The following is a 72,089-nucleotide window of genomic DNA, read 5'->3' on the forward strand; positions in this document are numbered from 1 at the left end:
AAAAAAGAATTCCATTCACACATCATACTTCATGCTTCCTCTCTGTTGTAAATACCAGTAGTTTACTCCCACTTATTTTGAATAGAATTCCACTGATGAATATAGCACAATTTTTCAAGGTCACCTATTGAGGTACTTTGGGTTATTTCCAGGTCTCGGCTATTATGAATATGACTTCTGTGAACATCCATTATTCAGTATCTGTGTACTTACAAGGTTTTATTATTTTGGGGTAAATACTAAAGGTAGAATTGCTGAGTCCTAAGATAGGTATATGTGGATTTTTGCAAGACCTAGTAAGGCAGCTTTAGGCAACTACTACAGTCAGGAAACTATTATCCTGGTTTGGATAACTGTAGTGAAGCTATGTACAATGTGAATATTTGGGAAAGAAAAAGGTAATGTAACCAGGAACACTTTACTCCTGTTGCTTTTCTTGTTTTCTATTATTTAAAATTGAAAAATTTGAATAGTGTAGTGGGCAGGTGGGTAAATTTTTCTTAAAATCAAGATAAGTTTTGTAGCTTCTCTTACCTTTAAACAACAACTACAACAGAAGGAACACCCAGATCACAAATCATAGATAACTTAGTGATAATATCACTTGCGAATACTAGGATGGTGCATTTTAACTTTTTTAACACTTTTTCTCATTAGAAAAAAATAGTAAAAATAAAGAAATAAAGAATAACAGACAAACAAAAACACTGGTTTAAAGTTTTATTACAGGCTCTAATGCACTTAATTTAACTGTGACACAGGTAAATGCGATCTAAGTTACCATAAAGGACAAAATTAAAGATGTCTATAAGATGGAGATTTTTCATATGCGCATTATTTTGTTAAATTCTAATAAATTTTTTTTCAAGCCCCAGGTTTTCATGGTAGTTAGTTGGTGATTTAACTTCAAGAACACGTAGTGTGGCTGGGTACAGTGACTCACACCAGTTATCCCAGCACTTTGGGAGGCTGAGGCAGGTGATCACCTGAGGTCAGAAGTTCAAGACCAGCCTGGCTGATATGGTGAAACCCCATCTCTACTAAAAATACAAAAATTAGCCAGGTGTGGTGGCACACACCTGTAGTCCCAGATCCTCAGGAGCTGAGGCCAGAGAATCACTTGAACCCAGGAGGTGGAGGTTGCAGTGAACCGAGATAGCACCACTGTACTTCAGTCTAGGCAACAGAGCAAGATTCTGTCTCAAAAAATAAACAAACAAACAAAGAACACTTAGAAAAGGGCCAGCACTTATTTTTTCGTTCACCAGGTAACAAAGTTTTGTAGGAGCAGTTAGAGATTGTCATCCATGAGTCTGTCATTTTTTTAAAGAAAAAAATCAAGGGTGTGCAAAATCTTGGGGCTTTTTATTAATATTCAAGGTAGTTTTATATAAGAGAAACAAGAAAAGAATACATGCAGGGAAACACATAAATGAGACACAGAAAACATAAGACTATATTGAAATGGTTTCTGTGAAAAACACAGGGGTGTCCCTGTAAACCTAATGACTGTACATGGTTGCTCAGTGGAGAAACATAGAATTTACCTAAAAGGATTTACCTAAAGACAAGAAAAGTTATACAAACATCAGTGGCATATGATTCTTTTACTCAAAATACATTATCAAATTACATTCTAGGGGTAATTTTCAAGAACACGATACTCCTCTCCCCATAACACAACTGATTTCTAGATCCTTCCTTTAAAATCTCCTTTGCTTCACAATTAGAAATAATAAGAACATTTGTTTAAGAAATGCGAATGACTGGACTTCAACTACAGAAACATGGCAATTAATAACTACTCTCTTCCTCCTGCAATCTCACATAAATTTTGTTTAAAACAGAGTATAGTATTGAAACAGGGGAATATACAGGTCACTGGAAGAAAGCAGCAAGCAATGAAATCAAGTTATAGATATAAATGAAATTGAGAAATGACAAATGTGAATTGAAGAGAGATTAAATATTGTCTACCAATATAGGAAAAAATCAGATATTATGTTACTTAAAGAAATAAGTTTCAGAAGGATTAGAATTCAGAACATGAAAAAACATTAAATTTAAAAATAAAATGTGCACAAAATCAAAGAATTGAAAAGATTTTAAATTGGCTATGTAAGTATTTAGATGTTCAGCATGACAAAATTCACCATAAACAAAATTAAACACAAGCAACTGATGTGTGATGTCTACAACGCAAATATTCTGCAAATAATTACCATCTCAACTATAAAGAACTCCTAGAAACCAATAAGAAAAAGATAAAAACCTATTTCTTAAATGGGCAGAATATTAGAAACAGGCAATTTACAAAGGAGAAAATCCAAAAGACCAATAAACACATGATAAAATAATTCACTTTACTAGTATTCAAGAACATGCAATTTGAAGCAAATATGATGCCATTTCATATCTAATTAGCAAGAAACTTGAAGTTTTTTTTGTTTTTTTTGAGATGGAGTTTCGCTCTGTCACCCAGAGCTAGTGCAGTGGTGCGATCTCGGCTCACTGCAAGCTCTGCCTCCCAGGTTCACACCATTCTCCTGCCTCAGCCTCCCGAGTAGCTGGGACTACAGGTGCCTGCCACCATGCCCAGCTAATTATTTTGTATTCTAAGTAGAGACGAGGTTTCACTGTGTTAGCCAGGATGGCCTCAATCTCCTGACCCTGTGATCTGCCCGCCTCGGCCTCCCAAAGTGCTGAGATTACAGGCATGAGCCACTGCGCCAGGCTGAAACTTGAAGTTTTGATAGTACTCAGTGTTGGTAAGGATAAGATTCAATGAGACTCTGACTTTCGTCCCTTAGACTTTAATGAATGATGTGTTCTTATCTAAGCTGTAGCTTGAAATAGCAGAGTTTTAAGAGTAACACAGATGGTCTATGACTTATGATTTGACTCATGATTTTTTGATTTGACAATAGTACAAAAGTGATGCACATTCAGTATAAACCATACTTCAAATTTCAAATTATGGTATTTTCTAAGGCTAGAGGTATGTAGTTTGATACACTCATGAGGTTATAGGCAATAGCAGTGAGCTACAGCTCCCAGTCGGCCACATGATCTCTACTAGGATAACAACTTATATTCTACAGGGTACTATGTTGCCAAAATTTTTTGGATACAATTTTGCCCAAATGTGCATTAGACTAAGCTAAGCTATGATGATCAAATGTATTAAATGCATTTTCAATTTATGATATTTTCAATTTACAATGGGTTTATCGGGATGTAACCCCATCATAAGTTGAGGAAAGTCTGTAATGAAAATAATTCCACTTTCAGGCATAAATCCTACACACACCAGAAATACTCAAGGAAACAAATACAAGTATATTTTTCAAGGATTTGTTTGTAAGAGCAAAAACAAAAAAGTTGAAACAAAAATAAATGTCCATTAATAGGAGACTAGATGAATAAACAGTAGTGTATATAGATAATGAGATCATACTCTGCAGTATTCCATTTCAGAAATGACAGTAACAATGAGTGACTAGATCTCTATATATCAACACAAATACTTCTTGAAAAAAGTGAATGAATAAAACAGATTAAAAGAGATGCAAATAACACATGTAAATATTAAAGACACAGACAATAAGATATATTACTATGGTATACATATTAAATAAAATGAAGTGCCTTTAATAAAGCACAATATGTCTTCCAGAAAACATGCAGGAAAAAGTATAGCTGCCATCTCAAGATGTGTGTTACCCGGCAGAAAACAGGGGAATGGGAAGGGCCTGGTGTCTTAGGTCTGTCTAAAACATTTAATTTCTTTAAAAAGTAATAGCAAAATAAGAAAGCATGCCAAAATAATATTATTCATTAAGTTGAGATAAAATGGAAATGTGTCATATTCTTCTCTGTACTTTTTTATATATTTGAAATATTTTGTAATGAAAATTAAAATTATATTTTAAAATATTAAATAAAGAAATAATATGGTAGGGTAAAAGAAGGATCAAATACATCAGTGAGACTCCATACTGGCTTTTCTTAAATTATTATACTGTGCAATGTACTATTTCTAAAATCTGAAGTTTTCTATTGCCAGGAAACCAATACACTTAATAAGATGCTTTATCTATGTGAATTGACATGAGTTCATATAACTTTACTTAGTTTTTGTCTAGATATGTAAACTGAAGCATATCTTCAGAATTGGGTTTGAAAAGCTTTTCAAAAAGTTTCTCCATCACTTGAACCCAGGAGGCGGAGGGTGCAGTGAGCCGAGATTGCACCTCTGCACTCCAGCAAAACTCTGTCTCAAAAAAAAGTTTCTCCAACACAATCAATTGTACATTTATGCTAAATCCTTAAAAATAACTTTTATTTCTCTTCTGCCACTATACCTGTTTTATATTTTCTTTGTCTGAAAAATAAAGTAGCTCTTCAAATATTTGTCTAGCATCACCTCATTAAATAGTACTATGAGTCAATATAGTAACTTCAGCCTTATTTAACTTTTATCATCGTTGTATATTTTAAAATCATCTTTATTTGGATAAAATGAACGTACCATAAATGCACCAATTTTAGGCTTATATTTGATGAATGTATACATGCATGTAACTATCACCACACTCAAGATATAAAATATTTCCAATATTTCTAAAAATTATACTTTGCTGTTTTGCAATTAATGACTTCCTCAACACCCATATCCCAGCACCCAGGCAACCACTGATCACCTTTTCTTCACAATATGTTAGATTTGTCTTATCTAGCGTTTTACGTATTAAAATCAGACAAGATACACAATTTTATGTCAACATTCTCTTACACATTATGCTTCATACACGTTATTGCAAGTATCAGTAGTTTACTTCTATTTATTTTGAATAGTATTCCATTGATGAATATACCAGAAATTTTATTTTATTTTTTTATTTTTATTTTTTGTTGTTGTTGTTGTTGAGACGGAGTCTCACTCTGTCGCCCAGGCTGGAGTGCAGTGGCCAGATCTCAGCTCACTGCAAGCTCCACCTCCCGGGTTTACGCCATTCTCCTGCCTCAGCCTCCCAAGTAGCTGGGACTACAGGCGCCCGCCACCTCGCCCGGCTAGTTTTTTGTATTTTTTAGTAGAGACGGGGTTTCACCATGTTAGCCAGGATGGTCTTGATCTCCTGACCTCATGATCCGCCCACCTCGGCCTCCCAAAGTGCTGGGATTACAGGCTTGAGCCACCGTGCCTGGCCACCACAAATTTTAAAGTCATCTATTGATGTACTTTTGGATTATGTCCAGGTTTTGGCTATTACAAATACAATTTCTGTGAAGATTCATTATTAGTATCTGTGTACCTAGAAATTTTTATCATTTTGGGGTAAATACTAAGGGTGGAATTGCTGAGTCATAAGACAAGTATACAAGTACTTCTGTAAGACCTATTAAAGCAGCCCTAGGCAACTAATACAGTCAGAAACTATTTTCTTGGTTTGGATAACTGTATTGAAGCTAGGTACAATGTTAACATTTGGGGAAAACTGAGGTATTGTAACTGGAATACTACACCAATAACACTGTACCAGTCTTACTTTTTTTTTCTTTCCATTATTCCAAATTGAAAACTTTTTTTAACAATGTCAGTTGTACTTGCTTTTGCTATTATTATTGCTATTGTTCCTGCTCTTCCCCAGTAATCTCTACTGGTGCAATCTCTCTTCTCTCTTGTATGTTAGAACAGTAATAATTTTAGTAAAAGGAGTGAAGAATTTATAAGCAAGACGGACACAGGATCAGATAGGGAATTTTAAAAAGAATCTATTTGAAGTGGGTTGCAACTTGGACAGGTATTAAGCTAGAATAAGAAAGACCAATTAAATGGTAAAAACTAATAAATGCTTGAGCCAAGTAAAAGAGAATTGAGAAGAAGAATGTCTTTTATAGATAACAAGGGAGTAGAATTAATAGAATAAAGTAACAGATTGTATACTAGAAAAAGAGAGGTATAAGTTAATAATAATACTAGTAAAGCTGACATTATCAAACAATTCATAGGTACATATCTTAATCTTCCCCAACTCTTTAAGGAAAATAGAATTATCATCTTTTTTAAAATCTTAAAATCAGACAGTCTTTGTTTAATCCTCTTATCCATGGCCATTGTATGTTCCTCCATTTATTTAGGTCTTTTGTTTATTTTTTAAGTTAGCATTTAATAACTTTCAGCTTATAGATCCTGTAAGTTTGACTAAGTTTGTACTCAGGTATTTCATTTTCTTTGAAGCAATTTCAGTTTCCACATGTCAATTGTAAATACATAAAAGTGTTTGATTTTGAATATTGATTCTGTGTCATGCAACCTTGCTGAACTCATTTACTAGTTTTTGAACTTTGTTTTTTTAATTGATACCTTGACTAGCTGAATTTTAGTGAAAGTGCAAAAGCAATTCAATGGAGTAAGCAAAAACTTTTGACAAACGATGCTGGAGCAATTGGACATCCACAGGACAAAAAAGAAAATAAAAAAGAAAGAAAATGAAGGAGAAAAAAAAGATTAACCTAAGCTATACACACTACATAGAAATTATGAAATTATAAAACTCATTGGCAAATGTAAATATATAATCAAATTCATAATACTCTAATATTATAATAGTGCTGCATAATCACTTTGTGTTTTTTGTTTGTTTGTTTTTAGAGATGCAGTCTCACTCTGTCAGTCACCACAGTCTGGGTTGCAGTGGTGCAATTATAGCTCACTTCAGCCTTGCACTCCGGGGCTCAAGTGTTCCTCCTGCCTCAGCCTCCCAAGGAGCTGAGTCTACAAACATTCACCACTATGCTTAATTTTTGTTTTTGTAGAGATGGAGTCTGGCTCTACTGACCAGGCTGGTCTCAAACTTCTGACCTTAAGTGATCCTCCTTAAGCCTCCCAAAGTGCTGGGATTACTGGTATGAGTCACTGTGGCCCATAATCACTTTTAACTCTAGTATGCAAGTTAGAGGACAAATGCATTAAAAGTAGTTATAACTAAAAAGATGTTAAAAGATACACAATATTAGTAGATATAAATTGTGACAATCACATAAAATTGGGAGGCCTTATGTAGAGTTTTTGTATGTGATTGAATTTAACTTATTATAATGTCAATCACATGATGTCATTATGACTACCAAAACTGTTGCATGGTATAAAAGATTTTTGAGTAACATTTGTGATGCTATTTTTTCTCATTTATTTTTTAAAAATTAATATTTGTAACACTGTATTTCCTAGAGTAAAAGTGGCACCTCGCCCCTTTAAAGCATTACTAGTTCTAGGAACTGAACTAAACTAAAAGGTGAAAGAGTGTTTATAATTATATTGCTTGTTTTTGTCCAAGATGACAGCCAGAAGTTACCATCCTGAACAAGAGAGAAGGAAGAACAGCCACGGAGAAGGTGATTATGGCATTTCTGCTTCCACATAAAGACTGACATTGTTTTCAGCTTTTATTTTTCATTTACAATAGCACAATACATTGGAATAATTGTTGCTTTTCAGCAGTTCCATTCCAGGCTATGTTCTCTAGTTGACCTCCGGGCCCTAAAGAACAAGTTAGTCATCTGTTTCACTTTTGGATTGATTAAATTTATATTTATATTTATTTTCAATGCTCCTTTTTCTCCAGAGATTTTGAGAAGGGTTGTAAAATAACCACACATTGTCCTTTAAACCAAGACACTTTTGAAAGTTGAAGAAATGCTATTAATAATTATCGCAGGACTAGAGACATAAATTCATACTATTCCAAGCAAACTAGGACATGGGGTCAACATAACTATATATGTTAAGATAACACTCTTCTTTCTGATCCTTGAGCCCTAAATATTAAACACAGATCACACATCAAATTCTATAAGTTTCTTTACAGAAAGAAACTTATCAGCTCTGAACATTTTCTTAAAAAAACTTCAATGTAATATCAACCCATTAAACCAAAGTTAAAATAGAAAAGTAAAAAGGACAACCCCTAAATTTTGTCTAAATAAAAACATATATGTAATATGTATTATATGAGCATATGTGTGTCTATGTGTGTGTGTAGAGAGAGAGCGAACGCTCAGAGTCATATACAGAAAAAGGGCTGAAAAGGGCTCAGAGTCATATACAGAAAAAGGACTGAACCCCTGAAATTTAGTTTCATTTATGCTATTATATCATATTTCATTTTGTGTACCTCAGTATATTTTTACTTTAAAAAAAAGAAGAAAATATCTATGTTGTCTCACAGGGTTTTCCTGAGAGTAAATTGAAATACTCATCGAGAAAAGTAATTTAAAAACAATTTTAGGGATTTTTTTGTTTTGTTTTGTTTTGTTTGTTTGTTTTTTGTTTTCTTAAATATATATTGACTTGAATCTAAAGATTTTGAAAGCCAGGTATTGTATAGCACAATTATACAATCTGTAACCTCCTGGCTTTTAGACCCAGACAAGGTACCAGAAGGCAGCCTTATTTAAACAATAGAAGATCCTGACCAGATGAGGTGGCTCACACCTATAATCCCATCACTGGAGGCCTAGGTGGGTGAATCACTTAGGGTCAGGAATTCAAGACCAGCCTGGTTAACATAGTGAAATCCTGTCTCTACTGAAAATACAAAAATTACCCAGGCATGGTGGCACGTGCCTGTAATTCCAGCTACTTGGGAAGCTGAGGTGCAAGAATTGTTTGAACCAGGGAGGCAGAGGTTGCAGTGAGCCAAGATTATGCCACTGCACTCCAGTCTGGGTGACAAAGCGAGACCATGTCTCAAAAAAAAAAAAAAAAAAAGGAAAGAATAGACGATCTGGAGCCAAAATTTCCTTGTGAAAAGAATCTCTGAATTGAGTGCTCCATGTAAATAAAACATAGAATTCCTTAAAGTTAAGTGTTTAAAAAATATATTAGCAAAACACTTTTATCAAATATTTTGGTGACACTAATGTACAATTAAGTAAAATAAAAGATATCTTTGCATGTACAGTTTTAATACTATTCCAGGACAACAGTAGATGTCAATAAGCTTATACTTATCCTTATAGCATGGCTTTTGATGAGAGAAAAATTAACTTTAAAAAAATAAGATAATCATCAAAGTCAAAGTTCTTTTCACAGTATTATTCTCCACAATGATCCTCATAATTTTAAATTAAATAATAATTTCATGTGTTATACCCTAATTACCAGGAAGTTCAGAAACAAATTTGACTGAATTCTAGATACTTATGTTATCAATATATTTTTGCTATCTCTCTGTAATATTTATTTTTATTATTATTTTTTAATTAAATGCATTATCTAAAAGTTTTTTATCTTTTCTTGATGCTGCTGCCTATAGTTTTGGAAAGAGAAAAGTGAAAAAATAAATTGTCCATCTGTTAAAGCCCAAAATGTTCAGCCACAAATTACCAGTATTCCTAATGTAACATAATATTTATCTCAATAAATAAAACTTATTCCAAATTTGTTTTTGAGTGTTATTTTAAAGTGCTATATTGGTCTTCCATTACCATGGTTACCAAAATAATCTAAACAAAAGTAAATTTCAATTTTCCTTCCAATCATTGTTAGTCTGTCCTTGGCATAGAACTCCCATTGATGGTATAAGAAACTTTATGTGTGGAGAACCATGTGGCTATTAAAAAGAGAATAAATACTCATTCTACCTAATTCCTGTTCTTAGATTTTCTTTACTAAATATTAGCTCTCTAAAAGCAATAGATGCTCCTAAACAGAGGGAAATGGCAAAACAAAATGCAATATTACTTACAGAGACTTCACTCTGTCCCTTCCATTTGACTTTCAGCATATTCTAAGACAAATACTGTTACCATCCATTGAATTTTCCTTTTACAAAACATCACAATTAAAAACTACATATGAGACTTAAGTTAAGAATCAAGTCAGTCAACAAAAAAGACTATTTATATAGGTCTATTTATATAGATTTTATATGTTTATATGTATAAACAAATAACTATATATGAAGATCTGTGTAAAATTAAATACCATCACCCAATACAGAAACTCATTTATTAAATAAGTAAATAACATCAGCCTGAGGCTGATGTTGAAGTGACAATTGTTTTTAATATCCAAATGTCTTTTCAGTACCTCATCAGGATCTCCTAGGCAAAAGCTGTGAGACAGATGATGCCTGGACATGAAATTTTAAAAACCAGGATGAGAGCCGGAAGTTACCATGCTGAACATGCTAGAAGGAAGAATAGCCACGAAGAAGGTGATTATGGCATTTCTAGTACCATAGCAAGCTAATTTTCTTCTACGCTTTATCTTAAAGTCTTTTATTTACTAGGTATATCTATCTTTAGGGAAGTGGTTGTCAACCAAGGGCAATATTGTCTGGGGACGTTTTCTTTGTCATGACTTGAGAGTAGGGGTAGACAGAGTAGTTGCTACTGGCCTCTAGTGGGTGGAGGCCAGGGATGCTGTTATATACCCCACAATGCACAGCACAGCCCTGCAAAACAAAGAATTATCTGGTTCACATTATCAATAGTGTCGGTGTTGAGAAATAGGGATCCAACTCAAGGATAACAAAAGGTTTCAGACTTACGTCACTGTAATCTGTAAGAAAGATTTTGAGGCTACTTCCAACTAGGAAGAAAATAATGTTGGTATTTTAATGATATCTGACATGGGTAAAGGATGAGGATAGGAGGACTATTTTACATTTATAGCCTGGGTTCTCTATATCTAAGAGTTCTAATTGTTTTTCATGCATCCAATGACTAAGAACCTAAGAGCTTATTATTTGAAATAATTCCTCATCTTCTGTTTACTTATTCTTCCCTATGTGTTTTGGCAAGGAAAATTTACTTGAGACTGGTCAAAAATGTGTGGAATTTTTTTGAGTTTGGAGGTGGTTTGTCTCAGAGCCTACAAGAGTCCTGCATCATAACCTATTTTCATTCTGATTTCCATGAGCCATCTTATACATGTATTCATAAACATCTGAAATTCTACCATTGTTCACTGTACAATGTGATATAGCAATGAAAATGACACATTTGAAATTGTAACAGAAAATCATTAGGCTCAACGTCTTATTTTATATGTTAGATCATGATCACTACTGGTGGTTCAGATGTTTCACATGATAGAAACGACAGAAATTGACACAGTCAAGTTTAGCCGTTTCTAAGAAGTATTTTCTAGATTATACTTATTTACACATAGAATGTAATGCACAGGTTCTTTACCAATCATAGAGCATAAAATATTTAAAACTATCCAAAAATAACACCCTGGTGATGATGTCCAAGTCAAACATGTTTACTTTCCTAAAGCAGCAAGCAACAAAATCATGTTTTTCAGAAAATGATACATGTCAAGATGGGCTGGTAATTATCATCAGCTTTTATGTTTAATGGTGATAGGATGTTATTACAGCTGTCGTATCTACTAATGTCTTATAATCAAGTTTAAACATAGTCTTGGGGTAGCAGGGCCCAACTCTGTGATTTAGCAACAGGGAAAAAAGTGCATTTCATGAAAGGTTTTAAACATACCAAAGAAGAAAACAAAGTCACTCACATAGAGGTACAATTAATGCTCAGTTCTTCTTGGGTTTCTCTCCCTGGCCTTAATGCCTGCAGAAAAGCAGTCTCTTACTAGTGTTTACATGTATTATCACTTCTATGATTATCAGATCATTTTTTCTCCTCAAATTTTTTCAATGGTTTTCTGTGTCTCAGAATAAAGCAAAAATCCTTATAATGGTCAATAAGGTCCTGCATAATCCAGCCATTCACTGACTTAGTCAACATGTTTCATTCTTGCTTATTACTCTGTTTTGGCTTCACTGGCCTCCTTGCAATTCCTCTAAAAGGGTAAACATGCTCCTGCTTCATGAACTTTAATTTACTATTTGCCCTGCTTCAAACACTCTTCTTTAGATTTCTGTATAATTCACTCTCTCAGTTCTTTATTGTCTTTGTTCAAAGACTGTTGCCTTGGACATTAAAAAATGTGAGTCTCCCCCTCCTGCCTTCGTCCAGTCTTGGTCACCCTCCATCTTCCCTCCCTGCATCATTTTTCTCCATGGAGTATATTCTCTTTCCTGTCATGCTTCCTCCTATATAGTCTGAATAAATTTTGCATTAATCAGAAACTTTTTACCTTATGTATTTTCACACCATTGCATATAATGTACTTAAATACCCTGTTACTGATATCTGAATGATCTAATCTGAAATAAATCTAAACTATTATTTAATCATAAATCATTCTTATTTTCTTAATTTCCCTTATGTACATAAACTTTCATGTGTTTCCATAAAACGCAGTTGTTTTAATGTCAGCTGAAATAAAGAGTATACAGTAATTCAACAATCACATGAGGGCAAACATGAATGACTTTGTTGTTATTCTGCCTTTCCTCTCTCTGAGTTGCTTTTTAATTATTAAATAAAGAAAATGAGTTTACTTTGTTGATATTTATATTTCCAGCTCCTTGCACTGTGCCTGGCACATATTGGATAATTAACGATTGTTAGTACATTAAAGAATGTGAAATTTAGTAATAGAATTACTTAATAACTAGTAATTTTAATTAGTAATAGGATAATTTCTAAATCCATCTTTCAAACCATGCACTCTATGATTTCTTTTGTGTCTTTCCCTAGTTTAAAAACTATGTAAATATTAAAACAAGCTAGTGCTTATGATCTTTCTGTTTTCAAAGGCATACTGATTAACTTTTTCACTTTCCAGTTAAATTCTTTCTTTACAATGATGTCAACATCTACATATCTCTTAGAATGATACATGTTTTCACTGACATCACATAAATATACTACAACTTTTCCGAACTTGGGGACTAATCTTTTAATTAAAATTCTATGCCAAAGAAAAAGCCAGCATTTCTCTGAGTTTCTAAAATTTAAAAAGGGCGTTCAACAAATTTTAATTTTACAGTTACACATTCTGAGGCTGTGACAAGTTTAACTTAATATTTCACATTTTGGTCTAAACTGTGTTGATTTGTAAACTGTATTAGATTCACAGGGCTGCTGTAACAAAGTAACACAAACCGGGTGATTTAAAATTACAGAAATTTATTGTCTCACAGTTCTGAAGACTAGAAGTCCAAAATCAAGGTATCAGCAGGACTGTGCTCCCTATGAAACTTGCAGGTAAAAATCTCCCTTGTCTCTTCCTAGTTCCTTATGGTTTCTTGGCAATCCTTGGTGTTCCTTGGCTTGAAGCTCCCATCTCTGCCTCTTTTGTCACATGGAGTTCTCCCCTTGTGTGTCTCTGTGTCTTCTTCTCATAAAAATATCAGTCCTGTTGGATAACAGAACCACCCTACCGAAGTATGACCTCATCTTAACTAATTATATGTGCAATGACCTCATTTACAAATAAGGTATCATTCCGAAATACTGGGAATTTCAATATATGTTTTTGAAGACACAAATCCATAGTATAATCATTTTCGTAAAGATGGTAAAAAATTGTAATACTCTCATGTTAGGAATAAATTAAATGAAATTGTGCAGTGGAAAGAAATATTAAGTAATGGTCAAGACTTTAGACTTTAGTAAGAGTATTTCATTGATTCTTGCAGTAAAAACATGTTTGATAACAAGACAGGAGAAAGGTATTCCAGACTATTCCAATGGCAAGTATGTTTAAAGCCACAGTGTTGTATAATTCGTGGTGAATCTGAGGAATTATGTTTTGAAATAAATGAGGCAGAAAAACTGGTTTCAAAAATAATGGAAAATAATGCCTACAGAAATATCGAAATAATAAATATAGAAAGAATTGGTAAATTTGTTTCAAATCACCATTAAATACCACAGTAATAATTATTGCAGTGAAGATTCATTGATGAATGCTAAAAATTAGTGAATAAAACTTTAAGGAGAAATAGGATATTTACAGAAGAGTCTCAAATACCTCCCTCAAATCATTTATTCATTACCATGTGGTTTTGACACAACTTTAAACTTTGATATTCCTTCCTCCCTCCAAGTGGTATAGCATAGTTCTCTCTCCATTAAGTGTGGGCTGAACTTAGTAACCTACTTCTAATGAACCAAGTATGGAGAGGGAAAAATTGTAAAGTTTACAGTAGAGACACCCGACAGACACTGCCTTATAATAAAAAGATCAAGATGAACATCACCAGTCATAAATCATGTTGATATCATGTAACCCTATACTATATGATGAGAAGGGCACCTGGCCCCTGTGATATTCTTCCCAAAATTCCATAACCCGAATCTAATAACAAGAAAACCCCAATTAAGGTACATTCTACAAAATACCTGACCTGTACTCTTCAAAAGTGTCAATGTCTTTCATGACTGAGATACATTCATATACTGCCAACCAAGGAGATACGACAACAAAATATAACATGGAACTGTGAATTCAATCCTGTAACAGAAAATGGAAATTAACAGGAAAATTACTGAAATCCAAATAGAGTCTAAAAATCCTACAAATGTTAATTTTTAAATTCTGTGGTTATATGAGATGTTACACTGGGGAAGAAATGTGAGAAATACACAAGAACTGTCTGTGCTGTCCTTGCAACTGCCCTGTAAATCCCAAATTATTTCTGAATCAGAGGTTCTTAAAAAAAATTAAAGAATGGACCAATAATTTTATAACATTAGCATAAACATGGGAATCCTCTGCCCCAAAACTAGTGAAAACCTGGAAAAAAAATGTAATATCAATTTCAGGGCTCTAGCATTTGACCAGTGGGAAAGCACACATTGAGAAGTGTTTACACATACAAAGCTGCTAGATCTCTGGCTAATAACAGTGGAAATCTACAGTCCCATCCTTTCTGGGCAGCATCCATCACAGGCAGAAGGTATAATCCAATTTTGAGCAGAGTGTAAAACCAAATGTCTAGTAGTGTTGTCAGTGAAAGTAACAAATTCAGTAGGAAAGAAATAGTAAAACCTGTATCTCTGCAACCATGAGGTTACTGTCCCAATTGGGGCAAGCAATGCATGATCCAGAAATGTAACAAGGACACCCCATAAATAAGAGAGCCATAGAAAGAGTAGGTAAGCACACATCCCTGGCTGGTTCAGAAACTACACATGTTTGCAGGAGAGATGCAAGGGCCTGGCAGAAAGTAAAAGCTAAAATAGACTTTAAAGTTGCTTGAATTTTGAATGTGTGTTTTTATTGTTGCTGTTGTTGTTTTTTGTTTGTTTTTTACCTGTACACAATTATATTGTCAAATAGAAGCCTCACAGGTTTGAGGCATTTGACCGTAAGTTGTGCCCAAACCATTGGTGAATCACATTGCGGTGCCTACAAGAAAATGACCCCTGGAAATCAGGAATTAAAAAAGAAAAAAAATATTGTAAAGAGATATAAATAGCTGAATACCATGGCAAGACAGATCCCACAGTTTAAGTACAGGCATAAACAAAATCGCAAAATAAAATAATATCCAAAAACCTTTAGAAAAAGCAATCAAAATCCAGTCTTTTTTTTTTTTTTTTTTTGAGATGGAGTCTCGCTCTGTCACCCAGGCTGGAGTGCAGTGGCCGGATCTCAGGTCACTGCAAGCTCCGCCTCCCGGGTTCACGCCATTCTCCTGCCTCAGCCTCCCGAGTAGCTGGGACTACAGGCACCGCCACGTCGCCCGGCTAGTTTTTTGTAGTTTTTAGTAGAGACGGGGTTTCACCGTGTTAGCCAGAATGGTCTCCATCTCCTGACCTCGTGATCCGCCCGTCTCGGCCTCCCAAAGTGCTGGGATTACAGGCTTGAGCCACCGCGCCCAGCCCAAAATCCAGTCTTACTACAGTATATCACATAAAAATGTCCACCTTTAACAAGAAACTTAGGAGTGATGTGGAAATGCATATTTGAAAAGCATATGGAACAAATTAGTCAATAGAAAGTGATTTTGAGTGGACCCTATGTTGGATTAAGCAAAGATTGCTACAAAATAGTTACAAAGTAGCTATTACAAATACACTTCAAAAATTAAGAAAAACTGTATTAAAATAATTAAAGGATAATATGCTGACAATGATTCAAGAAATAAGAAAATTTGATGGACAAATAGAACATATAAACAATAAGCAAATAGAGAATCCAGGATAGAAAAGTCTGATATTTAAAATAATCCACAGGCTGGGCTTTTTTTGTTTTTGCTTTTTTGTGAGACAAGAGTCTTACTCTGTCGCCCAGGCTGGAACGCAGTGGCGTAATCTCGGTTCACTGCAACCTCCCCCTGCCAGGTTCAAGCGATTCTCCCGCCTCAGCCTCCTGAGTAGCTGGGACTACAAGCGCACAACACCATGCCAGGCAAATTTTTTTGTATTTTTAGTAGAGACAGGGTTTCACCATGCTGGGCAGGCTCATCTTGAACTCCTGACCTAGTGATCTGCCCACCTTGGCCTCCCAAAGTGCTGGGATTACAGGCATAAGCCACTGCACCCGGCAGGCTGGTCTTAAATACAGATATGAGGTAGCAGAATGAACCTTCTTCTATTTATGATTCACAGTTCTTTGAAAGCAGGTGCCAAGTACTTGCTTCATATTAAGCTTAATTTTTAACCCTCTTCCCATTTGCGAAGAAAGTGGCAGAGGACATAATAGCAAAATGAGACTACACACACACACATGCACACACACACATGCACACAGACACACACACACACACATACTGTGACAATGACCACAACCATCACCGACTAACAAACAGAAATCTGAAGGCTATAAATAGGCTAAGGAGTGATGTGACATGTGGCAGAGGCAGACAGTAGTGCCCAATATTGATTACAAAGTTTTTAAAAATCATATGTCTTAACATTATATTAAACCCTACATGAAGTTTTTCATGACTTCTCTTTTTAATATTTTACTGAAACAAAAAAATAGGATCAAGGTGAGAATTTCTGGCTATGTAATATATAAAAGTGACATAATAAGAGATTTGTCACAAACTTCCCCTTTTTATTACTATGTAGCATGTGGACCTGTGTCTTGACTGCAATTAAATGAATTAAAATAAACCAACATATAGGTGAATTAAATTTTTCATCACAATACAAGTAAAAAAACTTTTCTATGTCAGATGCTAACACCTAAAGAATGTGAAAATCTGAGTTGCAATGTTTTTATTTCATTTTGCTTTTGTATTGTTTTCTTTGCCCTCTATTTTGAATTCTAAAATTTCAAAATAACTTTTGATGATACAATTGATTTTTCTCTCTAGTTTGTTCTAAGACTAACTTAATAACACCCCTTGTGATGAAATCAATGTAAACTAAAGATGCAGTGTTATATTACTAAAGTATATGTCAGTTTTGCCTTAATTATTTCTTTTCTTTTTTTTTTTTTTGAAACAGTTTTGCTCTTGTTGCCCAGGCTGGAGTGCAATGCCGCTATCTCAGCTCACCACGACCTCCGCCACCCAGGTTCAAGCGATTCTCCTGCCTTAGCCTCCCAGGTAGCTGGGATTACAGGCATTTGCTGCCACGCCCAGCTCATTTTTTTACTTTTAGTAGAGACAGGATTTCTCCATGTTGGTTAGGCTGGTCTTGAACTCCCAACCTCAGGTGGTCCGCCCGCCTCGGCCTCCCAAAGTGCTGGGATTACAGGTTTAAGCCACCCACCTGGCCGCCTTAATTATTTCTATATTAACTTTTAGTTTGATATTTTGTCTCCTCCTAGAACTGGTTTACTCTATTGTTGTTTTCTATTTTTGTGGTGCTAGAGTCAGTTGCTGAATATCTCATTTTGATTTGCATGCCAACAAACAGAGAGTCCAAATTCTTTTTCTCATCTCTTATCTTGAAATCTTGCAGTAAATGAAAGGTATGTTGATGTGAATTTGGCTTTAACCTAGACAACCAGAAGTACAAATCAAAACACAGACCCATGTTCTGCATAAATTTTCACAGGTTAAAGTAATCTTAGGCAGGTTAAAATTATTTCATGTGGCACAGACAAGCTGATGTTTGCTTTATTTTCCTTCTAAAAATGAAACTAGTGCAGCTTGACCAAATGCTAAGAGAGCAAGCAAGAGTGGTATTGTTCTGTTAGACTTACTTTGTTTTTATTCTAAACAGTATTTCAGATGTGAGTAGCAGACAGGCTCACAGATTACGTGAATGAAAGGACACATTATCAGCAAAGTTAGATATGAAATGAAGCATTTTTATGTAAACATCACTTAAGGGGAGAGTTCGGTATCTCAAATTTAATTTCTTCTCTTTTAATGAATCTGTAATCATTTTAGAAAATAATACTGGTCAAAGAATAAAACAGAGACATGAAATACACCAATTGTGCATCATCATTACTTCAAATTGTAATGACTATGTAGTGGATGTGGCTCTCAATTTACTTCTCAGTTGTGTAAGAAATAAAACTTAATTTTATAAAATTATTTTAGTTCTAAACCCATATCCACTACTGGAGTGGTAAAAATCTAATCTCAGTCAATCTGGGATTCCCCCTTTTCCCAGGTCAGTTCTAAATTCCACTATCCACACCTAGTTTTAAAGGATTGGAGAGGGAGGAACTACCTGGTTCTCAATTGTCTTTTCTGTTATCTACTGACACACTTATTTATCAATCTTAGTCCTCAGACATCCATTTTCGAATATCATCATGGAGATCTTGCTGGTGGGCGGTGACCTGGCCTCTTCAGATCCAAATAGTTTAGCCCACAATGGTAAGCCCTGGGTGATGGAAATCACGTTCCATTCTCCATGCCAACCTAGGGCATGACCTATGCTCTGATTGTGCCTAAAACCATCCTCCTGGACTCATTATGCAGCCAGTCTAGGTCTCACTATGTCCTTGAAGGCAGAGAGTGTACTTCTCTCTCAGATCTCACAAATATTGGGTTTTGTTGCTTCCTTTTGATCACTTTATCTCTCATTTCCCTCTCCCAGCTAGGGCAGTTTTTTCTGTCGATCAGGTACTGGGGTGTATAAAATTGCAGAGGTGAGGAAAAGAAACTTGACCCTCCTCAAACACAAGATTTTCAAATATTTATTAAATTAAAAAAAAGTTCCTGTGCAAGCAAAATTGGCATCACCCAGAATTTGTTAAAAGTTCCATACTCCCACCTATGAATCAGAAACTCTAAAATTGGGGAAGAGATAGCATAATCCATGATTTGACAGGCTATCCATGTTGTTCTAAAGCATACTAAATTTGAGAGCCACTGATTTATTCTACTCTAAACCAAGATTGGGTTTATTCCCCTAAAGGACATTAGTTTTTAAATATAAAAATCATTAAAAAGAAGTTACTTTTTTTTTTCACTTTTTATGTGATCACATCTGTCTCCTGGGTTCATAAGGATAGAGTATTCTAGGTGTTTGAAGAGGAGGCAACACATGGGGAAAACATTAATTATATGATTAAAAAGATACACTGGTAGTATTTCAAATACATTGCCTCCCTAAAACCTTTATGAAAAATCAGGACAATCATCTTTAATTTATTAAAATGATTAAAGCAGAAAGAAAATTTAATTTAATTTAAATTGATTAAAGCAGAAAAATATTAACGTCTTTTGTAGATATGTTCTAAGTTGTCTATTAACATGTAGGTTGATGAGGACATGTTGCTCATCTTGATAACCTACATTCTTTAATATGCCCAAGAATCTTTTAGGAGGATAATTTTAAATATAGATTATCAGGCCTGACCTTATGGTTTGTGGTTCTAAAATTTCAATTTTTTTAAACAAAGGCCATGAGTATGATTTAAGTGGTTCATGGAGTATAAGTCTAAGAATATTTAAAGAGTCCCTGCCCAACAATATACGGTTTTATATGTGCGTGTATATTTACTACCAAATTCCTTTACCTCTTCAGAAAAAAATTAAGTATAGCATAATTTATTTAAATATTGCAAAACCTCAAATATTGTTGAGAAACCATGCATTCGATAAAGTTGACTTTCCTTTAGAGTTCAATAATTATTCTTCAGTAACTGTACTTTTAAAAAAGAGCCATTTTAATTGAGCTTGTTCCCTTTCCTTCCAAATGGAGATGAACACAACTGTAGCTTTTTCTTAATGACTTAAAGTCAGGGACTCTGTCTTTTTACCTTATATCCAAAAGTGATTGGTACAATGCCTTGTATATAGTAGATGCCAAGTAAATGCTTAATAATTGAATATAGAGGTGTTCAAGATGAGAGCTATTAGACTTTTCAAAGGTCTGGTAATGTTCCTTGGCTCTATTAGGATTCAGGAATATTTGAAATATTTCCCCAAATGGTTTTACTATTCACAAATTTAAAAATCCCGCCTACCCCCAGGCCAGGCTCACACTTATAATCTGAGCACTTTGAGGGGCCAAAGCGGGTGGATCACATGAGGTCAGGAGTTTGAGAGCAGCCAGGCCAACATGGTGAAACCCTGTCTCTACTACAAATACAAAAATTGGCCTGGCATGATGGCATGTGCTTGTAATCCCAACTACTTGGGAGACTGAGGCAAGAGAATCACTTGAACCCAGAGGCAGAGGTGGCAGTGAGCCAAAACTATGCCAATGTTCTCTAGCCTTGGTGGCAGAGCAAGGCTCTGTCTCCAAAAAAAAAAAAAAAAGAATCTTCCCCAAATATTCCCCCACTTGTAATTTTCTCTGAGTGTTCAAAAACCAGCTAAACATGCTCAGTAGAAGTGTTTATAATTTGTACAAATAGGCTTTGATAAAGAGCTTGCAGTCATGGACATAATATCCAATTTGTTTACTTAAGAGGATGGTGCTTCCTTTGCGGCTTTCCACCATGCTCTAAACACCTTAAATAATTAACTTGCTTATACAGATGACATTATTTTAAGGTTATCTCACTTGGGAGCAAACACCAGATTTGTTGAGTAGGCATAGGCACTGACTATGAGGCTTTACTGTAAATCTTGTTACATGGTTGAAGTGCTTTTATTTGTAACAAAGAGGCTGAGAAGACTATAGTATCTTTAAAATACAGTGCTGGTCACCCATAAACAAGATACTAACTACCTACTTGTTTCTTATATGGATAGACTGAACTACATTTTTTCTTTAGAAATTCAAATGATACCTATATTATTTTAGAGGATGATAATATATAACATTGCTTGCATTCTCACTTTCTATGGAAGTATCCAACACATTTTCACATAATCTATTATTATTATTAAAAGACCTATATACAAGCACTGGAGAATTAGCTCTTGAGTTAGGTTGGATGAACTGGGGATATAAAATTCTTTCTCAGGTGTTGGGATAGGAGAATATTACATTAAGGTCTATTAAATGTCTACTATATTAAGAATGATTATAACCAACAAACACCCAAGTAACATAAGCAAAGAGGGGAAAAAAAGGACGAAAAGGCAATGTGTTAATTCAACTGAAAAAAAGCAAGATACGACTGCCTTTAAGTAAAACCTGCCTGATCTGGTAGCTAAGCCCATAAGATTAGCTATAGATTTCTTTCTGTTTCTCTTTTCTGTCTACTTGTGATGTTGTTACATTCTTGATAACTTTCCACTGCAGTCCGAAGATGGTCACCAGTTGCCCTTGTGACTCCATCAGAGAGGAAGACATTATTTCCCAGCATTTCAGTAAGGATTTCCAAGGCTCATTTTGATTGCATCAATTTAGAGTTTAAGTCTATCCTTAAACCCTAAGCCAGTTGGGGACTAACCTACAGCTGTTGTTGTGTTAGTCCATTTGCACTGCTATAAAAAAACAATCCTTGAGAATGAATCATTTACAAAGAAAAGAGATTTGTTTTGGCTCATGGTTCTACAGGCAGTACAGAAAGCATGGAGTATTTTATTTTATTTTATTTTATTTTATTTGAGATGGAGTCTTGCTCTGTCACCCGGGCTAGAGTGCAGTGGCGTGATCTCGGCTCACTGCTATCTCCACCTCCCAGGTTCAAGAGATTCTCCTGCCTCAGCCTTCCAAGTAGCTGGGATTACAGGTGCATGCCACTGTGCCCGGCTAATTTTTGTATTTTTAGTAGAGATGGGGTTTCACCATCTTGGCCAGTCTGGTCTCAAACTCCTGACCTCGTGATCCACCTGCCTCAGCCTCCCAAAGTGCTGAGATTATAGGCGTGAGCCACCACACCCAGCTAGTGCCTTTTAATTAAAAGTTCCAACTTTAAGTTATTTCTTTGCTCTCACATCTAAACATAGGTTATTAGAAGCAACCATGTCACATCTGAAATGCTTTGCTGCTTAGAAATTTCTTCTGCCAGATACCCTAGGAGAGCAGTCCTCAACCTTTTTAGCACCAGGGGCCAGTTTTGTGGAAGACATTTTTTCCACAAACTGGTGGTGGGGGAATGGTTTCTGGATGAAACTGTTCCACCTCAGATCAGGCGTTAGATTCTCATAAGAAGTACACAACCTAGATCCCTTGTATGCAGAGTTCACAACAGGGTTCACATTACTATGAGAATCTAATGCCACCACTGATTTGATAGGAGGCAGAGCTCAGATGGTAATGCTTGCTCACATGCTGCTCACCTCCTACTATGCAGCCTGATTCCTAACAGGCCACAGACTGGTACTCTCGATGGCCCATGGGTTGGGGACTCCTGCCCTAGGTCATCACTCTTAAGTTCAGCCTTCCACAGATTCCTAGGGCATGGACAAAAGGCAGCCAAGTTCATTGCTAAGGCATAACATGGGTGACCTTTGCTCCAGTTCTCAGTAAGTTCCTCATTTCCATCTGAGACATCCTCAGCCTGAATTTCACTATTCCTATTTCTATCAGCATTTTGGTTACAACCACTTAACAAGTCTCAAGAAGTTCCAAACTTTCCCTTATCTTCCTATATTTTCCTGAGCCCTCCAAACTCTTCTAAATTCTGCCTGTTACCCAGTTCCAAAGCCACTTCTAAATTTTCAGGTACCTTTACAGCAACATTCACTCTCAGTACAAATTTTCTATTAGTCCGTTTGTGTTGCTATAAAGAAATACCTGAGGCTGGATAATTTATTTTAAAAAGAGACTTATTTTGGCTCATAGTTCTGCAGGCCACACAGGAAGTGTGGTGCCAGCATCTGCTTCTGGTGAGGGTCAAAACACAAAGGGGGACTGGATGTATCAGATGGTGACAGAGTAAGAGACAGAGAGGGGATGTGCTACACTCTTTTTAAACAATCTGATCTCACCTGAACTCAAAGTGAGAACTCACTCATTACCATGAGAATGGCACCAAGCTATTCATAAGGGATCCACCCCCATGACCCACACACCTCCCACCAGGCCTAACTCCAACATTGGGAATCACATTTCAGCATGAGATTTGGAGGCAACAAACATCCAAATTTTATCAGCTGGTATGTAGTGAAACAAATCAGATTGGATGGTGGGCTTACCAAAATGGAAATCAGAACACTGATCTCAAAAGTATGGTAATGCCAGTCAGTGAAATCACAGATGTCTGCCACTATGTCTAGGTCTTGCTATATATATATATATATATATACTCTTTATGTAATGTAGTTATCAAACATTTTTAATAAAATTAAAATTCTAATTTTATTGAGAAGAAAATTGAGGGTTTTTTTAAATTGTGGTGAAATAATATAACATAAAACTCACCATTTTAACAATTTTAAGTGTACAAGTCAATGACATTAAGTACATTCCCAATGTGTACAGCCATCACTGCCATCTATTTCCAGAACTTTTTCACCATTCCCAACAGAAACTCCGAACCACTTAAATAATAACTACTCATTTCCCAGTCTCCCGAGCCATTGGTTTGCCTAGTTTAGGTACCTTATGTAAATGGAATCATCCTATATTTTCCTTTTTTGTCTGACTTACTGCACTTACCATGTTTTCAAGTTTCATGTATGTTGTAGCATGTATCAGAATTTCATTTCTTCATATGACTGAATAATATTCCGTTGTATATCACATATTATATTATTTATTCACCTATAGATGGACACTTGGATAGTTTCCACTTTTGGGCTATTGTGAATAATGCTGCTATGAATATTTGTGTACTAGTGTCTGTTTCAATCCCTGCTTTGTCATCTTGAGTATATATCTAGAAGTTAAATTGTTGAATCATGTGGTCACTCTATGTGAAGTTACTGAGGCAAACTGTTTTCCACAGTAGCTGCCACTGTATTATATTCTCCCCACCAATGCACAAGGATTCTAAATTTTCCACATCCTCACCAACACTTGTTAGTTTTCCTTTTTTTCAATAGTAGCCATCATAATGCATATAAAGTAATATATTATTTTGGTTTTTTTCCATTTTCCTAAAGACCAGTCAAAGTTGAACATGCTTTTATGTGCTTTTCAGCCATTTGTTTATCTTTTTTGGGAAAATGTGAAAATATTTTGCTCATTTTGGAGTTGGGTTTTCTTTCAAGAAAACTGAGATTTAATAATTTGCCAAAAGTTGGTAAGCTATTTAAATGCAATTTGCCCAAGACTGTCCAATATAAAGTGGCAGAAATAGCATTCAAACTCCATGGGATGGTTTCTTAAGCCCTTGCTCTCTTTATAATTTCACCAGCCCTCCTAGTAAACCAGTGTATGCTTAGCTAAAGTTCATTCTCCCTGACACATCCAAGAGGGAAAACAAACATTTACAAATTATAATAGCTGCTGCTCTCACTATGAATATTTCTCAAATAATGAACTCAGATTTCGCTGCTATAAAAATGATAAGCACCCCTCCAGGTACTGGCCCAATTTTATTTTATTTTATTTTATTTTTTTAAGAAATAAAAGCTCTTCAAAAGTTACTTTTTCATTTAGGTAACATTTTCTTTTCACATAAAATTCCTGCTACCACAAACATGTTTTTAGGTAGTTTCCCTAAGTACAAATGGGTACTAAATCTCTAAGTGCAGTGTATAGAAAGCACACTATTGTAAAATAAGGAATAAAGAAAACTCTCCTATGAAATAAACAATAATAAACACATAAACACAGACTCAGTTTTTTCTTTGCTTCCGTTAGGTTTTCTATATGCAGGAAGAAATCTATATGCAACTATGGATTGTATTTAAGAAAGCTGTTTGAAGCTGAGATTGTTGTTTCTTGTCAAGACAAAAAGCAGCTGATGTAATATATATGTAAATGATTGATTGGGTTTATATCATCTGTGGGGAACTGAGATCATCTTTTTATATGGAAATAGATATTTTTTGGGGGGAGAGAAAGCCAGCTTGATTCTGGCTGTGGAGACACTAGTTTAGAAGGAGACTTTGATCCTGGTGCCCAGGAAAAAAGAATTATAGTGCATCACAGAAAGATTTGCTCAGGCTTTAAAGAAGGAGGCCACAGAAGAGTCTCATTTACAATTGCTGCCTGAGAACCTCCAGACAACAGTGACTCTCAGGGTGACTGAGGAGGCAGCCTCTCAACTGCTCCTCAGCAGGTGGCAAAAAGACGTCACCTCATCCATCTGCAATTGAACAGGGTTATAGCATGGTCTGACATCCTTTGCCAAATTCTCATGAAAAAAGTGACTATTATCAGAGCAACAATGAAGAAGGTCACTGGAAGGGTAATTACAAACTCACAAAAGGCAAAACAGTACAAGAAAAATAAGGCGATAAAATAAAACACTGCTTCCAAGAGTGTTAACCAACAGTTTGGGCTATTTTTAACCCGCATTTTATTTTTCAACTCTAGTTATAAGTTTAAGAACTAAATTGGAACCAACTCATTTGGGAAAACTGCACAGAAAAGCATTCCTGCCTTCATTGTCTACAGTCTGAAAGAGTTCAAGTCAAGCATGAAGGTGGCCAGGAGACAATGTGTCCTTAAGGACAGCATCACACAACTAAGGGAGGCCAAATCTAAAAAGCCTTCCAGCAATTTGATCTGCAAAGATCCCTTACAATTGTTCTGTCCATTGACCTTTGAAACTACTTTTCATCATGTAAAATTCTTCCCAGCCTCTCCGGAATGATGCTTGCCTTTCCTTTTTACCATTCTCTCTCAATATTGTCCCTTTGTAGAGACAACTCCAAACATGTGGATAAACAAAGGACTCTGAGAATCTTCATCAGCAGACATCTGTGTTTGTAGGAAGAGCATCATTAAGCTCGTGTCCTTTACTGATATCTTTTTAAAACTGATGATCAAAGTTGATAAACATGTGGCTTTAAGTTACTGGACACTGATTTTCTACCCATAACTCAAGGATATCAATGCAAAAAAAAAAAAGTGTATTTTAACCTGAAATCACCCTGGGCATTTTTGAGAGTCAGTACATAAATTTGTGGCAAAGAACTTGGCACACATGAATTGCTGCTGTCACCCCAAATATTAGAATTGTTCTGCAAACTTTGTATGAGCCACACACAGAAATTAATCTCCTCATTTCAATTAACCCAGTCTTCATCAATCACCTTATTCATCAGGTTTGGCTCCAAATGCCTGTTTTCTCAAATTGAATTCTTGGGCAATTGATGAAGATTATTAAGCACTGACTCATTGTGGATATGTTTGTAAATGCCACTGGCAAATTCCAGAAGAATATCTCAAAAATAATAATAAAAAGGCAACATCTTTTGGTGAATAAATATCTATCTTTCAATTAGGGATTACTTTGAAGTTAGCTCACTCCATTTTACTATCTTATGTTGAACATAACATCAAGGATTTGTGGGGTATACTTTTATTTTAGCACTAAGCCCAATTCCACTTAAACACACAGATGACACTATAGGTTAGCACTAATGCACTTGGTAAAGTTTAGTCAAGAAAAACATATTTGCCATTTACCAAATCTAATTTGGAATATAGTAATGATCCCACTTATTTTGAAATATAAATTTACAGCTAATAATAATTAATATTTATTCAGTGTTACAGTCCAGCTGATTTTTGCTAGGTATGGGATTAAGGTGATTTATGTGCATTAATTTGTACCATTTGTACCACAACATATTATTTATTTGTAATTATTATGCCTATTTACAAAACCTATAAAACAAGGTTTTATAACTTAACAGAGAAATAAAAATAATTTGCCAAAAGTTGGTAAGCTATTTAAATACAGGCAATCAGGCTCCAGAGCCCATTCTCTTAATTATACTACTATATTTCCTTTTACATTTTGTGAATAATTTATAATAGAATGTTAGCATGAATGCAGAGTAGATTTATTTCTATATTCCTTATTTTCTTCCTATAATCTCCTCACTGACTTTGACCTTAACAAATAGACATTTCTATTCTTTTAAGATTTTGAATATAAACCAATAATAATGTAAATCATTAGTTTTAAAAGTCTTACGTCAAAATTGTTTTAAATATTTGCTATATATTTCACTTGCCTGTCTTATGCCAGTTAAAGTTTTATTAGTCTCGCAAGTTCATGTATCACATTTTTCTAGCTTTTACAATTATTTGGAATACATAATAAACCTAATGAGCTCTGATTAAGGTTTTGAAGCACAGAGAAGTGGGTTATACTTCTAAAATACTTTCTGTGTCTTTTGTGAGTAAAACCTAACTAGATTTTCTTGCTCTAAGTTCTACATTTTGGGAAGCAAAGCAGTCCAGGTAAGTGGAACATATATGAATTTGATGTCTGACAGTTCTGAGTTCAAGTTTAGATGCTGATACCAGCTACTGTACTTGGACAAATTACTTGCTTCACCTTTCTAGTCTTAATATAAGCCTAACATCACTTTTTATCTAAGCCTAACATCACTTTTTCTTTACTAGAGAAGTAAATTAGATTTGTGCAAGTTGCCACCATGGTATTTCTTTATTTGAATTAACAATTTTTAATGCTGGGTGGCTCATGGTGGGTGGAAACGGAGTGTTTTTGTTTCTTTTTCCAGTAAAAATCTAGGCTGCTCATCCTGGTCGCATTTATTTTTTGTCTTTTTGATAACAGCCATTCTAACTGGAGGGAGGTATCTCATTATGGTTTCAATTTGCATTTCCCTGATGATTAGGAATCTTTAACATTTTTCATGTACTTGTTGCCTATTTGTCTTTTATAAAAAATGCCTATTCAGATCAGTTGCCCATTTTTAAATCAGATTATTAGCTTTTTTTGCTGTTGAATTGTCTGAGTTCCTTGTATATTCTGGATATTAGTCCCTTGTTGAATGTGTAGTGCACAAATATTTTCTCCCATTCGTAGGTTGTCTCTTCATTCTGTTGATTGTTTCCTTTGCTGTGCAGAACTATTTTAGTTTAATATAGTCCCATTTATCTATTTTTGTTTTGCCTGTGCTTTTGAAGTCTTACCCATAAAATCTTTGAATAGACCAATGTTGGTGGGAATGTAAATTAATACATCCATTATGAAAAACAGAATAAAACTCCATCTATAAACTAAAAGTAGAACTACCACATGATCCAATAATCCCACTACAGTGTATTTATGCAAACAAAAGGAAATTAGTATATCAAAGCAATATGTGCACCCTCGTGCTTATTGTAGCACTATTCCCAACAGCTAAAAATGGAATTAGCCTAAATGTCCATCAATAGATGAATGGATAAAGAAAATATGGTATAAATATATATATGAACACGATATATATATACACACACACAATGGAATACTATTCAGGCATAAAAAAAGAATGAATTTCTGTCATTTTGTAGCAACATACATCAGCCTGCAGGAATACTTTTTTAAGTTAAATAAGTCAGGCACAGAAAGATAAATACTGCATTTTCTCATTCATATGTGGCAGCTGAAAATGTTCAGCTCATAGAAACAGTAGAATTGTGGTTACTAGAAACGAAAGGGTAGAGGGGAGACGAGGATAGGGAGAGGTTGGTTAACAGATATGAAATTGTAGCTGGAAAGGAGAAACAAGTTCTAGTGTTCGATAGCAGTGCTGGGTAAATACAGTTAACAATCATTTATTATATATTTTCTTTTTTTTTTTTTTTTTTTTTTTTTGAGACGGAGTCTCGCTTTGTTGCCCAGGCTGGAGTGCAGTGGCCGGATCTCACCTCACTGCAAGCTCCGCCTCCCGGGTTTACACCATTCTCCTGCCTCAGCCTCCCGAGTAGCTGGGACTACAGGCGCCCGCCACCTCGCCCGGCTAGTTTTTTTTTTTTTTTTTTGTATTTTTTAGTAGAGACGGGGTTTCACCGTGTTAGCCAGGATGGTCTCGATCTCCTGACCTCATGATCCACCCGTCTCAGCCTCCCAAAGTGCTGGGATTACAGGCTTGAGACACCACGCCCGGCCTATTATATAGTTTCAAAAAAGTAGAAGAGAGGATTTTGACCGTTCCCAACACAAAGAAATAATAAGTGCTTGAGGTGATTAATATGCTAATTACCCTGATTTGATCATTACACATTGGATACATGTATTGAAATATCACTTTGTGTCCCATAAATATGTAGTGATTATGTCATCTAAAAGTAAAAAGTAAAAAAACTGTGCTAGGGCTTATAGTCCAAAGAAAATATACTTTCCTTACTGTTATCCTGTTTGTACTGTTTTTCATATGCCTTTGTAGTCTGCAGTATCTCCCATGAGATTAATTTAATGCGCTTTTCAACAGCCCTTTTGTATCAATAACAAAAACACTAAACACAACCAGATGTAATCTCCCCAAGACGTCCTGACAACCATAGTAAATAGTTCCTTTGCTCCATCTCCTGTTCCTTAACCCATGATAACTTTTAATAAAATTCTACTCATAGGGATCAAAAATTAAAGGTCATTCTGTGGATCTAGATTTTAAAGACCAAGAAAAGGACTGTTCGAAGAAATGCTGAGACTGGCCTCAAGAGATACAGATTTAGAACATGTCCCAGGTTATCACTGTTTCACAGAGCCTACAGGGTGCCATGCTTCACATAAAATACTGTGGAACCGCAGAGATCTCATCACATCACAGAATGAACAGGCAATGATGTCAGAAGCTAACTGTTTAGTAACACAACATATCTCAGGGTCACAATGGATTCCTCTCATTGTTTATCATTAATAAGCAAAAATCTTTATCTTTACATAATTAATTTTGGCATTAATTTAGTTATGTTTTTGATTCAGGACATAAAATAAGAAAAAGAAACTGAGTTTCTCCCTTAAAAACAGCATCTAAATATGAAGAAGTTTTAGAAACACCTCAAAAAATTTCTAGGAAGCGTAAGTAAGTAAAGAACAGGAAACGTCCTAATCATAAATTACATTGGCTCAGCTTCAAGGGGTGGATTTTTTTTTACGACATTTTTATTTTTACATTGTTATCACAATATCCCTGAGGTTAAATTCAGAACAATGGTCAATTTTGAAAGTAAACCACAGGATTGTTAATGCTAACATGAAGTAGATTTTCTTGTTAAATCTTTTAATTAATATGTTAGCTGAACTTAAAATATCCAATTTTATTTTATAAATTCTAACTTAGACTAATACTTGATGTATGAACTCTACTCAAAATGCTTCTGAGTGGAAACTTTAGTTCTTTCACGTTCCAATTTATTAGATCCCTTTGTGACTATTCATTAATGTCTAGATTAATATGTCAATAAAGAGTCCACTGAGAAAAGTCCATTAAGAAAATAGAGAACATGGATTTTGTTTTTCAGCTAGAAGTGTAAGGATATATAATTCTGAATATTTATAGAAAGATAAATACTTGACAATAGCTTTACCAGAAAGAAAAAAAGATAAAATTATTAGGAGTAGTACAAAGAAACACGTTTTAGTAATTGTGGTATTGGGTAACACGTAAAATAAATGTTGACCATATACTCCACAGCACTAGATTTGGGGAACACTGCAATTAAGTTTAGGGTTATATTTTAGAAAGCAGCAAGTGAATACCAAGTCATCTTCAAATAATATTGCATGCATTATTATAGGTCAATATGTTATACTTGGATCTCTCTGATGAAAGTAAGATAAAACAAAGATTCTTTGGTAGAGTTTTGGGGAAGCTGGCAAGAAATTGTGCATCTGTTCCTGTCAACATTACAGTATTGGGGATATGTAGTTTGTACATCTCTATGGATGCTCAGTGTTTATCCTGTTATCAATGCTTATTCTTTAGAATTATCCTAAATTTCTTATTTTCTTTTCTGTTGGTGTAACAAGTTTATGTTATAAGCTAATTTTTAAGGGGAAACCATGTTGTTAATCCAATGTAAACAAAAGTAGCACACTGGACCTTACATATACCAACTGTGAAATAAATGCTTTTCTACTATCTTTGGTTTCACTTAATGACAGAAAAACAGAAGTCAACATTATACACTTTCATCGTATTTTCAAACAAAGCTCTCATTGTATTCATACTATAAAGTAAATGACTACACGTGTTGGATATGGAAGGGATGTAGGAATGGGCGGTTGGGTGCAGGTGAAGAAAGATCTGTATGCTAGGTACATGTTTAAATAAGCATATTTGATGTATACTTTATGCAGTAAGACAAAAATCTAGACCGGTGGTGGTGGCTCACGCCTGTAATCCCAACACTTTGGGAGGCCAAGGCGGGCGGATCACCTTAGTTCAGGAGTTCAACACCAGCCTGGCCAACGTGGTGAAACCCCATCTCTACTAAAATACAAAAATAAGCCAGGCAAGGTGGCAGATGCCTATAATCCTAGCTACTTGGGAGGCTGAGGAAGGAGAATCACTTGAAGCCTGGAGGCAGAGGTTGCAGTTAGTTGAGATTGCAACACTGTATTCCAGCCTGGGTGACAGAGGAAGACTCCTCCTCAAAAAGAAAAAGAAAAAGAAAAAAGAAGAAGAAGAAAATCTAAAATAATTCGGACATACATTCACATTTGTATATATTTAGACAACATATGCATATAAGTATGCATATGTAATTACATGTAATGTATATATACATACATTTGTGAATACAGAAATGTGCCAAATTATATAGCTAACATCCATAAAAATACAAACTTTGCTCTGGGAATGTGTTCAATGCTTCACACATATATCATATTTTAAGCTTTAAAAAATTCTTTAATGTAGATCTTAATATTATCTGTTTTTATCAGATTAAGACATTTAGACTCAAAGAAGATATTTTATTTATTGGACTTCACACCACAACCAAGTGGTAGAGCTAGTTTTAGAATTCGAATCACCTTGAATCCTGTTGCCCAATCACTTATATGGCTAGTATATGACTTAATTCTATTTACACTGAAATCACACAGAAAAATATGAATGTACAGTTCTTAACTACAATTGATGTATTCAGGGTCTATTATAAAAAAAGAAATCTAGGCCTCTATACTGTGGTCAACTTCATATTTTTCTCTGATAGAGATATATATAAGTGCTAGACTCATTATCAGGGTATATATTAATTATAATAATACTGTGTTAGGTATCATTTTATACCCAAGACCCAATACTAGTATCAATATTTCTTGTATTGATGACTATAATGTTGAGGTTCCTTATCCATTTGTGGGGGGTTTTATGGTTATATAAGAATGGTATGATCTACAACTCTCATTAACACCAGCCATCATAACAATTTTCAGATGCAGTAAAAGTTAATGTGACCTTAAATATCATCGTTAAAATAATAATTATCAAGAACTAAAAGAAATGACCACTTTACAGAGATATGAACAATTGGAAGATAGTTTGTGCAAATTTAACTTATTTTTACGGACTAGGATTCAGGCTAGTTACGTTTTTTTGTCTTCAGTCTGTTGTGTTAAAGAGTCACTTTCAGAGGTTCATCAAATATAGCTTGTGGTCCTGTGACCATCTGACGTCAATAATTTCAACAATATTCATAAACAAGGATATGCACATAGATGAGGAAATAAAATGATTGCTTTGGTTCGTTTCCCAAAACCATCTTGGCAAAGAAACTTTCACACCCCAAAGCTCCACATCTGCAATTGCAAAATAATTTATTTGTTGCCAAGCCATTGTGCATATTCCAGGATACCAGCCAAGATCTAATACTGGCATCATTAAGTGAAAAATATTGTAATGTTAAATACTGTATTTCCCTGCTTCATTTTGCCAATCATTGATGTCAGTAGTATCCTGTTCTTTAGGAAACTTAATTAAATTCTTTCATTCAGATAATCAACATTTGTGCTTCCAACCACTCTTTAAATAGAGTCATTCTTTGTCTGGCAGCTGTGAGAACTTTTTATCCCATCCCCTCACAGAAACAAACAGAGAAAAAAAAAGTTCATTTAACACTAGATAATGAAATCCTTTTTGAGATACCATTCACTGGCATGATGCACTTTTAACAGTAAAGCTTAATCCTAAAATTTATTCAAGACAAGTGAGAATCTGAATCAATGAAGCTTGGTAAAAATGAATTAGCTGCCTCAAATGACCAAATCAAAATGCCATTCTCTCCTTCAGATAGACAATATAAATATTGCTAATGGGATGGCTTTAAAATTTTAAGATATATCAAGCCAAATGCATACAATCATACATTTTTACATTATGATTAATGTAAAAAGGAATATTTTAACTACAAATAGACACAAAGTAATTTAATAAAAACCTTCACACAAATCAAAACTAAACATCTATTAATTTTACAGTATCTTGGTGAAAAGAGATGTATGGATATGTATGTGTGTGTGTGTGTGTGTGTGTGTTCTGTCAAGGTAGGGTCTGTTTCCTTATTTTAATTTCTTTGGCTAGCATATTTCTGCTGTTGAATGTAACAGCTGGCATATATGCATCACAGTCATTCTCTCTTTTTCTCCAGTTCCCACTCTTTCTTCCTCCCTTTACCTTATATGCATACATATAAACACTTTAGGTCATTTTAAAAACTTGTGTCTATATTATACTTAGGTCATTACATGTAGATTTCTTACCTATTTACCCTGCATATCTCTAACATAAATTGTGTATTTGAAGACTTTGGATCAAATTGTCACAGAATTTTACAAAAGACATTTGCAAATATTTAAATGCTTATGGAAATACTGATCTTTGAGTATCCTTGGGAATTAGGACATAATTTAAAACAATGCATTTATTACTGTTACATAGCTATCTCAAATATAAGCCCTAATAACAAGAGACAGGCACTAGAAAAATGCATTTATAAAATTCATCTTCACCATCTACTTAACCTACCACCAAACTGCAGGTGAAGATCATTTTCCTCTCATGTCTTTCACATTTTAGATTATATAAACATTTTAGATAACGATATATTAAAAACTGTGCAATTGACATATGTAGTTAATGAGACAACATCAAAACACAATGATGTTAGAAACTTCATGCCCTTCAAATAGCTTTTATTTGGATTTGATTATTTTATTTTATGTTAACAAAGTTTAAATTAATTACAATACTTAACTTTTTGCTTTGCATGCATATGAAGTCTTTTCATTCTGATTCAGTTGGAGGAACTGTCTCCCAAGAGATATCAAGACCCCTTTGAATCCAGCTGTGTTTGACTTCCCCCTCCTGAACTCTCCAAGCCAAATAATGGCCCAGCATCCATATAATTATCTTTACAAACATACTTTTAGCACTAAGCATATTTGGCATTTACTAGGAAAAAGAAAAGCTTTGCCTCTGACTCTAAAAAGACAACGAACTAATCATACTCTGCATGTGTATACTGATCAAGTCTGCTTGATGTCAAAGCAGGGCACATGAAGAAATGAAATCGTAAATCTATTACTTACTAAATTCAAACATACAATCATTGTGGTTTAGTTCCTTAGAGCTCAGTATACATATTTATTAGGATCAAATTCAAGATAATGTAAAAGGTCTTGTTCCGATAGAACAAACCTACTGTGAATGAATAGGAGAATATTTTCTTGAGCTACGGAATCAACAGTGCCTTTATTCCTAACGGATTTTCTAGTTTTACACTAAAAGTATACAGCACTGTTCCCTTTATCACATGCAAGAAGACAGTGTAGTCAACCAGTGCAACTGCTGAAAATAAAATATTCTTTCCTATTTGAAGCTTTACCCATAGCTCCTCATCCATGCACTTGTTTCTAAGATCAACGCTGATATGTATCAGCGTTGCTGATCCTAATATTGCTCTGTGATCCTAATATTATAATTCCTTTAAGATAAACATTTCTGTCACTAAAAGTATGTATTTTTATAATATCTCAGAAATCTTAAGGGTGTTTTCAACTCAATAAAAATATATGTAACCCACACATAATGAATTTCAAAATCCTTGAACAGATTGGGTGCATTGTAACTAGTGCATAATGCCCTTTGCTGTGAATGGACAGGCATGTGTGAGCCTTTAACCACAGAGAGGCACATAGGTCACATTCTCACAACAATGCCTTCAAAATGAGAAGTCCCCCCCCATCTACAAAAGAGCATGATAATTTTTTTCTGGGGTGGCTTTACAGTTTATCATATTGTCAACACTACATGTGTGAGCTGAGATTCAGTTGATTTTCTTAGGGTTGTAATATACACTATTGTTTACTTCAGTTCTCATCAAAACATAATCTCTTCTGATAAATTAGTAGTGACTAAAGGAGAGTAAACTCTATGAGTTGAATTAGAGTTATAATGTAAGATTCTATGGTTGTTTCTTAAACAGACATAGCTGATGGAATGTTAATGGCTCACAAAAGTATTTCTCTATGTCTGGCTTTTCTCTAACTCCAGCTGCCTATTCCACATTTCTAAAATTTCAAACTTATCATGTCCAACACTAAAGTTCTGACATCTTTCCTCAAACCTGCTCCTCACTGTCTTTCTCATCTAGTTAATGGCCACTGCTTACTCTACTCAAACACATCCTTCACTATTTTCTTTCTGTCACTAATTTCCCACACTTATTTGAAATTATTCTTATTTCTGGTAATTATTAAATGTAAAGAAAAAACATGGTTAAAAACATAAAAGGGAACAAAATCTCTTGGAAAACTTTCTTTTTTGGTCACTAGACCAAGGCATAATAAACCATTGAAAGAAAATCCTACTGGAAAATCAAAATCACACAGTGACTCCAAGGATTTCTATGCTTTTATCTTGGTTTAGAAATACAATTATTGTAGTTAAATGTTATTTTTTGTCCCTCACATTGTCAAATCAGTTTTAAAATAATAACACAGAGCAAAAGAAACAGAAACTCTCATATATAGCTAATGGGAAAGCAATAGGTTAATCATTTTGGATTTCATCTAGGCTCGTGGCTTTAAGTATGATACACATACCCATGGCAGAATTAATTATTGTTCTCATCGCTTCACTTCTGTCTGTATCCACAGGCTTTACTAGGTAATTTTGTATTTTCTCCCACAAGAAGGGAAATGGAACTCTCTATTTCCTGACTTTGGGGTTGGTCTTGTGACTTGATTTAGTCAATGAGATAATATTAGACGTGAAATGTGTTTGGGCAATGGGACTCATCTTCTTATGTCTATGACCATAAGGAGAAAGCTGAGTCCCAGCAGGGATACAGGTGGAGAAGACTAAAACCCAGATCATAGAGAGTAGCGACATCCAGTGCAACCCTTAGCTTAAGCAGAGTTGCCTAAGGCCAGTCTAGAAGAGTCAGTCATAAGTCAACTAGCAGATATGTGAGAAGTAAAATTGTCATCATATTCCACTGAGACTCTATGGTTGTTTCTTACACAGCAATAGCTAATGGAATGTTAATGGCTCGCAAAAGCATTTCTCTATGTCTGACTTTTCTCTATTTATCATGTCCAACACCAAAGTTCTGACATCTTTCTTCAAACATGCTCCTCACTGTCTTTCTCATCTAGGTCATGGTAATTGCACACTCTACTCAAACACAAAAAAATCCCTTGGAGTCATCTTTCACTATTTTCTTCCTCTCACTCCCTCTTACAATCTTTCAGTAAATCCTATCAGCTTTAGCTTCAGGATTTGACCAACTTTCATTATTTTCAGCACTATGACTTGTGTCCTACTGGCATCATTTCTTTCCATGGTATTGCAGTGGTCTCCTAACTGGACTCTCTGCTTCTGCACTTATCCCAGATAATGCTAGTTTTGGGATTAGATTTAGGATTAGTCCTAAGATTAGTCAGAATGCTAAATTCAATCACGTCACTTCTGAACTCAAATCCCTCAACGACATTTCATCTGAAAAAATATTTTAAATATGAATTACTTTTGATCAAGTAATTTCTTTCAAAAAAACCAACAAATAATGAGAAGAATATGTAGATCTATATCCATAAGGATATTTATTACAGATTTATTTATAAAAAAAGAAAAACAAGAAAAAACAATCTAAATATCCAACTTAAAAAGTTTATAAAAATATGGTATAGCTATATCATGATAATAGTACAACTGAAAAAATGCAAACGGAAACATCATGTAGACTAATAATCACTTTAATCATCTGGTATGGAAACACTTATGTGAAATAAACCACTTTGCCAAACCATATTGATATTAATAACCCAATTTTTTTGTAAAATATTATTTAATAATCAATGAATAAATAGATATACATCAAAATTAAAACTATCTCTGTGTCAAGAAAATTGTGATTGTTTTTGTGGTAGGGGGTTGTTTGTGGTTTGAGAGATTATTTTTTTAATTTTCATAGTGAACGCAGCTACTTAATCCAAAAAACAAAATATCTATGATACATACCTATGTCTAGGGGGCAAGAAAATCCTGTTGTTTTCATCCAAACCACAGCATTTAAAAAGCAAGACAAAAGTTTAGGTGACAAATATATTCATATGTATCATAATTCCTATGTCAGCACTGCCTGAGTAAGGCTTCATAGGAAGTTTAGAAAGATAATCCAGAACTTCAAGACTAAAACTGTACTGGGAGAAATTAGATTTGATTATATATATATATATTTAAATCAACTACAATTATTCATTTATGTCCCTTCCCATTTGAAATAGCTGCACTGAGCGCCTGAGTGGTTCTGGAGTGAGTATGTATAAGACCTTAGAAAAGGTCACATGTGCTTGTTCCTGACTCAGGTCCTCAGTGGCCAAGCCTAAACAGAGGGCCTTCCATGGTGATTCTGAACAATATCGAGTTTTGAATTGTTTTAATCCAAGTCATATATTGTGAAATTTCCACCCAAGGTAGACCACTGTTTGTGGACATAAGAAACATTGATATTGAAGTGCAAATTAATGGGGCAGATACAAATAATAATAATTTTGCAAATTTGTCTCCTGACATATTTTATCAGATTCATAATTTGCATTCATCTCACCAATTTTCTTATTTAGCTTATTTCTTATATAGTTACTTCTTTTATTTCAAAAAAAAAGGAGAGTGCAAAAAGTACTGTATTCATTTTAGTCTTTCATTTATTGAAAAACTATTCTATTCTTGCCCAGAATGTGTTATTTATATTTGCAAGAACTGGAAAGTAGCCTGAGCATTTTTTATCTTTTCATTTACAAATAAACATCAAATTATTTTAAAAACTAATTTATTAAGTACAAAATGCAAGAATTACAAATACTAGCTCACTGAATCATTTTTTCATACCCAAACACATATTTCAACTCAGTCTAAATTTTAATACACAGCCAATCCTTAATTCAAACAAAGCAAGTAATCTTTAAATTAATTTGCCAAAAATATTAATATTCTGTGTGAATATTGAATATTGAATACTTCTTAAAAATATTTCTTTAAAATATTCTGCATAAATATTTTTTAAAAATATTTTAAAACATACTATTTGGTTATTCGTAAATAATTTTCTTAAGTATTAGAAGGTATCTTTTTATTACACAGAAACTAAAATCAAGAAATAATTTTTAAATCTCTAAAAAGGGGGCAAAATATATTTGTAAATACCTCTCCTTAAAGGAAGACAATTCACTTTTGGAAGGCAGAAGAAATGAAACCCTGTGGAAACCACTGCAGGGTAAGCTTCTCACACAGTAAGGAGGCAGGGCTAAATCCTAAACTCAGAGTTCAGATTCTATTTCCTTAAGGCCTTTGTGGTTTTACAGTCTAGTCAATTTACATAAAGAGGAAAAGAGAAAATAAAGGTAACCATTGCCCTGAACATTACTTGTGAAACTTAGAGCCACATTTTTTCACCTTGGGTAGGAAGAAAAAAAAAAGAAGATGAAGAAAGAGACAGAGGGAAATAGAAAGCAAGCAAGCAAAGGAGCTTATTTATCTCCAGAAAATTCATAATTTTCCCAATGGCGGGTAAGCTGGAACAGGAAAGCAACACCAGTTTTGTTTTGGATGATAAATATTATCTTGTGCAATTTCACATATAAGGTGTGTTCCTTCTCCTGCCAACTAAGTTAAGGCATGTGGGCGTCTGAACATTTGGCTTAGAGCTAAAAATGCCACGCCGAGATTTGTCTTTGCTCTATAGGACTCAAATTGGCAGAAGAAAATAAACATGGTATGTAAAACTTGGTGTTCCTGCTCCTCCTTTAAGACTTAAAACAAACAGACTAGAATCCTACAGCTGTGGATGACTCAGATCCACAAAGGAGACAACTTCAAAAGCAGCCTCTCTAGTCTCCTTTTCATCCTATCAGTAGCGAATTGATTAGACTGCTCTCCCATTATCCAAAGCATTCCACACTCTGTGGGCCTCACATAACCTTTGTGTGCTAGAGAAGCTGAGGCTCCCACACAAAGAAAAAGAGAGAAAGGTCACCCAGGACTGGCAGGTATGGATCTCATTGAAAGCAATCACAAAAATCACATTGAAAAAAATCCATGTAAATTAAACTAGATAATCTGTGCAGTATCACTAACTGATTCATTTTCTTCACTTCAGATCTTCAAATCTTGTCCTTTAATATCTGTTTCTTGACATTTTATATGTAATGTACATATATAATGTATTGGAGAGAAAAGCAATTATGAAGGCAGCTTTTGAAGTCTGTGAGTCATGTGAAGTTACAAAGTTCAGTGAGAAACAGCTTGAAAATGGAAATTCAGTCAAAGATGAGTGATTCAACCTGGCAAAGCTTTGTTAATCGGTGCTTTAAAGTAACACAATGATTAAGATATAATCATTGTTTTTAAATTTGTATTTCAAAATATCTTGCCACCTTCTTAGCATAATAAGGATATATGCATTTTAGCTGAATGGATGTTTTTCAAAATCTATTTGTGAAGAACGTCAGTGAAACTGTAAAGGTTCCCCTACCCCCTCGCAGGGTGTGCAACAGGGGGAGTGGCTCGCTTCTTCATTGCCCACTGCTCAAACCTCTAGAGGAGCATACACACAGGCAGGCTGTGGCGCTCTGACCCCATGGCAGTGTCTTGGGGTGAATGCTTACAGCTGAAGCCTCGGTGGGCGTGTGCTACAGGGTACTCTTTTAAAAGTTTGCCATCTATAGGCAGGCGGCTTGTGTCAACCAGCTCCATTAGACCTCCTTCCTTATCCCAAGGACAGCAGGATTTCTGTATCCTGGGATTTCTTGCTTTGGTGTACTGAAACAATCAGATCAGACGTGGGCTTGGAGAATGAGTGCAAGGTTTTATTGAACAGAAGTACCTCTCAGCAGATGTGGGAGCCAGAAGGGAGATGGCTTTCCCCCGACCAAGTGACTGGACTTTTCTCTGACCGCCCTAGTCAAACTACGTGTCCTTCCACTGGTCGATGGCCTGCAGGTACCCATCAGCATGCTCTTCTGCTGGCGTGCCCTCAGTGACCAGCCGCTCGTGTCTTCTTCCCTGATGTGTTCCTCTCCACATCTAGCTGCTTCTGTGTGTCTGGCCACTAGGGTCTCAGGTTTTTATCAGGATAGGGGCATGGTGGGCCAGGGTGGTCTTAGAAAATGCAACATTTGGGCAGGAAAGCAGGAGTGGCTGTCTTCACCTAGGTCCATGGAGGTGAAGCCCTAGCCAGGGACCTGCCTTTCTCTACCCAGCACTTCCCTTCCCCCTTCCACATAATTTAAAGGGACCATGATCTTCCCTTCCCAGCACTTTCCTACCATTGGCATAGTTATTATGTAAGACTTGCTATGTCAGCAATTAAGTTTATTGTATCATACACGAATCAGGCAACTTTTACCTTCTTTTAAGATGCAAAAATTCCATCATCATAACAAGCAATTCCGTGCAGTTGAGAACACACTCTGTTCTGTGGCTGTGAGTTTGAACTGTCATCTATAATCTAAAGAATGGATGAAGTTTATATTTCTTGGACTATAATAAACTCAACATATCATCATTCTCTGTAATACCCATTTCTGGCTCCATGGTGTGGATACATAGTAACTGGATTTCTGAAGTGTTCCAGGAAATGCAATTTAAAGGAAAGGAAAAAAAGGAGACATCTTTCATCTATAATCTAAAGAATGGATGACGTTTATATTTCTTGGACTATAATAAACTCAACATATCATCATTCTCTGTAATACCCATTTCTGGCTCCATGGTGTGGCTACATAGTAACTAGATTTCTGAAGTGTTCCAAGAAATGCAATTTAAAGGAAAGGAAAAAAAGGAGACATCTTTCCAGACAGCTTTAAGCTAGTTATTTTTCACATATCTTTTCTTTGTTAATCTAAATATTTCAAATACAAGATAAAAAGGAGGTCCAACCCATGTGCATATGAAGCCATAGATGTACCACCAGATGCAATTCAGGGGTCTAAACACCATAGCTGAACAGGGCTGCCTTTATACCTGACATAAAATGCAGATTATCTTCCGGTTCTACTGTCATTTTCTTTTTTTTTTTTTTTTTTTTTTTTTTTTTTTTAAACAAGCAAATTTTATTAAAGGAAAATTTTGCATGGTTTACTTTTCACCAGTCTGTTCTGGCATGCTTCTAATGATGTCAGAGTCACCTGGATCAATGATAGCCAGTGTGCACACTCTGTAGTATATTCCGCATGCTGTGCCCAGTTCAATATTATTTCCACTGTAGTGATGGACACCAGTTTTAGCCAACATTGCATAGTACTCTATTTCAGATTTCCTCAAAGCTGGGCAGTTGTTAGCAAGAATGACCAATTTCGCTTTGCCTTGTCTGATCATCTTCAGAGTCTGCTTGTACCCCAGGACGTACTTCCCACTTTTCATAACGAGTTGGAGCCTAGAGTTGATCGACTCCAGCGACTTTTTCGTCTTCTTTGCGGCCACCATCTTCCTGCCTCAGGTGCGGGACGGCCCCCAAGCAAGAGCAGCCGCTAAGATGGCCGGGGAGCAAGAAAGGTCTACTGTCATTTTCTTTCCTTCTATTCATGAGTTTTCTATTACCTGCTGGACTATTGTGTTACTAGTAGTAACACACAGTTCTTTGTACAGAAGGACTATCCACAAAATAAGCAGTCCTTTATCTAGCCATTGCAAAGCCTGTTTTTAGAACTAAATACATTCTTCTCAAAATGTGAGAGTTTTATCAGGTTGGTAAAGGAAGAAGTAAAATATAGAGAAAAAGAAGAATATTCACTTTTGAGCCTTTGCATTCCTTAAATAACAACAGTTCTTGTTTCTCTTAATTCCATCAAAGCATGTTTTTTCATTTATCATTTTAAATTCTGAATATTGCAAGCAACAAATGAAGAAAACTGGGGAGCATAAGATATGGAATCTGTCAGTTTATTCCTAGATTTCACGTGGAAAAATATGAAATGACCCATTATGCCCCTGTATAAGGATTTTTGATTATTCAAAAAACCATAAAATCATGATTAAAATTACTTTATAATATCAGATCTCTGGTATAGCATAAACAAATTTAATCTTTATTTATTGATAATAGTAGTAAAGCATAATGGGCCTTTTATATGGTAAGCCAAAAATATTTTTTTGTTAATATTTTCTTCTTTTGGATAACTTGGACTATTCAGTTGACAGTTGACATTAGTCAGCTATTCTTGCAGTAATATAAGCCATTCTGTCCACTGGATTCATTCTCCTCTAAAGTGGTGTTTCACTCCAAATTGTGGGTGGTTCTGATCACCAGCGTTACCTAACTGAAAAGGTGACTTTTTCAGATAGCTAACTTTAAAAACAGATGTCTACACAAAAGTAGAGCAAATAAATAAACCATATAATAAGAATAGCTAATAACTACCTTCTAAAGTTGAAACAGTATTGTGCAGGAAAACATAAAAATTAGAATGCAAATAATTGTCTTTTGCTAAAATTTAACAAAATAGATAAGAGTCTAAAATTTAACAAAATAGACATAAAAAAGCATACATGTGTTTACACAAACCTTGTATATAGCAACGTGAAATTTACTTAAATCTCCTTCTAACTGTATTCATTTTGCTAACTCGGTTAGCATCAGTTTTTAAAAAGCAGATCTCAACGAATACTATCTCATCCGAATACCTGCATTTTTCAATTTTATATTGAAAGGGTAATATTGAGTTATCACTTCTACTCATCGTATTATCCTAAAACAGGGCTTTTTTAATGTGATCTAGGCACCTCTGGAGGTCCTTGAAATCCTTTTTGGGGTCTATTAGATCAAAACTGTTTCATACTAAGATTATATTTTCCATTTATACTCATTTGCTCATGAGTGTACAGTAAAATATTCCAGAGGCTACATGACATGATATTGCAATAGATTAAGTGCTGAAGCAGATATGAGAATCCAGCTGTCTTTTCTAAACCAGACAATAATAAGCTTTGCAAAAAAGTAGAACAAGGCCAATTTTCTTATTATTTTTTGTGGTAGAAACATAGTTATTTTTCACAAAACCTACTATTTATGTTAATATATAATAGATTTGTTTTTGCTGTTTGAAAACGATGAATAAATAAATATTTTTTAATGCCTCAATTTTAATTTCTAACATGGTAAACATTGACAGATATTAAGTACATAAGAAAAAGTTCTTTGGATTCCTCAATAATTTTTATAAGTATTTGAAAATCTCTGCCTTAGAACATACTTGAGCTTTATGATATACTTCTTTTATAAAACTTAAAAATAAAAATAAATTCTGAATTGAGGTACCAGTCCTATCATTTTCTTTGTATCTGCATTTTTCACCTATAGTAATGTGGCCATAGAACAAGAGCTCAGTGAATACCTTTAATTGATTGACAGGCAATGTTTCATTTGGAGAAAAAAGAAAAGACAACATAAATTTATAGACCCTTGGCAAACTACAGATACCCCCTTTGCTGGCTATTTCATTAAGTTGTATCAGTTTTCCTCTAATTCAGATTTTCCTGATAATGTAGCAAACTATTTAGAAAAATAATACTCTAAGCAGTGCTGAAGATAATGAATCTGTTAGGTTTAAAAGTAATGACAGATAATGTCTGGGTGTGGACTTGCATCTTCATTTATTTAATGAGTTCTCTGTTCTCTCCCCAGGCATGGTACAGTGTAGCTAGTATAAAGTTGCCCTGGTAATATTTAATATCATTCCACCCGGTATATTAAAATCAGAGCTATTCCCACAAGAGGCATCAGAAAAATCAAAGGTCATTTTACAGATCTCCTACATAATTCTGAGTCATTCTTCTCCTATCCTGGATCTGACACATTCTCATTTGAATTAAAACCTAGGACACATAAATTGAGATTGTTCAATAGATCTAACTTTTTCTCAAACTCTCTTGGGATCAGAAAGACTAAACACTGAATTTGTTCTCCCAAACTTCGGTGTAGAATTCATTGTTTCTATTTCTGATTGATGGTTGCTAACACTTTGAATACCAAGAAAGTCTCAAATGTGGTCCTGATTTCATAAAACAAGTCTAGATAAGGAATCTTTTCCTTACATGCTAAAGCATAACTAAAAGCAAAGAGTATTTCTTTTATTTCGACTGGTGAATAATTGTACCCTTCTGTCCATTGCTGTTCTAGATAGAACGAAATTTCTAACTAGCTGGGCACCACCAAGTTTATCAGGTGAATCGATTCACTAAGTGATCCATGTGCATGATGGCACTCCCTCCATCCCACAACCCCAGCTGGAATCATGAAGCTGATCTTTTCAACAAGTAGAGGGTGGTGTGACAGGAATTGATCAGACTGTTAAGCCAGGAAGGCCTGTATTTCAGATTCAGCCTTGCCACTTACTAGCGTTGTGATATTGACAAGTTAATTTTAACCACCCTGAACCTCAGTTTCCTTTTTGTAAAATTGAGAAAAGCAATGGATATATTGAAGAAAAGTTATGAGGCTATATGTAAAAAAAAATCCTAGCACATTAACTGTCACATAGTAGGCAAGTGACTATAATACAGATTGTAGAGCTAATCAGGTAGACATTTTGTTATTTTATATAAGGGTATCTACTGATACATGGAGTTTAAAGAAAGCTGGAGGATAAAAACTAAATTTGCTTAAGAAATCTAAGAACTTGACATAATAAATGACATAAAAAATCCCAATTCCCCTTTCAAGAGACAAAGTTTTGAATTTATCTAGACAGACTAGAATGACAGAATCACACATGTTAAATAACATTAATGGTTAGACTTTCCAGATTTGTGGAATGATAATAGTAAAAATAACTTCTGAACCCAATGTCAGTAGCAGTCATGGAATCATCCAGAATTTGAAGAAAATGTCTCAGTTCATCTCAAGCTACTAAGCAAAAGCAAATACAAAACCAATTAACCACTACCTTGAGAGGTTTGTTGGCTGGAAGACGGGTGTCGTGTGAGCAGAGGTAACACTGGACTTCATGCTAATTTTGATAGATGAGTTCTTGAGTGTCATAATTTATCACTCTATTGGGCACCCCAACTAAAAAGGAATATTTAAGAAAAATTAGACAAGTACACATGGGATATTACAATTTTTGTTCTATGGTACAACCCATTTTTTTTCAAAGACAATTTTAGTAATATTAGATTACAGCCAGCACTATCTGCTCATTTTCTTGTGTGTTATTTGCGATTGCCATGTAAGGATGCAGCACGAAAATGGAAATTGACTTGCCCAATCTTACTGGTGCTGGGAAAGCAACTTAATGGTACTGTGATCAGAAAGTGGTTGTAGACACCCTAATCACTAAAGCACTACTTATGTGATTTTCTGTGATGTTTTCACAGTCATTCAAATGAAATTTCATCGAAAGTTATTGAGAATATGAAAATTATTCTGCAACAAGAAATATTTAAAAATCATATTTCTTAAGTGGCGTATCAAGATCAATGTATTAGATAGCTCTTTTAGACTAGATTTTTGTCTAGAGCAACTTACATAGATTAACCCTCAAAACTAGAAATTATTCATCCTCTTACTGATGACCTTTACTGTATTAAGCCAGTCTCACATTGCTGTAAAGAAGTACCTGAGTCTGGATAATTTATAAAGAAAATAAGTTTAATTAGCTCATGGGTCTGCAGGCTGTACAGGAAGCATAGTGGCATCTGCTTCTGGGGAGGCCTCAGGAAGCTTCCAGTCATGGCAGAAGGCAAAGGGGGAGCAGGCACATCACATGATGAAAGAGGAGCAAGAGAGAGCCAGAGGGAAGGTGCTATACGTTTTTTTTTTTTTTTTTTTGGAGACAGAGTCTTGCTCTGTCACCCAGGCTGGAGCAGTGGCGCAATCTCGCCTCACTGCAAGCTCCACTTCCTATGTTCACGCCATTCTCCTGCCTCAGCCTCCCAAGTAGCTGGGACTACAGGTGGGCACCACCATGCTGGCTAATTTTTGTATTTTTTGTAGAGCCTGGGTTTCACCATATTGCCCTGACTGGTCTCAAACTTCTGGTCTCAAGTGATCCACCCACCTCTGCCTACCAAAATGCTGGGATTACAGGTGTGAGCCACTGCGCCTAGCTGCTACACACTTTAAAGTGACCAGATCTTACAGTTATGAGGACAGTACCACAAGGGATGGTGCTAAACCATTCACGAGAAATCCACCCCCATGATCCAATCCCCTCCCACCAGGCCCCACCTCCAACATTAAGGATTACATTTCAATATGATATTTGGGTGGGGACACTCATCCAAACTACATCAACCACTATCAAAAGCTGAAAGAGTTCTCACGATGTGCTATTATCACACAGTGTTCAAACACTATTAGCACATTATGTTAGCTCAGATTTTCTACCTCCATGTGGTCTTTCCAAAATACTGAAACTCCTACACCCTTATGACAATAAATTCTTACCCATTGAGCTTTTATATTCAGCCTTTCCCCAAGATAACTCCATTCAAATCTATTTTCACATGTTCCTCTGGATCCTTTCTGTGCTTCAAGTTTTTTGGAGTAAAAGTTATTTCTTACTGGCAAAGGTCATTCTATACCTCTCTGCTCAGGCTGTTTTAAGACTTGATTTTTTTTTTTGGAAATGGAGTTTTGCTCTGTCGCCCAGGCTAGACTGCAGTGGCATGATCTCGGCTCACTGCAAGCTCCGCCTCCCGGGTTCATGCCATTCTCCTGCCTCAGCCTCCCTAGTAGCTGGGACTACAGATGCCGGCCACCACGCCTGGCTATTTTTTGTATTTTTAGTAAAGATGGGGTTTCACCATGTTAACTAGGATGGTCTCAATCTCCTGATTTCGTGATCTGTCCGCCTCAGCCTCCTGAAGTGCTGGGATTACAGGCCTGAGCCACCGCACCCGGCCAAGACTTGATTTCTGTTACATATCTGGGAACAATGAATGGTGGTGACAATAAGCCTTGCGGAAAACAGACATTGTCTTTAAAGTCATCTGCTTCAGAAAAGTCATTCCAGAATTCTTCTCTGGCAATGGGGAGGTTTTGTTTTCTGGGTTGTTTTGTGTTGTTGTTGTTGTTGTTGTTTCTGCAGCCAGGAGGTTCTAGGAAATTTGGGAAGGGTCCAAGATTTTTAAGCTCATCCACTGCAATGTCACTATCCCAAGTCTCAGAATTCCACCCCTTCTCCGTTAGGATTCTGTCTTTGGTGGAAGATCTGTTTAGGGTGAGAATTTATTTCTTTTAAGTATATAACCAAATCCTAGGCCTGGTGTTCAGCAAGCATGCCCTGTGGCTGGAGGAAATAAAAATCTCCTTTACAGCTGCCATACAGGTCCTCTGGCTATAGAACATGAATTTTAAGTTTGTAATTAGCTGCCTAAACCTATCATTTTCCTTTTAAAATCTCCTGTCCATTGAAAGAAGTTACTCCACTTTATTATCCTTGAGATTATCGCTGTTCCTATAATGATCAAATGCTGCAGGTACTTGATTTCTACATTCTTTCCCTCCAACTTCACTTATTCCTGATTAACTATAGTGATAGCTTGAGGTAATTTTGATACCCGAAGTTAGTATCGCACCAATATCTCTGGTACAAAGGTCCTTATTTATTTTACAGAAATGAGCAGTCCATCTCCAATTCTCTTCCTAAGGGTCTGCTTCCTGAACTATCCTGGTTTCCTAGAAAAGAGGGCCTGAGGCAAGGATTAACAGACAGTCATTTATTTAAAGATGAAATCCCAAGAAAGCAAAGCAGAGAAGGACAGGAAGTGAAAAAATGTAACATGTGAATGCACTGGCTTCCGCTTCATAAGACCTCATCGAATATACCTGCCTAGTCACATGAGCAATCTGTAGAAAGGATGAATGGTGGAATTGTGCCTAGGAAAGTTCCATCCACTGGAGAAAGTGAAAGGTAATTTATCTACCTACTTTCTTCTGTCTTTCATTGGTAAAAGTTTTCTTCGGCTAGATTTAACTTCACAGTTTTAGGTTGAATCATCTGGGCTTTTTGGCAGGTAATTGAAAGGCAAATCCATGGTTTGCTGTGTGATATTTTATTAGAATCCAGATGTAATGAGAGATATCACAGACTCAAGATGCCATTGATCTCAGATGGGCAAAACTACTTCGGCTAGTAAGGAGCTAATTATCCATGATGATTGCTGGAGGAGTATTTCACCTGAGGCTCCAGGAGACAGTTAGGCCAAGACTATTTACATATTAAGACTACTTACATATTACATAAAAATTACATAATATGTACACATTATACTGAAATTTATGAGTGATAAATTCAACAAGCAGCAAAAGCCAATATTGAGAAAGTCTTCTATAACTAGTATTTAGACCTTTCATAATCTTAAGGCAAATAATGTTTGATGATGATCATGAAGTGCTCCAGAAAGGATCTGGGAAAGTTCAGAAGCAGAGGGCTGTATTGTTAAGCCTCCTGACCACATTGCAGATTGATGGAAAGAGATGTTTGCTCATAATTCAAGGCTAAAGACCATATAATAGACCAGTGAAGAAGACAGCAAAGTATTTGGAAATACAGATAAAGCCTCTTAGTTTGAACAGAATCATTCAAGCTCTGACTGTGAAACCACAGACTTTGCCCAACATATTCAATTTACTGAAAGATGGGCAGGAGAAGGACTAACTTTCTTAGAGCATCAAGAGAAGATAAAAAAAAAGCAGGAAGGTAATAAAAGCTACTAGCAAAGCTGTGCTCACATACCATGGCAGTGCTTCTCAAATTTTAAGTGTGTATGAGTAATCTAATGATCTTACTAAAATATAGATTCTGATTCAGTGGGTTTTCAGTGGGGTCTGAGATTCTGTGTTTCTAAAAATCGCCTGAGTGGTGCCAATGCTGCTGGTTTGCAGATCACAATTTGTGATACTACAAAATATCATATAGTATTAACAACTAGTACAGATAATACCCAATGCTACAGGGGAAATCCTAGGAGAGCCTTAATTTTTTCCAAAAAACAAAGATTAAGTCCTGTTTTATAGTCTAATAAGGGGCAGGTTACAGAGACAGCATCACAAAATGGGCAAAACCAATCTTACCAGGATGCAAATGAGGGGTACAGGCAGTTAGTTATCAGCAAAAGAAAAAACTACCTGTGATACTATGAAGGCAAGGTAAAAAGAATCTAGGCAAAGTTGGAAAATAGCGAAAGGACTTGATGAATGGGCTGCTCTTGGCACCAATGTGGTACACTCATGCCAAATGGGACTATAAGCCCTATTGCCAATGGTCTGATGAAGTGGAAGGCAGAGGTAGCAGAGACCACAGAAGGAATTTGGGTCTCAATATTTCTGAATAATTGGTCAAAAAAGTGGCTGTGGTTTTAAAATCACTTAAATAGATAATTATAATCCATATCCCATCATGGCAAGTAGAGATTAAGATTTGAGTGAAACTGACATTGTTTAATTGTTTTGCTATTAGAATTCTGCTAATCAAATTCCTGGGCAGCCAAGTGATGTTCAGAGAAGAAAAAAAAAACACTGATTAAAGTTATAAGTCCATATGTAAGAAAATATGTTTGTGGAGAGGGCGGGGGCTTATGCTGATCAAGACTTTTACTCTGTAGAAACACTTGCCTAGTGTTAAGGAGGTCAGGCTTGCACAGAAGCCTATAAGAAAATAGGAGCAGAAAAGATAAAATTATTTTATTCTCCATTTGCTATTTAGGGACAAACTCAACTAGATCCTTTAAATTAAATTTAGAAAAATGTGTTCCCAGGGAATTTGTAATACTTTAAGAGTAAAAGAAAGAAAGAAAAGTGAAGGAAAGCTACAAATTGAGATAAGGAACATTTTTTCCTTTACATTAACAAGGTGTAGTCTCAAAGTGGATCTTTAAGACCCACAACACCCAAGACATTTGGAATAGGTCTATAATATCGTGAGGTTTAAGATGTGCTTTGTAAAATCATACTAAAACCTCTTGATAAAAATCATCATGCTAAGCACATTAGTTAACATGTTTCTCCCATTGTACAGATAGGCTGAACATTCCTAAGGATAGGATGAAATTATTTCAAATAATCCTGTGAATAAAATTGATTAAAATGTCCTCAATAATCACCTCAGCAGATTGAAAAACTTCAATATAAAAACACCAATATTTGTGCACCAGACATGTCTCTTGAACTTCCAACTATACTTAATAAAAGATCTTGCCCTTGATGTTCTCTGGGAATCCCAAACTCAAGATATGCAATAATTATACTCATCATCTTATCCCCTATCACAAAAACTTCATTTTTAATTTCTTGTCTTACTGCATTTTGGTTAGTGTTGACATCATATACATCCAGCGCTCCAAAATCAGATATCAATAATTCACAAATAGAGAATTTAAAAAATAGAAAAAAAAATAAAACACAGTTGATTTTTTAAGGTAAAATTGACAAATACGTAGCTAGACTAACCAAAAAAAAAAAAAAAAAATCCATGAGAAAACTCAAACAAATAAAACCAGAAATGAAAGAGTGGACATCGTAACTTATGCTACAAAAATAAGCAGGATGATAAAATCTAGTATGAACAATGAAATGTCTCTAAATCGGATATCATGGAATGGATGAATTCCTAGAAATAAACAAACTATCTGGCCCAGATACTATGCTTTTCCCACAGTCTTCACAACATGCAGACTGAATCATGAAGAAATAGAAAATCTGAATAAACCAATAACAAATAATAAGATTGAATTAGTAATCAAAACCTTCAAACAGAAAAGCCCAGTACTAGATGGCTGCACTGGTGAATTCTACCAAACACTTAAAGAAGAATTAACCCCAATGTTTCTTAAACTCTTTCTAAAAACTGAAGAGGAGAGAACAATTCCAAGCTCATTTTATGAGGCCAACATTATTCTGATACCAAAACCAGATGAAGACACTATAAGAAAAGGAAACTACAATTCATGATGAACATAGATGCAAAAATCTGCAGTAAAATGCAAGCAAATAAAATTCAACAGCACATTATAAAGATCATATACCACGGTCACATGGGATTTATCCCTGGGATGCAAGGATGGCTCAACATAAGCAATGCAATTAATGTGATGTACTACATTAACAGAATGAAGGATAAAAATCACATCATTGGCCGGGCATGGTGGCTCACACCTGTAATCCCAGCACTTTGGGAGGCCAAGGCAGGTGGAGTACCTGAGGTCAGGAATTTGAGACCAGCCTGGCCAACATGGTGAAACCCTGTCTCTACTAAAAATACAAAAAATTAGCCAAGTGTGGTGGCAGGCACCTGTAACCCAGGTACACAGGAAGCTGAGGCAGGAGAATCACTTGAACCCAGGAGGTGGACGTTGCAGTGAGCTAAGATTACTCCACTGCACTCCAGCCTGGGCAACAAGAGCAAAACTCCATCTAAAAAATAAAAAAATAAAAAAAATTATTATCTCAATTGATGCAGAAAAGCATTTGATAAAATTTGACATCCTTTCATCATGAAAACTCTCAACAAGCTAGGTATAGAAAAAATTTACCTCAACATAATCAAGGTTACATATACAAAGGCCACAGCTACTCAGTGGTGAAAAATTGAAAGCTTTTTCTCTAAGATCACAAGCAATAAAAGGATGCCCACTCTTGCCACATCCAGTTAACATAGTACTTGAAAGTCCTAACCAGGATAATTAGGCAATAATAACAATAATAATAATAATAATAATAATAATAAAAGAAAGAAAGAAAGAGAGAGAAAGAAAGAAAGAAAGAGAGGGAGGGAGGGAGGGAGGAAGGGAGAGAGAGAAAGGAAGGGATAAAATTGTCTTTGTTTGCAGATGTCATGATTTTATATGTAGAAAACCCTAAAGATCACACCAAAAAAAAAAAACTGTTAGTACTAGAAAATGTTCAGTAAAGTTGCAGAGTTGCAGGATGCAAACCAACATATAAAAACCAGTTGTATCTCTAGACACTAACAATGAAGTATCTGGAAAGGAAATTAGGAAAACAATCCCATTTACAATAGCATCTAAAGAATAAAATATGTAGGAATAAACTTTAACCAAGGTGGTAATAAGACATACATACTGAAAACTATAAAACATTGATAAAAGAAATTAACGTAAGACACAAATAAATGAGAAGGTATCCTATATCCACAGATGGGAAGAATTTATATTATTAAAATATCCATACTACCCAAAGCAGTCTCCAGATTTGATGAAATCCCTATCAAAAATCTCAATAGTAGTTTTCACAGAAAGAGAAAAAACAATCTTAAAATTAATATGGAACCACAAAAACTCCCAAATAACCAAAGTAAATTTGAGCAAGAACAAAGCTGAAGGTGTCACACTTCCACATTTTGAAATATTGTAAGTCTCCAGTAATCAAAACTATATGGTACTGACATAAAAACAGACACATAGACCAATTGAACAGAATGGCCCAGAAACAAACCCAATCATACATAGTCAACTAATCTATGATGGTGTTAAGAATACACAATGAAGAAAGGAGGGCCTCCTCAATTAAAAATGTTGGAAAACTAGATACTCACATGCAAAAGAATGAAATTGAAGGTTTCTGTTACACCATACACAAAATCAACTCAAAATGGATTAAAGATTTAAATGTCATTGAATCTATAAATAACCTTGGGCATTATGGCCATTTTCACGATATTGATTCTTCCTATCCATGAGCATGGTATGTTCTTCCATTTGTTTGTGTCCTCTTTTATTTCACTGAGCAGTGGTTTGTAGTTCTCCTTGAAGAGGTCCTTTATATCCCTTGTAAGTTGGATTCCTAGGTATTTTATTCTCTTTGAAGCAATTGTGAATGGAAGTTCATTCATGATTTGTGTCTCTGTTTGTCTGTTACTGGTGTATAAGAATGCTTGTGATTTTTGCACATTGATTTTGTATCCTGAGACTTTGCTGAAGTTGCTTATCAGCTTAAGGAGATTTTGGGCTGAGACAATGGGGTTTTCTAAATATACAATCATGTCATCTGCAAACAGGGACAATTTGACTTCTTCTTTTCCTAACTGGAAAAAAAAAAAAAAAAAAGATTTAAATGTAAGATGTGCAACTGTAAAACTCCTAGAATAAAACCTAGGGGGAAAAAGCTCCTGACATTGAAGTTGGCAATAATTTCTTAGATATGACACCAAAAGCTCAAGCTTTATATAAAAGCAAAAATTAACAAGTGAGACAGCATCAAACTAAAATGCTTCTGCACAGCAAAGAAAACAATCAAAAGAGTGAAAAGATAACCTATGGAATGGAGAAAATATTTGCAAACCATATCCGATGAATGGTTAATATAAGAAATTCTTACAACTCAATAGCAAATATAAAATAAAAGCAAATAACCCGATTAAAAAGTGGGTAAATGACACAAATAGACATTTTTCTAAATAGGTTCTCGACATCACTAATTATCAGGGAAATGCAAATCAAAGCCACAATAAGTTATTATCTCATTAGGATATTGGGATTGCTATTATTTAGAAAAGCAAAACACAAGTGTTGCTGAGGATGTGAAGAAATTGAGACCCATCTACACTATTGGTAGAGATAGTTCAGCAACTCTGAAAAATAGTATGGTAGTTTCTCAAATAATTAAAAGTAGAACTATTGTATAATCCAGTAATCACAGTTCCATGCGTATATCCAAAAAAAATTGAAATCAGTATCTCAAAGAGGTAGCTACACTCCCATGTTCATTGCATTGTTCACAATAACCAAGATAAGGTAACAACTTAAATGTTGATGAATGCATGAATAGATAAAGAAAATGTGGTATATGCTTGCAATGGAATATTAGCCTTTAAAAAGAGATTCTGGGGTGGCTGACAAGATGGCTGAATAGGAACAGCCCCATTCTGCAGCTCCAGCGAGACCAATGCAGAAAGTGGGTGATTTCTGCATTTCCAACTGAGGTACCCAGATCATCTCACTGGGACTGGTTAGACAGTGAGTGCAGCCCATGGAGGATGAGCAGAAGCAGGGTGGGGTGTTGCCTCACCCAGGAAGTGCAAGGGGTTGGGGAACTCCCTCCCCTAGCAGAGGGAAGCCGTGAGGGACTGTGCCATGAGGGATGGTGCTATCTGGCCCAGATACTATGCTTTTCCCACAGTCTTCACAACATGCAGACCAGGAGATTCCCTCAGAAGCCTACACCACCATGGCCCTGGGTTTCAAACACAAAACTGGGCAACTATTTGGGCAGACACAGAGCTAGCTGCAGGAGTTTTTTTTTTTCATACCCCAGTGGCACCTGGAACACCAGCGAGATGGAACCATTCACTCCCCTGGAAAGGGGGCTGAAGCCAGAGAGCCAAGCGCTCTTGCTCAGCAGGTCCCAATCCATGGAGCCCAGCAAGCTAATATCCACTGGCTGGAAATTCTCGCTGCCAGCACAGCAGTCTGAAGTCAACTTGGGAGGCTCAAGCTTGGTGGGGGGAGGGGCATCTGCCATTACTGAGGCTTGAGTAGGCGGTTTTCCCCTTACCATGTAAACAAGTCACCAGGAAGATCGAACTGAGCTGAACCCACTACAGTGCAGCAAAGCCACTGTAGCCAGACTGCCTCTCTAGATTCCTCCTCTGTGGGCAAGGCATCTCTGAAAGAAAGGCAGCAGCCCCAGTAAGGGGCTTATTGATAAAACTGCCATCTTCCTGGGACAGAGCACCTGGGGGAAAGGGTGGCTGTGGGTGCAGCTTCAGATTTAAACGTTCTGGCCTGCCGACTCTGAAGAGAGCAATGGATCTCCTAGCACAGCGCTCAAGCTCTCCTAAGGGACAGACTGTCTCCTCAAGTGGGTCCTGATCCCCATGCCTGCTGACTGGGAGACGCCTCCCAGCAGGGGTCAACAGACACCTCATACAGGATACTTCTGGCTGGCATCTGACAGGGGCCCCTCTGGGGCGAAGCTTCCAAAGCAAGGAGCAAGCAACAATCTTTGCTGTTCTGTAGCCTCCAATGGTGATACCTGGGCAAAAAGGGTCTGGAGTGGACCTCCAGCAAACTCCAGCAGACCTGCATAAGAGAGGCCTGACTGGAGATCGAGACCATCCTGGCTAACATGGTGAAGCCCCATCTCTACTAAAAATACAAAAAATTAGCTGGGTGTGGTAGTGGGCACCTGTAGTCCCAGCTACTTGGGACGCTGAGGTAGGAGGCATGAACCGGGGAGGTGGAGCTTGCAGTAAACCAAGATCGTGCCACTGCACTCCAATCTGGGTGAAAGAGCAAGACTCCGTCTCAAAAAAAAAAAAAAAAAAAAAGAGAGAGAGAGACCTAAATATTAGAAGGAAAACTAACAAACAGAAAGCAGTAACATCAACATCAACAAAAAGGATGCCAGCAAAAACCCCATCCAAAGGTCATCAACATCAAAGACCAAGGTAGATAAATCCACAAAAATGAGGAAAAACCAGTGCAAAAATGCTGAACATTCCAAAGACCAGAATGCCTCTTCTCTGAAGTCACAACTCTTCACCAGCAAGGGAATAAAACTGGATGGAGAATGAGTTTGACGAATTGACAGAAGTAGGATTCAGAAGGTGGGTAATAACAACTCCGCCAAGCTAAAGGAACAAATTCTAACCCAATGCAAGGAAGCTAAGAACCTTGATAAAAGGTTACAGGAACAGCTAACTTGACTAACCAGTTTAGAGAGAACACAAATGACCTGATAGAGCTGAAAAACACGGCATGAGAACTTTGTGAGGCATACACAAGTACCAATAGCCTGATAGATCAAGCAGAAGAAAGGATATCAGAGATTGAAGATCAACATAATGAAATAAAGCATGAAGACAAGATTAGAGGAAAAACAATAAAGAGGAACAAACAAAGTCTCCAAGAAATATGGGACTATGTGAAAAGAACAAACCTACATTTGATTGGTATACCTGAAAGTGATGGGGAGAATAAAACCAAGTTGGGAAACACACCTCAGGATATTATCCAGAAGAACTTCCCCAACCTAGCAAGGCAGGCCAAAATTCAAATTAAGGAAATACAGAGACCACCACAAAGAAACTCCTCAAGAAAAGCAACCCCAAGGCACATAATCATCAGATTCACCAAGGCTGAAATGAAGGAACAATGTGAAGGGCAGCCAGAGAGAAAGGTCAGGTTACCCACAAAGGGAAGCCCATCAGACTAACAGCAAATCTCTCTGCAGAAACCCTACAGGCCTAGAAGAGAATAGGGGCCAATATTCAACATTCTTAAAGAAAAGAATTTTCTACCCAGAATTTCATATCCAGCCAAACTAAGTTTCATAAGCAAAGGAGAAATAAAATCCTTTACAGACGAGCAAATGCTGAGAGATTTTGTTGCCACCAGATCTGCCTTACAAGAGCTCCTGAAAGGAAGCACTAAACATGGAAAGGAACAACCGGTACCAGCCACTGCAAAAGCATACCAAATTGTAAAGACCATCAACACTACAAAGACACTGCATCAACTAACAGACAAAACAACTAGCTAGTATCATAATGATAGGATCAAATTAACACATAACAATATTAACCTTAAATGTAAATGGGCTAAATGCCCAATTAAAAGACACAGACTGATAAATTGGATAAAGAATCAAGACGCACCAGTGTGCTGTGTTCAGGAGACCCATCTTATGTGCAAAGACACACATAAGCTCAAAATAAAGGGGTGGAGGAATATTACCAAGCAAATGGAAAGCAATAAAAAGCAGGGGTGGAAATCCTAGTCTCTGATAAAACAGACTTTAAACCAACAAAGATCAAAAAAGACAAAGAAGGGCATTACTTAATGGTAAAGGGATCAATGCAACAATAAGAGTTAACTCCTAAATATATATGCATCCAATATAGGAGCACCCAGATTCATAAAGCAAGTTCTTAGAGACCTACAAAGAGACTTACACTCCCACAAATAATAGTGGGAGAATTTAACACCCCACTGTCAATATTACATCAACGAGACAGAAAATTAACAAGGATATTCAGGACTTGAACTAAACTCTGGATCAAGTGGACCTAATAAATATCTATAGAACTCTACACACCAAATCAACAGAATATACATTCTTCTCAGCACCACATAGCATTTTTGATGTAAAACTGACCACATAATTGGAAGTAAACACTCCTCAACAAATGCAAAAGAATGGAAATCATAACAGACTCTCAGACCACAGTGCAATCAAATTAGAACTCAGGATTAAGAAACTCACTCAAAACCAGACAACTACATGGAAACTGAATGACCTACTCCTGAATGACTACTGGGTAAATAACAAAATTAAGTCAGAAATAAGTTCTTTGAACCCAATGAGAACAAACACACAATGTACCAGAATCTCTAGGATACAGCTAAAGCTGAGTATATAGGGAAATTTACAGCACTAAATGCCCACAAGAGAAAGTGGGAAAGATCTAATCAACACCCTGACATCACAATTACAAGAACTAGAGAAGCAAGCACAAACAAATTCAAAAGCTAGCAGAACACAAGAAATAACTAAGATCAGAGCAGAAATGAAGGAGATAGAGACACAAGAAATCCTTCCAATAATGAATCAATCCAGGAGGTGGTTTTTTGAAAAGATTAACAAAACAGATAGACCACTAGCTAGACTAAGAAAGAAGAAGAGAGAGAAGAATCAATGACACACAATAAAAGAATAATAAAGGGGATATTACCACTGATTCCACAGAAATACAAACTGCCATCAGAGAATGCCATAAACACCTCTACACAAATAAACTAGAACATCCAGAAGAAATGGATAAATTCTTGGATACATACACCCTCCCAAAACTAAACCAGGAAGAAGTCGAATCCCTAAGTAGATCAATAACAAGTTCTGAAATTGAGGCAGTAATTAATAGCCTACCAACTAAAAAAAGCCCAGGACCAGAATTAGAAATACCATTTGACCCAGCAATCCCATCACTGGGTATATACCCAAAGGATTATAAATCATGCTACTATAAAGTCACAGGCACACATATATTTATTGCAGCACTATTCACAATAGCAAAGACTTGGAACCAACCCAAATGCCCATCAGTGATAGACTGGATAAAGAAAATGTGGCACATACACACCATGGAATACTAAGAAGCCATAAAAAAGAATGAGTTCATGTCCTTCGCAGGGACATGGATGAAGCTGGAAACCATCATTCTCAGCAAACTAACACAGGAACAGAAAACCAAACACTGCATGTTCTCACTCATAATTGGGGGTTGAACAATGAGAACCCATGGACACAGGGAGGGGAACATCACACAAGGGGGCCTGTTAGGGGGTGAGGGGAAAGGGAGGGATGGCATTAGGAGAAATACCTAACGTAGAGGACAGGTTGATGGGTGCAGCAAACCACCATGGCGCGCGTATACTTATGTAACAAGCCTGCACATTCTGCATATGTATCCCAGAACTTAAAATATAATAAACAATAAATAAATAAAATAAAAAGAGAAGCCAGGCGCGTTGGCTCACGCCTATAATCCCAGCACTTTGGGAGGCCGAGACGGGCGGATCACGAGGTCAGGAGATCAAGACCATCCTGGCTAACATGGTGAAACTCCGTCTCTACTAAAAAACACAAAAAATTAGCCAGGCGTGGTGGCGGGTGCCTGTGGTCCCAGCTACTGGGGAGGCTGAGGCAGGAGAATGGCATGAACGCAGGAGGCGGAGCTTGCAGCGAGCCAAGATCGCACCACTGCACTCCAGTTGGGCGACAGAGCGAGACTCTGTCTCAAAAAAATAAGAAAAAAAAAAAGAGAAATTCTGCCACACATGACAATATTAATGAACCTGGAGGACATTAGGCTAACTGAAATAAGCCAATCACAGCAGGACAAATATTGCATAATTCCACTTAAATGAGGTATATAAAATAGTCACAGACATGAAAAAATAGAGAGTAGAATGTGGTTTTTCAGGGCTGAAAAGAGGGAGAAATGGGCAGTTGTTGTTCAACCAGTATCAACTTTCAATTGCATAAAATGAAAAAATTCTAGAGATCTGCTGTACAAGACTATGCCTATAATTAACAATACCAATTTTAGATTGTAAAATTTATTGAATGTAGATTTCATGTTAAGTGTTCCTACTACAATTGAGAAAAAGAAAGAAAGAGAAAGAGAGACAGAGAGAGAAAGAGGGAAGAGAAAGCAGACAGAAAGAAAGAAAAAGAGGAAGGAAGGAAGGAAGGAAGGAAGAAAGGAAGGGAGGAAGAGGAGAGAAGACTGACTCACCTTGGGTTTCTTTCTTTCATCTCCTATATCCAAATCTTGAGTGATTCTTATAAAGAAATTATTTTTACTTTGAAAATTTGCATTATTCAAAGCCTGACTTTTAGTCAGACTTCTGAAACAGCTTTCTAACTACTTTTCACCACTTCTTATCTCACCCCTTCTCAAAAGATATCAAAACTGCCAGCAATTTGTAAGTCCCATCATGTCTCTCACCTGGAGTTAAGATTTTTACTGATTCTTTATTTTCTATAAAGTTCAAATTTTTTAATATGAAATGTTAGGTCTTACATAATTTGTCTATCTATCCATCTCTTACCACTTCAATAACTCTTGGTTCTGCAATGGCAAAAAAGTAATTTAGATCCCTAAATATGTCATGATCTGTGCCCTTTCACACGCTGCCCTCTCTTCCTGAAGTGACCTTTCCTACCACATTCACTGGAATGCCTAGAAATTAATATTTATTTTCAAAACTCAGCATAACCACTACCACCTAAAAGAAGCTTATTTTCTCCTCTTCCTTTCCCTAAAGACAGAATTAATCACTCCTTTTGTGTGCTGCTTATATATTTTAGACTTAATTCTATCATTGTATTAAGTAGATTCTGTAATTGTTTACATATCTATGTTCATTACTTGAATGTGATATTAAAGTCAAGTGTATTGTATCTATTCCTTTCTTATTCACCCATGTCAAGTACTGTAAACTGTGACCATTAACAAACCTGTATTGAATGAACCAATGCCTACTTGCTTGCAAGCATAATAAATCAACTGATTAATGCCATTGCAGTTTCAAGCTATCTGACTTGCCTGAGTTCTCGGTAAGTGGCAATCATCTTGATCCTCCTTTGGTATATTCTTAGTCTTCATATAGTAACTGGATATTATCAGAGAGATAATTATTTTCTTCATATAGGAAAAGTAAAGTTAGATTTTTCCCATATCATAACTGCAGGACTCAATATTAACTCTCTATTAGAATCATTTTGGGAAGGCTGTCAGAGAATATTCCAGTATCTAAATCCTTACCCCAGAAATACAGTTTATCCTTATTGGGACTCAGGCATTATATTGTAAAAGCTTCCCAATGATTTTAATGCACAGTCAAGGAAGAGATCCACCATTAATAAATTTTAGAGACACTAGTGGACATTTAAACTACAAAGCACTGGATAAATAACCCTTCTCAGATACAACAGCAGGTTTGAACAGAGAGAAATAATGCCAAAACCTAAATACATATACCCCATCTGTGTGCTAAGAGGTGCAACACCTTTTCACAAGTGTCATCTCTTCTATCCTCTATTCCCCTCTGAATGGTCTTCACTATTTATCCTTTACTGATCTAATTGGTAAGCCAGCGAGGCAGAGAAACGGAAAACCTATCTATTCTGGCACATTTTCACCTGACAGTTGGTAGATAGCAATTTGGTTCTGACCTGAAGGAACACAAGTGGTAAACTAATCACTGGTGTGAATAGTTCCCAGCCACTGCCCAAATAGAGCTCCCTTGGAGTGGACAGTGGCATAAACAATTAATCCAAATAATCTATTTTCTGTAAGCATGAGAATCTATGACCATGATGGTCAAATAGTGCATTTTTATCCATATATGTCATTCTCAAATTCCTCCAAATTTTCTGTCACCTGTATCTGTAAGAGAAGCCATTAATAAACTGCAAATTAAATGGGTCTGTAATTCTATCTTCTTTCTCTGCTCTTATGAAGCAGTGAAGAAAAAAAGTTTAAAAAAGCAAAAAAGAGAGCAATATTTGAATTCTAATGTAACCATAATGGGGAGGAGAGAGGAGAAAAAGAGAGTTGGAGAGGGATGGACAGGGAGCAAGAATCATACACTTTATATCAGATTACAGCCTATGTAGAAATACATGTAGACATCTTTGCAATTAAGAAGTTTAAGCCAATATGAATAAAATAAGTCTTTTAAGACCTTAGGGGGAAATTTAACAACTGGAAAGATGACGGAGGTTTTGAAAATATATGTTTGAAACTCTGTGCTTCAGTATCAGTGATTCTTTTACCAAAATTACACTTGCAGAGTGTATGTGTGTGTGTGTATCAAAAAGTCTGAAATCTGAGAAGAACTTATAAACTTAGTGAATTACAAATTGAGTAATTAAGATTAAAAATATTCTGAGAGGAAAAATTGGGGGAAATGGATTTCATTAATAAATTATTTTTTAATGGTAAAGCGTTGTACTATAATGGACTAACCAGCCTACAATATCTCTCTCCAAATGCATACAATATTTTTACAGTGTGTATTTATTAAGCACTTGCAGTATGACAGGTACTATTCAAGGTGTTAGGGACATAGGGATAAGCAAAACAGATATGGTCCCTTTTCCTGTGAAATTTACACTCTGGTTTGGGAAGGCAATGAGAGACAACAAATGAATAATTTTGGATTGTAATAAATGTCATAAAAATGTGAAAAAATAATAAATGTTGCCTGAGATGTTTGATATTTCCAGGATAGACAGCTTTAGGTATGTGGAGACATTTTAACAGCGTGTAGCTTGCAAGATATTGGGTGCTGAATCAGGAATGGCTTATGGGTTATTTTATCCGTGGTGTAAGCATATAGCTTTCTATTTCTGGTTGCTGATATGTGTTTATTTTTTCCTCCTAGCAATACATACTGAAACACACAGAGTCACAGAATACTATAGTTTCCTTTCTGGGGATAGAACAGTTTTATAGCCTCAATTTATTACACAGAAAATATATGTACACACACTCAGATATCTCTAGAGATGGGTTAATTTGCATGATTCATAGTCTGCAGAGAGAGAAATCTCATGAAAGAGCTTCCTTAAAATAACCTGTTGACACATTGGAAATTCATATTGTTGATACAGTAAGCATGTTGGCCTAATGTGAGCAAATGGGAAAATTTTCCACTTGTCATTTTGAAAATCTAACATCTATGCAGCTATTAACAAAAAGCAAGGTTGGATTTTTTAATCTGAAAAACTTTTTTTAAACCTAAGCAATTTTGAGTCTTATATGACGCTTTCTGTTGGTACATGCATGCTGGGAAGGGGAACAAGGAAAGAATATTAATATTATAAAGGGGTTGCTATGGAGATGTGGTCATCTTTTATTTCTTCAACGTGTTTTGAAAATGCATGTACATTTTCAGAGAGATTAAGGAAAAAATTTGGTTAGCACATAGAATTTTCTTTCAGTCTCTTTTCTTCCAATCATGTGGAAGATAAGAATGAGGAAAATATTGCCGGTGCTCACAAAATTTCACACCTACTCTTCTCCTCAGTCTCTAACAAGAAGAATTAGAGTTCTAATTCACCAGTTTTGAAACATTTACGATTTATAGATATGGAAAATGTCCTAACAACAGCTGGGTTAGAACTGGTTTATTATTACTTTGTAAAATTCAGGTATGCAAAATAGAACATAAACTTTGATAGTTAACAGCCTCTCCATCACCCTCCCAGAAAGTAAAAATAACATTTGCTTGTTTTCCTCAAGTTACGAGCAGTAGAGTCCACCACATAGCAAAGACATGAAAGAGGGAAGAATTAGTAGAACAGCATGGAATGAAAAAAAACTGGTAAAAGGAACTCCAGATGGAGTGCTTCAGATGGCAAAGTAGTTGAAATGTAGGCCTAGGGGGTGGCATGACTTTACCTACAGAGCTGTAACCCTCAGAGTTTGCTAAAATATGCAGAGCTCAACAAACACATTAGAGACCTGATGTGCAGTGAGATATTTCTGCTTACCATTTCTTACAGGGAAACAATATAGGTGAGTAAACTATGGTGCAGTTGAGATGACAGAACTGTGAGTGCTAATCCCAGGACTCCCACAAGATTATTTTGGGACCTTGGTATGCAGGAAAAATACCTGTAAAACTTATTTGTTCCTCCCTCTTAGTAGACTCAACCCTTGACACTAGCAAGGTGAATGGTAGTAGACATTTCATAAACACTGATCCTGATAATAGCTGTTAGGGGAGACTCCTAAAGATAGACCATTTAAAAGCAAAGTGATGCATAAATGTTGAACACTAGCTGAGTCTACCTCTGAGAAGAGAGTAAATGTATATTTTATGGGAGCTATGGAATAGGTAATAAGATGATTACATCTGGTTTGTAGCTAGCCAAAGAATGAGAAATACCAACTTTCCTATCAGTTTCATGACTATCATGTACATAAAGCTAGACTTTTTTCAATGCACACAGATAACCAAGTAGACAATATATTCAAAATGCCCTTTTATAAAAATAGTTCAATTTTGTCTGCCATTATAAACAGTAGTAGTAAAAATAGCGATTAATTTTATCTGTTGAATATCTCAGGAGTGAGGTACAAAAATAGGATACAAGGGACATAATTAAGAACTACAGAAAAGAGAAATGAATTTTAAACAAATCTATACCATTGCCTTCATAGATCACAATTGTTTTCTTTTAAACAGCTTTATTGAGATATAATGCACATACTATACAATTCATTCATTTGATATGTAAAATTCAAACATTTTTAGTATATTCACAGGATTGCATAACCATCACCACAAAATCTGACCCTAAAACTTTTCTAGCTGAGAGCAGTGGCTCACGCCTGTAAACCCAGCACTTTAGAAGGCCAAGGGAGGTGGATCCCGAGGTCAGGAGTTCAAGACCAGCCTGACCAACATGGTGAAACCCCATCTCTACTAAAAATACAAAAATTAGCCAGGTGTGGTGGTACACGCATGTAATCCCAGCTACTCAGGAGGCTGAGGCAGGAGAATCACTTGAACCCAGGAGGCAGAGGTTGCAGTGAGCTGAGACAGTGCCATCACACTCCAGCCGGGACAACAGAGTGAGACTCTGTCTCAAAATAACAACAACAAACATTTTCTTTCTCCCTAGCCTCCTGCCCTTTAGCTGTCACTCCACATTTGCCCACTCTCACCCCCAGTTCTAGGCAGTGAGTATTCTTATTTCTATCAGTGAAGTTGCATATTCTGAACATATCCTGCAAATGAAATAATATAATATGTGGTCCTTTGTAACTGGCTTCTTTTGCTTAGCAGAATATTTCCAAAATTCATCTGTGTTTAGCATACATCAGTACTTTTCCTCTGTATAGGGCAATAATGGCCTATTTTATGGATTTAACACACTTTATCCAATCATCAGTTGATAGACATATGAGTCATTTACACTTTTTGGATATTATGAATAATATGAATAATGCTATTATGAACACTTACATACAAGGTTTGTGTGGATCTATGTTTTCATTCTCTTGGATATACATAGCTGAGTAGAATTGCTAGAATTGAATTGGTATCTGTTTAACAGGTAAAGAAACTGCTGAAATGTTTCCCAAAGCAGCTGCATTTACCTTCCCATCAGTGAAGCATGAGAGTTTCAATTTCCCAACATCCTCACCAACCTTTCTCATTATCTTTCTATTTGATTTTATTTTTACTTTCAGCACTTTGGTTATGACTTGCAATGCCTCTGACCTTCATGGTTTCTGAGAAGTTAATTCTTCATGTTATCGGACTTGCCTTGTACACAGTGAGTTATTCTTCTCTTGCTGCTTTCAAGATTTGCATCTATCTTTCAACATTTTGACAATAATGTGTCCGGTTATCTATCTCTTTCCATCTGTCCTACTCAGATTTTGTTGAGCTTCTTGGAAGTGAAAATTAATGTTTTTCTTCATATTTAGGGAATTTCCAGACATAATTTTTTGATATTTTTTTCTATCCTTTTCCTCTTACCTCTGCTACACTCATTATACGTGTGTGTGTGTGTGTGTGTGTGTGTGTGTGTGTGTGTGTTTAATAGTACCCTATATTTCCTTAAGTTTTTTTTAAATTATTTTTCCTCTCGGTTCTTCAGATTGCCTAATTTCTATTGATCTATCTTCAGTTTGCTGATTCTTTCCTCTGCCAGCTAAAATTTTTCATTTGGGTTTTTTTTCTTTTTTTACTTTTCAACTCCAAAATTCAATTTGCTTCTTTTAAGTATTTTTTCTCTTTATTGATATTCTCTGTTTAATACGGCATCATCATTAGACCTTCCTTTAATTCGTAAACATGACTTCTTTTAGTCTTTGAATATCTTTATAATAGCTTTTTTGAAGTCTCTGTCTGCTAAATTTGCCATCCTACCATCAGGATATCTTCAAAGGCAGTTTTTATTGCCTGCTACTTTTTTCCTGTGTTTGGGTTACATTTTGCTGTTTCTTTGCATATCTGATAATTTTTTTTTATTGAAAGCTAGACATTTTAGGTATATTTTTAGCAAATCTGGATACTGAATACTGCAGGGGGGCATTGTGCTTGTTTGCTGGGTCATTTGCTTATTTGATTAATTACTTAATTAAACTAATTCTGCAAATTCTAATTCCCTCCAGGTGTGCAGCCTCTGATGTCCCTACACAGATTTCTTTCCCTCGTTTTAGCTCTTGGCCTCATTCCCTAGGGTTCATCCTTGGGTTGGCATAAGCCACTTACTCATCAAGGGCTGCGTGGCCTAGAGGCTGATATCAGAGTTCAGGCAGTTTATATTTGTTGCCCTGTGTTTTGCCACAGACAAGTAACTTGAAAGTTATCTTTCCAGGCCGGGCGCGGTGGCTCACGCCTGTAATCCCAGCACTTTGGGAGGCTGAGGCGGGTGGATCACGAGGTCAGGAGATCAAGACCATCCTGGCTAACACGGTGAAACACCGTCTCTACCAAAAAAATACAAAAAACTAGCCGGGTGCGGTGGCGGCTGCCTATAGTCCCAGCTACTTGGGAGGCTGGGGCAGAAGAATGGTGTGAACCCGGGAGGCAGAGCTTGCAGTGAGCAGAGATGGCGCCACTGCACTCCAGCCTGGGTGACAGAGACTTGGTCTCAAAAAAAAAAAAAAAAAAAAAGAAAGTTATCTTTCCAAACTTTCTCAAGAAGGAAGTAGCTTTGGGGGCACATACAGTCACACAGACTGACTGGAATTAGTGTGATTCTATTTCATATTTATCCTCCTAGGAGCAGCTCCCAGGTCAGAGCATGTTATTGTTTGATTTGTGTTTGATCAGAGGCTGTCCTTAAGTCCCTATGACAGTGAGGGCTCTGCCTTGTGTTGATGGGCCTGTGCACTTTGTGGGGATGCTTCCAAGTCTTTACATATCCCGCTCCGATTGTTTCTGAAAGCACATGTGCACAGCCTTCCTACCCCAAGAACTGACTATGATCCCAAGAGGGCTCTTTTTGGTTATCTCTTTCTCTGTCGCTCTCTATTAAACCTTTGGTTGCTCTGCCATTTTGCATATTTCATAAAGCTACTAGTCTTTTTAAATTGCTTTCCACCAAGATCTCCATGATTTTTAAAAATGCCCTTAGTCATAGAATTCTCTATGCTCTGTTCCAAATAAAGGCATTTTCCTGAGGAAGAGATGAGAGCTCCTTGTCTTTATGGCCTGCCTTTCCTCCTGGGTGGAACCCTTGTACTATTTCACCAGAGCGGGGGTAGGGTCATACTTTTTCAAGAGTACATTCTGCTCTATGAGTTGTGATGAGGGGAAGGGCAGGGTGGCTGCCACTATTTTCTTAGCTTGCCCCACTGATATGGAACTTTCACCCTATAAGTATGTTGGGGCAAGGTTGATAGGGATCCCAGTAGTTTCAGCCTGTTGCATTTGGGGTTGAGCTTCATCTTTATGAGTAGGTACTGGGTAGGGAAAGGAAGATCTGTTTCTCTAAGCCACATCTGCTTAGAAGAGAACTTCTCCAACAGTGGACTAGGATGACGGTGAGATGTAGAAACCATGGCCCAAGACTGGGAGGCTGGAGGAGAGGGAGCCCCTCTCTTCTTGGTTGCAGTTGCCCAGAGAAGAGCACATGGGGTAGCACCTCTGTAACATGGAGCTAGGGGTGAAAGTTAAAAGGACACAACCTTGTGGCTCAAATGCCACGGCCTCTCACTGTTTCATTCACTCTATGGCTTTAGGACAATTTCCAGGGACTTTAAATTATTGTTGTTTTGCTGGGGAAAGGGTTCCTCAAGCACCTTACGCTGCCATCCTGGAATTTCTATGTCCTTCACATTACACAGCCTGATATTTAGCCAAGTGGCATAAATATATTATTCTGAATGACATCTCCCTTTTAAATTTCTTTTTCTACTTTACAAGGTTAGGAGTACTAAATGAGAAGAATGGCAGAAAAAGTATCCATGTGGAATATATTATATTTTATTTTATTTTTTTACTATACTTGTGCACAACATGCAGGTTTGTTATATATGTATACGTGTGCCATGTTGGTGTGCTGCACCCATTAACTCATCATTTACATTAGGTATATCTTCTAATGCTATCCCTCCTCCTTCTCTCCACCCCACAACAGGCCTCGGTGTGTAATGTTCCCCTTCCTGTGTCCAAGTGATCTCATTGTTCAATTCCCACTTATGAGTGAGAGCATGCAGTGTTTGGTTTTCTGTTCTTGCGATAGTTTGCTGAGAATGATAGTTTCCAGCTGTATCCATGTCCCTATAAAGGACATGAACTCATCCTTTTTAATGGCTGCATAGGGAATACATTTTAATATACTGATAACTTCCATGACCACATACACTTTACAAATAGCACTGACACATTCTCAGTCAGATACAGGAATCAAAACTATTTCAGAATCAGGCTTTGTCTATGAAGGCCCCGCTCTGACTTCTGGACTTCTAAAACCTAGTTAGGCAGCAATGACATTTACGCTTTTTCCCTAAGGTGGTTTACTTTTTAAAAACTGAGGTTCTTTCAATTTGATAAATACTTTCAAGAATGATAAAGCAAGTTCAGTTCTTTTTCTTTCTTTTATTTCCCTCTTCAAGAGAATCCCTTGAAAAGATATTAAATGTCAACGGAAGTGATAGGCATCTCCAGCTGGAATCAATATCCATAAGTATTACGGATATTTTCTGACTATTCATTAAAACAGTAGGCTACATTTCTGGCAGAATTAAAATACTTAAAATTGCCTGAAGGGGTTAAGCAGGTCTAAGTTTCTGCAGAGTGTTTGTTTACTCATTAAACTGTGTTGGCTGCCAAGCCTGGTAACCCAACCTTTATATTGATAGAGCACTTTACATTTTCAAGGAGTTTGGCTACTTGTTATTTGAAGAAGAAAGTCATTCTAAAAACAATACAATATGGTTAGAAATGGCACAAATGAAATTGCACAACAAAAGAAAAATCCAAGATCGGTTCTTCAACGGGCAAGATAAACTCTAAATCGATAGTTCAAATGCAGCAATGTAACTTAATATAATAGCAAATATTATTCTGACTATACAAAAATAATTAGCTATAAACAGCATGGTTATCAAGAACCACCTCCAAATAATATGGGTATGCTGATATGTCCCATCTTTTATTCTACCAAATATTTGCCACTAAAAACTTGTGAATGTAATATTCATTGGCAAAACTGTATGCTTTTCTATATTTTTAATTACATGATGTCATGTTTGCTGTTCTTAAGAAGGTTTTGTTTCCAATAGTCTTTTTCATGTTTTTACTTATTTCAAATGAGATTTTTGTGTAAAAGAAAAGCTATTGAAGAAATGCTAACAATTATGGTATTAGCATTTTAATACTAATATTAAAATGTTATTGTTTTTTCCTCTCAATTGTCTTAAGTTTCTTAAGAAATATTTTTAAATACATGGATATTAACTAATGCATATAAGCACAAGTAGCCGGTAATTTAACAGTAAAATATCAAATTTTTATGAGTTATGCAGTAAAAACTAAAGTATACTTTGCAAAGGTCCCCTAGAAATGGAAATATCTGGAATGCTGAAGTGGAAGCTTTTCTGGCCTCTCAGATTCATTTGAATGAGACTTTACCTCAAGTCTCCAAATACTCTTTGAATCAGCACTATCTAAGAGAAATAAAATACAAGTCATATATATAATTTTTCATTGTTTCGCAGTCATATTTTTAAAAAGGTGAAATTATTAATCATTTTTGCCATTTCTCCATGTAAAAATGATTTCTTATTTAAAAAACCTAACTTACTTACAAGCTCAGTTTCTTGGGAAAAAAAAATCACTAAAACTTTTTTGTTAGTCTTTTAATTCTAATTCTAACCAATTCATCAGCTCCTTTGTTCTGTTCTTTTAAAAATTATTTCAAGTGGCTAAACTCAATGATTCTTTTTGTTAGAAAAAATCTTATCAAATTTACTATATATTTGTTGAAAATGTCTCATGTTGTACACTTTGTCCACAACAAAAAAACTGCCCACTATTTTCACCTTTTAAGGAAATGTACACAAAAATAAAAGCGCTTTTTTGCTCTGCTGTGCCCTACTGAAATGCAATCCCATTCCTCATGAAATTTGTAACATGACTACTAATCTCTTTTTTTCTGTTTACTATTCTGGTGGTGGCATTTTCACTCAATGTTGCATCAGCAGTAAGCCTTCATTTAAAATGTAAAATGTGTTCAATCTGAATCAATCTATTAACAATGACTAGATACATGCAGCCAACCTACACGTTAACAATAAGACAATAACATCTTATGCAATGCTACGGGTAAAGTGAAATATAAGTTTTACCAAAACAATAAAGTTGGTTTAATAGAAAAATATTTTATACTACTTCAGTGTTGTAATTTAATTAAAATTATACAAAATTTTTTAAAAAATTTTCTGAAGTCACACTGGTTAGTGGCTGCTACAGTTTTAGATAAACACCAGATCTTACTAATTAAAACAGATACTCCTAATATTCCCAGGTAATCCCTGCATGCTATTTCTCAATGATTTTATCTACCCACAAGCAGCTTTGTTATCAGACCTGGCAACTGCCAAACCTCTGGTGCAGATGGACAAACTGGAGCCTGCAAAGGAATCCAGGGAGAATGACACATTGAGCTGTGGACATGGGGCCACGTAATGTTGCTGGGGTTGTCGTCTATAGAAAGCTGTTGCCTTTGTGTAGTTACTGCTTCTGTTAGTCAGCAGCCCAAGGTCCAGTTATGGGGCCTGAAGGTCATGACTGGGCAGCAGGGCCAGCAATCAGGATGATTACCTGGGGAGAGTGAGGACACACTAGAACCTGCCCTCACATCTGGGCTTATGATGCCTCTCACAACACTGGCCTTCAGACATTAACGGCTACTGCTTCACTTCCACCTTCCAAATCTCACACAATCCAGGACCACAGAAGGGTGAGGATTTGGAGAAACATCATTCCAGCGTGACCAAGTTGATACAATACAAACCATCACAGACACTATGCTCAAAATCTCCTCTAAAGCAGAAGAGTTGATGAATTATTTTTCAAATTAGTGTTTGAAAAATAAAACCAGAATTCCAGTTTCAACTATGATAATGTGAATAGATTGAATGCTTATTTCTGACAGAAATTATACATAGAAGGGTAGCAAAGTATTGAATTTATAATTCCCTCACTTGAAAACAAGTACAAATCATGCTTTTCTCAGTAAATATACAATTTCAGTCATATTGTGCCCATCTTTGGCACAATATGACAAAAAGACAATATTCTGACAAAAAGACAAATACTACCAATCTGAGAAGAAGTATTTCTAAATAATTTAACACTCCATTGGTTCAGGACACTGTCATTGAAGGAAACAAACATTGTCTGTGGTGCACAATCCTTCCTATTTATTGCTACACATATGGGCAAATATGAGTTATTTCTATTTTCTGAGTAGTATAAAGATGCTGAAGCAGATTTAGAAAAACAATGTTAATATAGGATTTTAAAACAAGATTATATGTGAGAAGTGGTTCATCCTTACGCAGAAAGACATCTGATCTATAATTCACATACTTTTCAGAACAAGGTAAATGTATTATTAAAGACCAGGCTTGTTAGTAATTATCTATCAGTTTTTTTTTTTTTTTTTGCAGGAATGCAATTTCGGGGAAATAATCTGAAGGTTACTTCCACTCTCATAATCAAGGTAATCCCAGACCATTTTAGGTTTCCATTTACCCTAAGGCTAACAATTGGAAAGTTACGGACCTTTTAAACTTTCAAATGGTCAGAGGATTTAGAAAAGCTCACGTGTGGCTTCAACCAGTAAAAAGTTTCTTTCAATTCTGCTCTTTGGCTGGAAGAACAGTCAACATTAATGAAATGATTTGTTAGATTAACTGTGTAAAGTAGGCTAAAAATACAATCTCTTTTCCCCTTGGTGGAAATTCCTTCATCCAAGTCTGCTGTAATCCCTTCATACTCTCCTCCCAGCACCCACCAGAATGCATGTCCCAGTACACCAGGAACAACTTCTGGCACACTATAAAGAATGAT

The 72,089-nt window shown here is 35.9% G+C and overlaps 1 protein-coding gene across 1 annotated transcript; it reads right to left on the reverse strand.

Annotated features, from left to right (window-relative positions):
* Positions 1-41,573: 41,573 nt before the first annotated feature.
* LOC111551647 (60S ribosomal protein L30-like) lies at positions 41,574-42,066 on the reverse strand. The gene has a single exon (XM_023225686.1). The coding sequence runs from the start codon at positions 41,994-41,996 to the stop codon at positions 41,649-41,651; it is 348 nt and encodes a 115-aa protein (XP_023081454.1). The 5' UTR covers positions 41,997-42,066; the 3' UTR covers positions 41,574-41,648.
* Positions 42,067-72,089: the final 30,023 nt, after the last annotated feature.

This window comes from Piliocolobus tephrosceles, chromosome 8, assembly GCF_002776525.5.
Source record: "Piliocolobus tephrosceles isolate RC106 chromosome 8, ASM277652v3, whole genome shotgun sequence".
Classification (NCBI taxonomy): Eukaryota; Metazoa; Chordata; class Mammalia; order Primates; family Cercopithecidae; genus Piliocolobus; species Piliocolobus tephrosceles.

Coding starts and splice junctions, on each gene's coding strand:
- LOC111551647 (XM_023225686.1), bottom strand. CDS start 41,996: ATGGTGGCCGCAAAGAAGACGAAAAAGTCGCTGGAGTCGATCAACTCT.